Raw genomic sequence first — 72089 nt, forward strand, 5'->3', positions numbered from 1 at the left:
ACTGAATTTACAGATCAGAAATAAGTTTCACAGAATGCATCTGTGTAGTTTTTATTTGAAGATATTCTTTTTCCCAATATAGGCCCCTTAGCGCTTAGCATGTCCAATTGCAGTTTCTACAGAGTGTTTCAGAACGGCTCAATCAAAAGTAAGGTTCAACTCTGTTAGTTGAATGCACAGAACAGAAAGAATTTTCACAGAATGCTACTGTGTAGTTTATATTTGAATATATTCCTTTTTCCACTATTACCCCCTTAGCGCTCCGAATGTCCACTTGCATTTTCTACAGAAAGAGTGTTCAGAACTGCGCAATCAAAAGTATGGTTTAACTCTGTTAGCTTAATGAACATATCAGAAATAAGTTTCACACAATGCTTCTGTGTAGTTTTTATTTGAAGATATTATATTTCCCAATATAGGCCTCTTAGCGCTCAGAATGTCCAATTGCAGTTTCTACAGAAAGAGTGTTTCAGAAAGGCTCAATTAAAAGTAAGGTTCAACTCTGTTAGTTGAATGCACAGAACAGAAAGTAGTTTCATACAATGCTTCTGTGTAGTTTATATTTGAACATATTCTTTTTTCAACTATTACCCACTTAGCGCTACGAATGTCCAGTTGCATTTTCTACAGACAGAGTGTTTCAAAACTGCTCAATCAAAAGTATGGTTTAACTCTGTTAGCTGAATGCTCAGATCAGAAAGAAGTTTCACAGAATGCTTCTGTGTAGTTTATATTTGAATATATTCCTTTTTCCACTACTACTCTCTTAGCGCTCCAAATGCCCAGTTGCATTTTCTACAGAAAGAGTGTTCAGATCTGCTCAATCAAAAGTATGGTTTAACTCTGTTAGCTGAATGCACAGATCAGAAAGAAGTTTCACAGAATGATTCTGTGTAGTTTATATTTGGAGACATTCCTTTTTCCACTATTACCCTCTTAGCGCTCCGAATATCCACTTGCATTTTCTACAGAAAGAGTGTTTCAGAACGGCTCAATCAAAACTAAGGTTCAACTCTTTTAGTTGAACAAACAGAACAGAAAGAAGTTTCAAACAATTCTTCTGTGTAGTTTTTATTTGTATACATTCTTTTTCCCAATATAGGACTCTTAGCGCTCAGAATGTCCAATTGCAGTTTCTACAGAAAGAGTGTTTCAGAACGGCTCAATCAAAAGTAAGGTTCAACTCTGTTAGTTGAATGCACAGAACAGAAAGAAGTTTCATACAATGCTTCTGTGTAGTTTATATTTGAACATATTCTTTTTTCCACTATTACCCACTTAGCGCTACGAATGTCCAGTTGCATTTTCTACAGACAGAGTGTTTCAAAACTGCTCAATCAAAAGTATGGTTTAACTCTGTTAGCTGAATGCTCAGATCAGAAAGAAGTTTCACAGAATGCTTCTGTGTAGTTTATATTTGAATATATTCCTTTTTCCACTACTACGCTCTTAGCGCTCCAAATGTCCAGTTGCATTTTATACAGAAAGAGTGTTCAGATCTGCTCAATCAAAAGTATGGTTTAATTCTGTTAGCTGAATGCACAGATCAGAAAGAATTTTCACCGAATGATTCTGTGTAGTTTATATTTGAAGACATTCCTTTTTTCACTATTACCCTCTTAGCGCTCCGAATCTCCACTTGCATTTTCTACAAAAAGAGTGTTTTATAACTGCTCAATCAAAAATATGTTTTATCTCTGTTAACTGAATTTACAGATCAGAAATAAGTTTCACAGAATGCATCTGTGTAGTTTTTATTTGAAGATATTCTTTTTCCCAATGAAGGCCTCTTAGCGCTTAGCATGTCCAATTGCAGTTTCTACAGAAAGAGTGTTTCGGAACGGCTCAATCAAAAGTAAGGTTCAACTCTGTTAGTTGAATGCACAGAACAGAAAGAATTTTCACAGAATGCTACTGTGTAGTTTATATTTGAATATATTCCTTTTTCCACTATTACCCTCTTAGCGCTCCGAATGTCCACTGGCGTTTTCTACAGAAAGAGTGTTCAGAACTGCGCAATCAAAAGTATGGTTTAACTCTGTTAGCTTAATGAACATATCAGAAATAAGTTTCACCCAATGCTTCTGTGTAGTTTTTATTTGAATATATTATTTTTCCCACTATAGGCCTCTTAGCGCTCAGAATGTCCAATTGCAGTTTCTACAGAAAGAGTGTTTCAGAAAGGCTCAATCAAAAGTAAGGTTCAACTCTGTTAGTTGAATGCACAGAACAGAAAGAAGTTTCATACAATGCTTCTGTGTAGTTTATATTTGAACATATTCTTTTTTCCACTATTACCCACTTAGCGCTACGAATGTCCAGTTGCATTTTCTACAGACAGAGTGTTTCAAAACTGCTCAATCAAAAGTATGGTTTAACTCTGTTAGCTGAATGCTCAGATCAGAAAGAAGTTTCACAGAATGCTTCTGTGTAGTTTATATTTGAATATATTCCTTTTTCCACTACTACTCTCTTAGCGCTCCAAATGTCCAGTTGCATTTTCTACAGAAAGAGTGTTCAGATCTGCTCAATTAAAAGTATGTTTTAACTCTGTTAGCTGAAAGCACAGATCAGAAAGAAGTTTCACAGAATGATTCTGTGTAGTTTATATTTGGAGACATTCCTTTTTCCACTATTACCCCCTTAGCGCTCCGAATCTCCACTTGCATTTTCTACAGAAAGAGTGTTTCATAACTGCTCAATCAAAAATATGTTTTATCTCTGTTAACTGAATTTACAGATCAGAAATAAGTTTCACAGAATGATTCTGTGTAGTTTTTATTTGAAGATATTCTTTTTCCCAATATAGGCCTCTTAGCGCTTAGCATGTCCAATTGCAGTTTCTACAGAGTGTTTCAGAACGGCTCAATCAAAAGTAAGGTTCAACTCTGTTAGTTGAATGCACAGAACAGAAAGTAGTTTCATACAATGCTTCTGTGTATTTTATATTTGAACATATTCTTTTTTCCACTATTACCCACTTAGCGCTACGAATGTCCAGTTGCATTTTCTACAGACAGAGTGTTTCAAAACTGCTCAATCAAAAGTATGGTTTAACTCTGTTAGCTGAATGCTCAGATCAGAAAGAAGATTCACAGAATGCTTCTGTGTAGTATATATTTGACTATATTCCTTTTTCCACTACTACTCTCTTAGCGCTCCAAATGTCCAGTTGCATTTTCTACAGAAAGAGTGTTCAGATCTGCTCAATCAAATGTATGGTTTAACTCTGTTAGCTGAATGCACAGATCAGAAAGAAGTTTCACAGAATGATTCTGTGTAGTTTATATTTGGAGACATTCCTTTTTCCACTATTACCCTCTTAGCGCTCCGAATCTCCACTTGCATTTTCTACAGAAAGAGTGTTTCAGAACGGCTCAATCAAAACTAAGGTTCAACTCTTTTAGTTGAACAAACAGAACAGAAAGAAGTTTCACACAATTCTTCTGTGTAGTTTTTATTTGTAGACATTCTTTTTCCCAATATAGGCCTCTTAGCGCTCAGAATGTCCAATTGCAGTTTCTACAGAAAGAGTGTTTCAGAACGGCTCAATCAAAAGTAAGGTTCAACTCTGTTAGTTGAATGCACGGAACAGAAAGAAGTTTCATACAGTGCTTCTGTGTAGTTTATATTTGAACATATTCTTTTTTCCACTATTACCCTCTTAGCGCTACGAATGTCCAGTTGCATTTTCTACAGACAGAGTGTTTGAAAACTGCTCAATCAAAAGTATGGTTTAACTCTGTTAGCTGAATGCTCAGATCAGAAAGAAGTTTCACAGAATGCTTTTGTGTAGTTTATATTTGAATATATTCGTTTTTCCACTACTACTCTCTTAGCGCTCCAAATGTCCAGTTGCATTTTCTACAGAAAGAGTGTTCAGATCTGCTCAGTCAAAAGTATGGTTTAACTCTGTTATCTGAATGCACAGATCAGAAAGAAGTTTCATACAATGCTTCTGTGTAGTTTATATTTGAACATATTCTTTTTTCCACTATTACCCACTTAGCGCTACGAATGTCCAGTTGCATTTTCTACAGACAGAGTATTTCAAAACTGCTCAATCAAAAGTATGGTTTAACTCTGTTAGCTGAATGCTCAGATCAGAAAGAAGTTTCACAGAATGCTTCTGTGTAGTTTATATTTGAATATATTCCTTTTTCCACTACTACTCTCTTAGCGCTCCAAATGTCCAGTTGCATTTTCTACAGAAAGAGTGTTCAGATCTGCTCAATCAAAAGTATGGTTTAACTCTGTTAGCTGAATGCACAGATCAGAAAGAAGTTTCACAGAATGATTCTGTGTAGTTTATATTTGGAGACATTCCTTTTTCCACTATTACCCTCTTAGCGCTCCGAATCTCCACTTGCATTTTCTACAGAAAGAGTGTTTCAGAACGGCTCAATCAAAACTAAGGTTCAACTCTTTTAGTTGAACAAACAGAACAGAAAGAAGTTTCACACAATTCTTCTGTGTAGTTTTTATTTGTAGACATTCTTTTTCCCAATATAGGCCTCTTAGCGCTCAGAATGTCCAATTGCAGTTTCTACAGAAAGAGTGTTTCAGAACGGCTCAATCAAAAGTAAGGTTCAACTCTGTTAGTTGAATGCACAGAACAGAAAGAAGTTTCATACAATGCTTCTGTGTAGTTTATATTTGAACATATTCTTTTTTCCACTATTACCCACTTAGCGCTACGAATGTCAAGTTGCATTTTCTACAGACAGAGTGTTTCAAAACTGCTCAATCAAAAGTATGGTTTAACTCTGTTAGCTGAATGCTCAGTTCAGAAAGAAGTTTCACAGAATGCTTCTGTGTAGTTTATATTTGAATATATTCCTTTTTCCACTACTACGCTCTAAGCGCTCCAAATGTCCAGTTGCATTTTCTACAGAAAGAGTGTTCAGATCTGCTCAATCAAATGTATGGTTTAACTCTTTTAGCTGAATGCACAGATCAGAAAGAAATTTCACAGAATGATTCTGTGTAGTTTATATTTGAAGACATTCCTTTTTTCACTATTACCCTCTTAGCACTCCGAATCTCAACTTGCATTTTCTACAAAAAGAGTGTTTCATAACTGCTCAATCAAAAATATGTTTTATCTCTGTTAACTGAATTTACAGATCAGAAATAAGTTTCACAGAATGCATCTGTGTAGTTTTTATTTGAAGATATTCTTTTTGCCAATGAAGGCCTCTTAGCGTTTAGCATGTCCAATTGCAGTTTCTACAGAGTGTTTCAGAACGGCTCAATCAAAAGTAAGGTTCAACTCTGTTAATTGAATGCACAGAACAGAAAGAATTTTCACAGAATGCTACTGTGTAGTTTATATTTGAATATATTCCTTTTTCCACTATCACCCCCTTAGCGCTCCGAATGTCCACTTGCATTTTCTACAGAAAGAGTGTTCAGAACTGCGCAATCAAAAGTATGGTTTAACTCTGTTAGCTTAATGAACATATCAGAAATAAGTTTCACACAATGCTTCTGTGTAGTTTTTATTTGAAGATATTATTTTTCCCAATATAGGCCTCTTAGCGCTCAGAATGTCCAATTGCAGTTTCTACAGAAAGAGTGTTTCAGAAAGGCTCAATCAAAAGTAAGGTTCAACTCTTTTAGTTGAATGCACAGAACAGAAAGAAGTTTCATACAATGCTTCTGTGTAGTTTATATTTGAACATATTCTTTTTTCCACTATTACCCACTTAGCGCTACGAATGTCCAGTTGCATTTTCTACAGACAGAGTGTTTCAAAACTGCTCAATCAAAAGTATGGTTTAACTCTGTTAGCTGAATGCTCAGATCAGAAAGAAGTTTCACAGAATGCTTCTGTGTAGTTTATATTTGAATATATTCCTTTTTCCACTACTACTCTCTTAGCGCTCCAAATGTCCAGTTGCATTTTCTACAGAAAGAGTGTTCAGATCTGCTCAATCAAAAGTATGGTTTAACTCTGTTAGCTGAATGCACAGATCAGAAAGAATTTTCACCGAATGATTCTGTGTAGTTTATATTTGAAGACATTCCTTTTTCCACTATTACCCTCTTAGCGCTCCGAATCTCCACTTGCATTTTCTACAAAAAGAGTGTTTCATAACTGCTCAATCAAAAATATGTTTTATCCCTGTTAACTGAATTTACAGATTAGAAATAAGTTTCAAAGAATGCATCTGTGTAGTTTTTATTTGAAGATATTCTTTTTCCCAATGTAGGCCTCTTAGCGCTTAGCATGTCCAATTGCAGTTTCTACCGAAAGAGTGTTTCAGAACGGCTCAATCAAAAGTAAGGTTCAACTCTGTTAGTTGAATGCACAGAACAGAAAGAATTTTCAGAGAATGCTACTGTGTAGTTTATATTTGAATATATTCCTTTTTCCACTATTACCCTCTTAGTTCTCCGAACGTCCACTGGCATTTTCTACAGAAAGAGTGTTCAGAACTGCGCAATCAAAAGTATGGTTTAACTCTGTTAGCTTAATGAACATATCAGAAATAAGTTTCACCCAATGCTTCTGTGTAGTTTTTATTTGAAGATATTATTTTTCCCAATATAGGCCTCTTAGCGCTCAGAATGTCCAATTGCAGTTTCTACAGAAAGAGTGTTTCAGAAAGGCTCAATCCAAAGTGAGGTTCAACTCTGTTAGTTGAATGCACAGAACAGAAAGAAGTTTCATACAATGCTTCTGTTTAGTTTATATTTGAACATATTCTTTTTTCCACTATTACCCACTTAGCGCTACGAATGTCCAGTAGCATTTTCTACAGACAGAGTGTTTCAAAACAGCTCAATCAAAAGTATGGTTTAACTCTGCTAGCTGAATGCTCAGATCAGAAAGAAGTTTCACAGAATGCTTCTGTGTAGTTTATATTTGAATATATTCCTTTTTCCACTACTACTCTCTTAGCGCTCCAAATGTCCAGTTGCATTTTGTACAGAAAGAGTGTTCAGATCTGCTCAATCTAAAGTATGGTTTAACTCTGTTAGCTGAATGCACAGATCAGAAAGAAGTTTCACAGAATGATTCTGTGTAGTTTATATTTGGAGACATTCCTTTTTCCACTATTACCCTCTTAGCGCTCCGAATCTCCACTTGCATTTTCTACAGAAAGAGTGTTTCAGAACAGCTCAATCAAAACTAAGGTTCAACCCTTTTAGTTGAACAAACAGAACAGAAAGAAGTTTCACACAATTCTTCTGTGTAGTTTTTATTTGTAGACATTCTTTTTCCCAATATAGGCCTCTTAGCGCTCAGAATGTCCAATTGCAGTTTCTACAGAAAGAGTGTTTCAGAACGGCTCAATCAAAAGTAAGGTTCAACTCTGTTAGTTGAATGCACAGAACAGAAAGAAGTTTCATACAATGCTTCTGTGTAGTTTATATTTGAACATATTCTTTTTTCCACTATTACCCACTTAGCGCTACGAATGTCAAGTTGCATTTTCTACAGACAGAGTGTTTCAAAACTGCTCAATCAAAAGTATGGTTTAACTCTGTTAGCTGAATGCTCAGATCAGAAAGAAGTTTCACAGAATGCTTCTGTGTAGTTTATATTTGAATATATTCCTTTTTCCACTACTACGCTCTTAGCGCTCCAAATGTCCAGTTGCATTTTCTACAGAAAGAGTGTTCAGATCTGCTCAATCAAAAGTATGGTTTAACTCTGTTAGCTGAATGCACAGATCAGAAAGAAATTTCACAGAATGATTCTGTGTAGTTTATATTTGAAGACATTCCTTTTTTCACTATTACCCTCTTAGCGCTCCGAATCTCCACTTGCATTTTCTACAAAAAGAGTGTTTCATAACTGCTCAATCAAAAATATGTTTTATCTCTGTTAACTGAATTTACAGATCAGAAATAAGTTTCACAGTATGCATCTGTGTAGTTTTTATTTGAAGATATTCTTTTTCCCAATGAAGGCCTCTTAGCGCTTAGCATGTCCAATTGCAGTTTCTACAGAGTGTTTCAGAACGGCTCAATCAAAAGTAAGGTTCAACTCTGTTAATTGAATGCACAGAACAGAAAGAATTTTCACAGAATGCTACTGTGTAGTTTATATTTGAATATATTCCTTTTTCCACTATCACCCCCTTAGCGCTCCGAATGTCCACTTGCATTTTCTACAGAAAGAGTGTTCAGAACTGCGCAATCAAAAGTATGGTTTAACTCTGTTAGCTTAATGAACATATCAGAAATAAGTTTCACACAATGCTTCTGTGTAGTTTTTATTTGAAGATATTATTTTTCCCAATATAGGCCTCTTAGCGCTCAGAATGTCCAATTGCAGTTTCTACAGAAAGAGTGTTTCAGAAAGGCTCAATCAACAGTAAGGTTCAACTCTTTTAGTTGAATGCACAGAACAGAAAGAAGTTTCATACAATGCTTCTGTGTAGTTTATATTTGAACATATTCTTTTTTCCACTATTACCCACTTAGCGCTACGAATGTCCAGTTGCATTTTCTACAGACAGAGTGTTTCAAAACTGCTCAATCAAAAGTATGGTTTAACTCTGTTAGCTGAATGCTCAGATCAGAAAGAAGTTTCACAGAATGCTTCTGTGTAGTTTATATTTGAATATATTCCTTTTTCCACTACTACTCTCTTAGCGCTCCAAATGTCCAGTTGCATTTTCTACAGAAAGAGTGTTCAGATCTGCTCAATCAAAAGTATGGTTTAACTCTGTTAGCTGAATGCACAGATCAGAAAGAAGTTTCACCGAATGATTCTGTGTAGTTTATATTTGAAGACATTCCTTTTTCCACTATTGCCCTCTTAGCGCTCCGAATCTCCACTTGCATTTTCTACAAAAAGAGTGTTTCATAACTGCTCAATCAAAAATATGTTTTATCCCTGTTAACTGAATTTACAGATTAGAAATAAGTTTCAAAGAATGCATCTGTGTAGTTTTTATTTGAAGATATTCTTTTTCCCAATGTAGGCCTCTTAGCGCTTAGCATGTCCAATTGCAGTTTCTACAGAAAGAGTGTTTCAGAACGGCTCAATCAAAAGTAAGGTTCAACTCTGTTAGTTGAATGCACAGAACAGAAAGAATTTTCACAGAATGCTACTGTGTAGTTTATATTTGAATATATTCCTTTTTCCACTATTACCCTCTTAGCGCTCCGAACGTCCACTGGCATTTTCTACAGAAAGAGTGTTCAGAACTGCGCAATCAAAAGTATGGTTTAACTCTGTTAGCTTAATGAACATATCAGAAATAAGTTTCACCCAATGCTTCTGTGTAGTTTTTATTTGAAGATATTATTTTTCCCAATATAGGCCTCTTAGCGCTCAGAATGTCCAATTGCAGTTTCTACAGAAAGAGTGTTTCAGAAAGGCTCAATCCAAAGTGAGGTTCAACTCTGTTAGTTGAATGCACAGAACAGAAAGAAGTTTCATACAATGTTTCTGTGTAGTTTATATTTGAACATATTCTTTTTTCCACTATTACCCACTTAGCGCTACGAATGTCCAGTTGCATTTTCTACAGACAGAGTGTTTCAAAACAGCTCAATCAAAAGTATGGTTTAACTCTGCTAGCTGAATGCTCAGATCAGAAAGAAGTTTCACAGAATGCTTCTGTGTAGTTTATATTTGAATATATTCCTTTTTCCACTACTACTCTCTTAGCGCTCCAAATGTCCAGTTGCATTTTGTACAGAAAGAGTGTTCAGATCTGCTCAATCTAAAGTATGGTTTAACTCTGTTAGCTGAATGCACAGATCAGAAAGAACTTTCACAGAATGATTCTGTGTAGTTTATATTTGGAGACATTCCTTTTTCCACTATTACCCTCTTAGCGCTCCGAATCTCCACTTGCATTTTCTACAGAAAGAGTGTTTCAGAACAGCTCAATCAAAACTAAGGTTCAACTCCTTTAGTTGAACAAACAGAACAGAAAGAAGTTTCACACAATTCTTCTGTGTAGTTTTTATTTGTAGACATTCTTTTTCCCAATATAGGCCTCTTAGCGCTCAGAATGTCCAATTGCAGTTTCTACAGAAAGAGTGTTTCAGAACGGCTCAATCAAAAGTAAGGTTCAACTCTGTTAGTTGAATGCACAGAACAGAAAGAAGTTTCATACAATGCTTCTGTGTAGTTTATATTTGAACATATTCTTTTTTCCACTATTACCCACTTAGCGCTACGAATGTCCAGTTGCATTTTCTACAGACAGAGTGTTTCAAAACTGCTCAATCAAAAGTATGGTTTAACTCTGTTAGCTGAATGCTCAGATCAGAAAGAAGTTTCACAGAATGCTTCTGTGTAGTTTATATTTGAATATATTCCTTTTTCCACTACTACTCTCTTAGCGCTCCAAATGTCCAGTTGCATTTTCTACAGAAAGAGTGTTCAGATCTGCTCAATCAAATGTATGTTTTAATTCTGTTAGCTGAATGCACAGATCAGAAAGAAGTTTCACAGAATGATTCTGTGTAGTTTATATTTGGAGACATTCCTTTTTCCACTATTACCCTCTTAGCGCTCCGAATCTCCACTTGCATTTTCTACAGAAAGAGTGTTTCAGAACGGCTCAATCAAAACTAAGTTTCAACTGTTTTAGTTGAACAAACAGAACAGAAAGAAGTTTCACACAATTCTTCTGTGTAGTTTTTATTTGTAGACATTCTTTTTCCCAATATAGGCCTCTTAGCGCTCAGAATGTCCAATTGCAGTTTCTACAGAAAGAGTGTTTCAGAACGGCTCAATCAAAAGTAAGGTTCAACTCTGTTAGTTGAATGCACAGAACAGAAAGAAGTTTCATACAATGCTTCTGTGTAGTTTATGTTTGAACATATTCTTTTTTCCACTATTACCCACTTAGCGCTACGAATGTCCAGTTGTATTTTCTACAGACAGAGTGTTTCAAAACTGCTCAATCAAAAGTATGGTTTAACTCTGTTAGCTGAATGCTCAGATCAGAAAGAAGTTTCACAGAATGCTTCTGTGTAGTTTATATTTGAATATATTCCTTTTTCCACTACTACGCTCTTAGCGCTCCAAATGTCCAGTTGCATTTTCTACAGAAAGAGTGTTCAGATCTGCTCAATCAAAAGTATGGTTTAACTCTGTTAGCTGAATGCACAGATCAGAAAGAAGTTTCACCGAATGATTCTGTGTAGTTTATATTTGAAGACATTCTTTTTCCACTATTACCGTCTTAGCGCTCCGAATCTCCACTTGCATTTTCTACAAAAAGAATGTCTCATAACTGCTCAATCAAAAATATGTTTTATCCCTGTTAACTGAATTTACAGATTAGAAATAACTTTCAAAGAATGCATCTGTGTAATTTTTATTTGAAGATATTCTTTTTCCCAATGTAGGCCTCTTAGCGCTTAGCATGTCCAATTGCAGTTTCTACAGAAAGAGTGTTTCAGAACGGCTCAATCAAAAGTAAGGTTCAAATCTGTAAGTTGAATGCACAGAACAGAAAGAATTTTCACAGAATGCTACTGTGTAGTTTATATTTGAATATATTCCTTTTTCCACTATTACCCTCTTAGCGCTCCGAATGTCCACTTGCATTTTCTACAGAAAGAGTGTTCAGAACTGCGCAATCAAAAGTATGGTTTACCTCTGTTAGCTTAATGAACATATCAGAAATAAGTTTCACACAATGCTTCTGTGTAATTTTTATTTGAAGATATTGTTTTTCCCAATATAGGCCTCCTAACGCTCAGAATGTCCAATTGCAGTTTCTACAGAAAGAGTGTTTCAGAAAGGCTCAATCAAAAGTAAGGTTCAACTCTGTTAGTTGAATGCACAGAACAGAAAGAAGTTTCATACAATGCTTCTGTGTAGTTTATATTTGAACATATTCTTTTTTCCACTATTACCCACTTAGCGCTACGAATCTCCAGTTGCATTTACTACAGACAGAGTGTTTCAAAACTGCTCAATCAAAAGTACGGTTTAACTCTGTTAGCTGAATGCTCAGATCAGAAAGAAGTTTCACAGAATGCTTCTGTGTAGTTTATATTTGAATATATTCCTTTTTCCACTACTACTCTCTTAGCGCTCCAAATGTCCAGTTGCATTTTCTACAGAAAGAGTGTTCAGATCTGCTCAATCAAAAGTATGGTTTAACTCTGTTAGCTGAATGCACAGATCAGAAAAAAGTTTCACAGAATGATTCTGTGTAGTTTATATTTGGACACATTCCTTTTTCCACTATTACCCTCTTAGCGCTCCGAATCTCCACTTGCATTTTCTACAGAAAGAGTGTTTCAGAACGGCTCAATCAAAAATATGTTTTATCTCTGTTAACTGAATTTACAGATCAGAAATAAGTTTCACAGAATGCATCTGTGTAGTTTTTATTTGAAGATATTCTTTTTCCCAATATAGGCCTCTTAGCGCTTAGCATGTCCAATTGCAGTTTCTACAGAGTGTTTCAGAACGGCTCAATCAAAAGTAAGGTTCAACTCTGTTAGTTGAATGCACAGAACAGAAAGAATTTTCACAGAATGCTACTGTGTAGTTTATATTTGTATATATTCCTTTTTCCACTATTACCTCCTTAGCGCTCGGAATGTCCACTTGCATTTTCTACAGAAAGAGTGTTCAGAACTGCGCAATCAAAAGTATGGTTTAACTCTGTTAGCTTAATGAACATATCAGAAATAAGTTTCACACAATGCTTCTGTGTAGTTTTTATTTGAAGATATTATATTTCCCAATATAGGCCTCTTAGCGCTCAGAATGTCCAATTGCAGTTTCTACAGAAAGAGTGTTTCAGAAAGGCTCAATCAAAAGTAAGTTTCAACTCTGTTAGTTGAATGCACAGAACAGAAAGTAGTTTCATACAATGTTTCTGTGTAGTTTATATTTGAACATATTCTTTTTTCCACTATTACCCACTTAGCGCTACGAATGTCCAGTTGCATTTTCTACAGACAGAGTGTTTCAAAACTGCTCAATCAAAAGTATGGTTTAACTCTGTTAGCTGAATGCTCAGATCAGAAAGAAGTTTCACAGAATGCTTCTGTGTAGTTTATATTTGAATATATTCCTTTTTCCACTACTACTCTCTTAGCGCTCCAAATGTCCAGTTGCATTTTCTACAGAAAGAGTGTTCAGATCTGCTCAATCAAAAGTATGGTTTAACTCTGTTAGCTGAATGCACAGATCAGAAAGAATTTTCACCGAATGATTCTGTGTAGTTTATATTTGAAGACATTCCTTTTTCCACTATTACCCTCTTAGCGCTCCGAATCTCCACTTGCATTTTCTACAAAAAGAGTGTTTCATAACTGCTCAATCAAAAATATGTTTTATCCCTGTTAACTGAATTTACAGATTAGAAATAAGTTTCAAAGAATGCATCTGTGTAGTTTTTATTTGAAGATATTCTTTTTCCCAATGTAGGCCTCTTAGCGCTTAGCATGTCCAATTGCAGTTTCTACCGAAAGAGTGTTTCAGAACGGCTCAATCAAAAGTAAGGTTCAACTCTGTTAGTTGAATGCACAGAACAGAAAGAATTTTCAGAGAATGCTACTGTGTAGTTTATATTTGAATATATTCCTTTTTCCACTATTACCCTCTTAGTTCTCCGAACGTCCACTGGCATTTTCTACAGAAAGAGTGTTCAGAACTGCGCAATCAAAAGTATGGTTTAACTCTGTTAGCTTAATGAACATATCAGAAATAAGTTTCACCCAATGCTTCTGTGTAGTTTTTATTTGAAGATATTATTTTTCCCAATATAGGCCTCTTAGCGCTCAGAATGTCCAATTGCAGTTTCTACAGAAAGAGTGTTTCAGAAAGGCTCAATCCAAAGTGAGGTTCAACTCTGTTAGTTGAATGCACAGAACAGAAAGAAGTTTCATACAATGCTTCTGTTTAGTTTATATTTGAACATATTCTTTTTTCCACTATTACCCACTTAGCGCTACGAATGTCCAGTAGCATTTTCTACAGACAGAGTGTTTCAAAACAGCTCAATCAAAAGTATGGTTTAACTCTGCTAGCTGAATGCTCAGATCAGAAAGAAGTTTCACAGAATGCTTCTGTGTAGTTTATATTTGAATATATTCCTTTTTCCACTACTACTCTCTTAGCGCTCCAAATGTCCAGTTGCATTTTGTACAGAAAGAGTGTTCAGATCTGCTCAATCTAAAGTATGGTTTAACTCTGTTAGCTGAATGCACAGATCAGAAAGAAGTTTCACAGAATGATTCTGTGTAGTTTATATTTGGAGACATTCCTTTTTCCACTATTACCATCTTAGCGCTCCGAATCTCCACTTGCATTTTCTACAGAAAGAGTGTTTCAGAACAGCTCAATCAAAACTAAGGTTCAACCCTTTTAGTTGAACAAACAGAACAGAAAGAAGTTTCACACAATTCTTCTGTGTAGTTTTTATTTGTAGACATTCTTTTTCCCAATATAGGCCTCTTAGCGCTCAGAATGTCCAATTGCAGTTTCTACAGAAAGAGTGTTTCAGAACGGCTCAATCAAAAGTAAGGTTCAACTCTGTTAGTTGAATGCACAGAACAGAAAGAAGTTTCATACAATGCTTCTGTGTAGTTTATATTTGAACATATTCTTTTTTCCACTATTACCCACTTAGCGCTACGAATGTCAAGTTGCATTTTCTACAGACAGAGTGTTTCAAAACTGCTCAATCAAAAGTATGGTTTAACTCTGTTAGCTGAATGCTCAGATCAGAAAGAAGTTTCACAGAATGCTTCTGTGTAGTTTATATTTGAATATATTCCTTTTTCCACTACTACGCTCTTAGCGCTCCAAATGTCCAGTTGCATTTTCTACAGAAAGAGTGTTCAGATCTGCTCAATCAAAAGTATGGTTTAACTCTGTTAGCTGAATGCACAGATCAGAAAGAAATTTCACAGAATGATTCTGTGTAGTTTATATTTGAAGACATTCCTTTTTTCACTATTACCCTCTTAGCGCTCCGAATCTCCACTTGCATTTTCTACAAAAAGAGTGTTTCATAACTGCTCAATCAAAAATATGTTTTATCTCTGTTAACTGAATTTACAGATCAGAAATAAGTTTCACAGTATGCATCTGTGTAGTTTTTATTTGAAGATATTCTTTTTCCCAATGAAGGCCTCTTAGCGCTTAGCATGTCCAATTGCAGTTTCTACAGAGTGTTTCAGAACGGCTCAATCAAAAGTAAGGTTCAACTCTGTTAATTGAATGCACAGAACAGAAAGAATTTTCACAGAATGCTACTGTGTAGTTTATATTTGAATATATTCCTTTTTCCACTATCACCCCCTTAGCGCTTCGAATGTCCACTTGCATTTTCTACAGAAAGAGTGTTCAGAACTGCGCAATCAAAAGTATGGTTTAACTCTGTTAGCTTAATGAACATATCAGAAATAAGTTTCACACAATGCTTCTGTGTAGTTTTTATTTGAAGATATTATTTTTCCCAATATAGGCCTCTTAGCGCTCAGAATGTCCAATTGCAGTTTCTACAGAAAGAGTGTTTCAGAAAGGCTCAATCAACAGTAAGGTTCAACTCTTTTAGTTGAATGCACAGAACAGAAAGAAGTTTCATACAATGCTTCTGTGTAGTTTATATTTGAACATATTCTTTTTTCCACTATTACCCACTTAGCGCTACGAATGTCCAGTTGCATTTTCTACAGACAGAGTGTTTCAAAACTGCTCAATCAAAAGTATGGTTTAACTCTGTTAGCTGAATGCTCAGATCAGAAAGAAGTTTCACAGAATGCTTCTGTGTAGTTTATATTTGAATATATTCCTTTTTCCACTACTACTCTCTTAGCGCTCCAAATGTCCAGTTGCATTTTCTACAGAAAGAGTGTTCAGATCTGCTCAATCAAAAGTATGGTTTAACTCTGTTAGCTGAATGCACAGATCAGAAAGAAGTTTCACCGAATGATTCTGTGTAGTTTATATTTGAAGACATTCCTTTTTCCACTATTGCCCTCTTAGCGCTCCGAATCTCCACTTGCATTTTCTACAAAAAGAGTGTTTCATAACTGCTCAATCAAAAATATGTTTTATCCCTGTTAACTGAATTTACAGATTAGAAATAAGTTTCAAAGAATGCATCTGTGTAGTTTTTATTTGAAGATATTCTTTTTCCCAATGTAGGCCTCTTAGCGCTTAGCATGTCCAATTGCAGTTTCTACAGAAAGAGTGTTTCAGAACGGCTCAATCAAAAGTAAGGTTCAACTCTGTTAGTTGAATGCACAGAACAGAAAGAATTTTCACAGAATGCTACTGTGTAGTTTATATTTGAATATATTCCTTTTTCCACTATTACCCTCTTAGCGCTCCGAACGTCCACTGGCATTTTCTACAGAAAGAGTGTTCAGAACTGCGCAATCAAAAGTATGGTTTAACTCTGTTAGCTTAATGAACATATCAGAAATAAGTTTCACCCAATGCTTCTGTGTAGTTTTTATTTGAAGATATTATTTTTCCCAATATAGGCCTCTTAGCGCTCAGAATGTCCAATTGCAGTTTCTACAGAAAGAGTGTTTCAGAAAGGCTCAATCCAAAGTGAGGTTCAACTCTGTTAGTTGAATGCACAGAACAGAAAGAAGTTTCATACAATGTTTCTGTGTAGTTTATATTTGAACATATTCTTTTTTCCACTATTACCCACTTAGCGCTACGAATGTCCAGTTGCATTTTCTACAGACAGAGTGTTTCAAAACAGCTCAATCAAAAGTATGGTTTAACTCTGCTAGCTGAATGCTCAGATCAGAAAGAAGTTTCACAGAATGCTTCTGTGTAGTTTATATTTGAATATATTCCTTTTTCCACTACTACTCTCTTAGCGCTCCAAATGTCCAGTTGCATTTTGTACAGAAAGAGTGTTCAGATCTGCTCAATCTAAAGTATGGTTTAACTCTGTTAGCTGAATGCACAGATCAGAAAGAACTTTCACAGAATGATTCTGTGTAGTTTATATTTGGAGACATTCCTTTTTCCACTATTACCCTCTTAGCGCTCCGAATCTCCACTTGCATTTTCTACAGAAAGAGTGTTTCAGAACAGCTCAATCAAAACTAAGGTTCAACTCTTTTAGTTGAACAAACAGAACAGAAAGAAGTTTCACACAATTCTTCTGTGTAGTTTTTATTTGTAGACATTCTTTTTCCCAATATAGGCCTCTTAGCGCTCAGAATGTCCAATTGCAGTTTCTACAGAAAGAGTGTTTCAGAACGGCTCAATCAAAAGTAAGGTTCAACTCTGTTAGTTGAATGCACAGAACAGAAAGAAGTTTCATACAATGCTTCTGTGTAGTTTATATTTGAACATATTCTTTTTTCCACTATTACCCACTTAGCGCTACGAATGTCCAGTTGCATTTTCTACAGACAGAGTGTTTCAAAACTGCTCAATCAAAAGTATGGTTTAACTCTGTTAGCTGAATGCTCAGATCAGAAAGAAGTTTCACAGAATGCTTCTGTGTAGTTTATATTTGAATATATTCCTTTTTCCACTACTACTCTCTTAGCGCTCCAAATGTCCAGTTGCATTTTCTACAGAAAGAGTGTTCAGATCTGCTCAATCAAATGTATGTTTTAATTCTGTTAGCTGAATGCACAGATCAGAAAGAAGTTTCACAGAATGATTCTGTGTAGTTTATATTTGGAGACATTCCTTTTTCCACTATTACCCTCTTAGCGCTCCGAATCTCCACTTGCATTTTCTACAGAAAGAGTGTTTCAGAACGGCTCAATCAAAACTAAGTTTCAACTGTTTTAGTTGAACAAACAGAACAGAAAGAAGTTTCACACAATTCTTCTGTGTAGTTTTTATTTGTAGACATTCTTTTTCCCAATATAGGCCTCTTAGCGCTCAGAATGTCCAATTGCAGTTTCTACAGAAAGAGTGTTTCAGAACGGCTCAATCAAAAGTAAGGTTCAACTCTGTTAGTTGAATGCACAGAACAGAAAGAAGTTTCATACAATGCTTCTGTGTAGTTTATGTTTGAACATATTCTTTTTTCCACTATTACCCACTTAGCGCTACGAATGTCCAGTTGTATTTTCTACAGACAGAGTGTTTCAAAACTGCTCAATCAAAAGTATGGTTTAACTCTGTTAGCTGAATGCTCAGATCAGAAAGAAGTTTCACAGAATGCTTCTGTGTAGTTTATATTTGAATATATTCCTTTTTCCACTACTACGCTCTTAGCGCTCCAAATGTCCAGTTGCATTTTCTACAGAAAGAGTGTTCAGATCTGCTCAATCAAAAGTATGGTTTAACTCTGTTAGCTGAATGCACAGATCAGAAAGAAGTTTCACCGAATGATTCTGTGTAGTTTATATTTGAAGACATTCCTTTTTCCACTATTACCGTCTTAGCGCTCCGAATCTCCACTTGCATTTTCTACAAAAAGAATGTCTCATAACTGCTCAATCAAAAATATGTTTTATCCCTGTTAACTGAATTTACAGATTAGAAATAACTTTCAAAGAATGCATCTGTGTAATTTTTATTTGAAGATATTCTTTTTCCCAATGTAGGCCTCTTAGCGCTTAGCATGTCCAATTGCAGTTTCTACAGAAAGAGTGTTTCAGAACGGCTCAATCAAAAGTAAGGTTCAAATCTGTAAGTTGAATGCACAGAACAGAAAGAATTTTCACAGAATGCTACTGTGTAGTTTATATTTGAATATATTCCTTTTTCCACTATTACCCTCTTAGCGCTCCGAATGTCCACTTGCATTTTCTACAGAAAGAGTGTTCAGAACTGCGCAATCAAAAGTATGGTTTACCTCTGTTAGCTTAATGAACATATCAGAAATAAGTTTCACACAATGCTTCTGTGTAATTTTTATTTGAAGATATTGTTTTTCCCAATATAGGCCTCCTAACGCTCAGAATGTCCAATTGCAGTTTCTACAGAAAGAGTGTTTCAGAAAGGCTCAATCAAAAGTAAGGTTCAACTCTGTTAGTTGAATGCACAGAACAGAAAGAAGTTTCATACAATGCTTCTGTGTAGTTTATATTTGAACATATTCTTTTTTCCACTATTACCCACTTAGCGCTACGAATCTCCAGTTGCATTTACTACAGACAGAGTGTTTCAAAACTGCTCAATCAAAAGTATGGTTTAACTCTGTTAGCTGAATGCTCAGATCAGAAAGAAGTTTCACAGAATGCTTCTGTGTAGTTTATATTTGAATATAATCCTTTTTCCACTACTACTCTCTTAGCGCTCCAAATGTCCAGTTGCATTTTCTACAGAAAGAGTGTTCAGATCTGCTCAATCAAAAGTATGGTTTAACTCTGTTAGCTGAATGCACAGATCAGAAAAAAGTTTCACAGAATGATTCTGTGTAGTTTATATTTGGACACATTCCTTTTTCCACTATTACCCTCTTAGCGCTCCGAATCTCCACTTGCATTTTCTACAGAAAGAGTGTTTCAGAACGGCTCAATCAAAAATATGTTTTATCTCTGTTAACTGAATTTACAGATCAGAAATAAGTTTCACAGAATGCATCTGTGTAGTTTTTATTTGAAGATATTCTTTTTCCCAATATAGGCCTCTTAGCGCTTAGCATGTCCAATTGCAGTTTCTACAGAGTGTTTCAGAACGGCTCAATCAAAAGTAAGGTTCAACTCTGTTAGTTGAATGCACAGAACAGAAAGAATTTTCACAGAATGCTACTGTGTAGTTTATATTTGTATATATTCCTTTTTCCACTATTACCTCCTTAGCGCTCCGAATGTCCACTTGCATTTTCTACAGAAAGAGTGTTCAGAACTGCGCAATCAAAAGTATGGTTTAACTCTGTTAGCTTAATGAACATATCAGAAATAAGTTTCACACAATGCTTCTGTGTAGTTTTTATTTGAAGATATTATATTTCCCAATATAGGCCTCTTAGCGCTCAGAATGTCCAATTGCAGTTTCTACAGAAAGAGTGTTTCAGAAAGGCTCAATCAAAAGTAAGTTTCAACTCTGTTAGTTGAATGCACAGAACAGAAAGTAGTTTCATACAATGTTTCTGTGTAGTTTATATTTGAACATATTCTTTTTTCCACTATTACCCACTTAGCGCTACGAATGTCCAGTTGCATTTTCTACAGACAGAGTGTTTCAAAACTGCTCAATCAAAAGTATGGTTTAATTCTGTTAGCTGAATGCTCAGATCAGAAAGAAGTTTCACAGAATGCTTCTGTGTAGTTTATATTTGAATATATTCCTTTTTCCACTACTACTCTCTTAGCGCTCCAAATGTCCAGTTGCATTTTCTACAGAAAGAGTGTTCAGATCTGCTCAATCAAATGTATGGTTTAATTCTGTTAGCTGAATGCACAGATCAGAAAGAAGTTTCACAGAATGATTCTGTGTAGTTTATATTTGGAGACATTCCTTTTTCCACTATTACCCTCTTAGCGCTCCGAATCTCCACTTGCATTTTCTACAGAAAGAGTGTTTCAGAACGGCTCAATCAAAACTAAGGTTCAACTCTTTTAGTTGAACAAACAGAACAGAAAGAAGTTTCACACAATTCTTCTGTGTAGTTTTTATTTGTAGACATTTTTTTCCCAATATAGGCCTCTTAGCGCTCAGAATGTCCAATTGCAGTTTCTACAGAAAGAGTGTTTCAGAACGGCTCAATCAAAAGTAAGGTTCAACTCTGTTAGTTGAATGCACAGAACAGAAAGTAGTTTCATACAATGCTTCTGTGTAGTTTATGTTTGAACATATTCTTTTTTCCACTATTACCCACTTAGCGCTACGAATGTCCAGTTGTATTTTCTACAGACAGAGTGTTTCAAAACTGCTCAATCAAAAGTATGGTTTAACTCTGTTAGCTGAATGCTCAGATCAGAAAGAAGTTTCACAGAATGCTTCTGTGTAGTTTATATTTGAATATATTCCTTTTTCCACTACTACTCTCTTAGCGCTCCAAATGCCCAGTTGCATTTTCTACAGAAAGAGTGTTCAGATCTGCTCAATCAAAAGTATGGTTTAACTCTGTTAGCTGAATGCACAGATCAGAAAGAAGTTTCACAGAATGATTCTGTGTAGTTTATATTTGGAGACATTCCTTTTTCCACTATTACCCTCTTAGCGCTCCGAATATCCACTTGCATTTTCTACAGAAAGAGTGTTTCAGAACGGCTCAATCAAAAGTAAGGTTCAACTCTGTTAGTTGAATGCACAGAACAGAAAGAATTTTCACAGAATGCTACTGTGTAGTTTATATTTGAATATATTCCTTTTTCCACTATTACCCTCTTAGCGCTCCGAATGTCCACTTGCATTTTCTACAGAAGGAGTGTTCAGAACTGCGCAATCAAAAGTATGGTTTAACTCTGTTAGCTTAATGAACATATCAGAAATAAGTTTCACACAATGCTTCTGTGTAGTTTTTATTTGAAGATATTATTTTTCCCAATATAGGCCTCTTAGCGCTCAGAATGTCCAATTGCAGTTTCTACAGAAAGAGTGTTTCAGAAAGGCTCAATCAAAAGTAAGGTTCAACTCTGTTAGTTGAATGCACAGAACAGAAAGAAGTTTCATACAATGCTTCTGTGTAGTTTATATTTGAACATATTCTTTTTTCCACTATTACCCACTTAGCGCTACGAATGTCCAGTTGCATTTACTACAGACAGAGTGTTTCAAAACTGCTCAATCAAAAGTATGGTTTAACTCTGTTAGCTGAATGCTCAGATCAGAAAGAAGTTTCACAGAATGCTTCTGTGTAGTTTATATTTGAATATATTCCTTTTTCCACTACTACTCTCTTAGCGCTCCAAATGTCCAGTTGCATTTTCTACAGAAAGAGTGTTCAGATCTGCTCAATCAAAAGTATGGTTTAACTCTGTTAGCTGAATGCACAGATCAGAAAAAAGTTTCACAGAATGATTCTGTGTAGTTTATATTTGGAGACATTCCTTTTTCCACTATTACCCTCTTAGCGCTCCGAATCTCCACTTGCATTTTCTACAGAAAGAGTGTTTCAGAATGGCTCAATCAAAAATATGTTTTATCTCTGTTAACTGAATTTACAGATCAGAAATAAGTTTCACAGAATGCATCTGTGTAGTTTTTATTTGAAGATATTCTTTTTCCCAATGTAGGCCTCTTAGCGCTTAGCATGTCCAATTGCAGTTTCTACAGAAAGAGTGTTTCAGAACGGCTCAATCAAAAGTAAGGTTCAAATCTGTTAGTTGAATGCACAGAAGAGAAAGAATTTTCACAGAATGCTACTGTGTAGTTTATATTTGAATATATTCCTTTTTCCACTATTACCCTCTTAGCGCTCCGAATGTCCACTGGCATTTTCTACAGAAAGAGTGTTCAGAACTGCGCAATCAAAAGTATGGTTTAAATGTGTTAGCGTAATGAACATATCAGAAATAAGTTTCACCCAATGCTTCTGTGAAGTTTTTATTTGAAGATATTATTTTTCCCAATATAGGCCTCTTAGCGCTCAGAATGTCCAATTGCAGTTTCTACAAAAAGAGATTTTCAGAAAGGCTCAATCCAAAGTAAGGTTCAACTCTGTTAGTTGAATGCACAGAACAGAAAGAAGTTTCATACAATGCTTCTGTGTAGTTTATATTTGAACATATTCTTTTTTCCACTATTACCCACTTAGCGCTACGAATGTCCAGTTGCATTTTCTACAGACAGAGTGTTTCAAAACTGCTCAATCAAAAGTATGGTTTAACTCTGTTAGCTGAATGCTCAGATCAGAAAGAAGTTTCACAGAATGCTTCTGTGTAGTTTATATTTGAATATATTCCTTTTTCCACTACTACGCTCTTAGCGCTCCAAATGTCCAGTTGCATTTTCTACAGAAAGAGTGTTCAGATCTGCTCAATCAAAAGTATGGTTTAACTCTGTTAGCTGAATGCACAGATCAGAAAGAAGTTTCACCGAATGATTCTGTGTAGTTTATATTTGAAGACATTCCTTTTTCCACTATTACCCTCTTAGCGATCCGAATCTCCACTTGCATTTTCTACAAAAAGAGTGTTTCATAACTGCTCAATCAAAAATATGTTTTATCCCTGTTAACTGAATTTACAGATTAGAAATAAGTTTCAAAGAATGCATCTGTGTAGTTTTTATTTGAAGATATTCTTTTTCCCAATGTAGGCCTCTTAGCGCTTAGCATGTCCAATTGCAGTTTCTACAGAAAGAGTGTTTCAGAACGGCTCAATCAAAAGTAAGGTTCAACTCTGTTAGTTGAATGCACAGAACAGAAAGAATTTTCACAGAATGCTACTGTGTAGTTTATATTTGAATATATTCCTTTTTCCACTATTACCCTCTTAGCGCTCCGAATGTCCACTTGCATTTTCTACAGAAAGAGTGTTCAGAACTGCGCAATCAAAAGTATGGTTTAACTCTGTTAGCTTAATGAACATATCAGAAATAAGTTTCACACAATGCTTCTGTGTAGTTTTTATTTGAAGATATTATTTTTCCCAATATAGGTCTCCTAACGCTCAGAATGTCCAATTGCAGTTTCTACAGAAAGAGTGTTTCAGAAAGGCTCAATCAAAAGTAAGGTTCAACTCTGTTAGTTGAATGCACAGAACAGAAAGAAGTTTCATACAATGCTTCTGTGTAGTTTATATTTGAACATATTCTTTTTTCCACTATTACCCACTTAGCGCTACGAATGTCCAGTTGCATTTTCTACAGACAGAGTGTTTCAAAACTGCTCAATCAAAAGTATGGTTTAACTCTGTTAGCTGAATGCTCAGATCAGAAAGAAGTTTCACAGAATGCTTCTGTGTAGTTTATATTTGAATATATTCCTTTTTCCACTACTACTCTCTTAGCGCTCCAAATGTCCAGTTGCATTTTCTACAGAAAGAGTGTTCAGATCTGCTCAATCAAAAGTATGGTTTAACTCTGTTAGCTGAATGCACAGATCAGAAAGAAGTTTCACAGAATGATTCTGTGTAGTTTATATTTGGAGACATTCCTTTTTCCACTATTACCCTCTTAGCGCTCCGAATCTCCACTTGCATTTTCTACAGAAAGAGTGTTTCAGAACGGCTCAATCAAAATTAAGGTTCAACTCTTTTAGTTGAACAAACAGAACAGAAAGAATTTTCACACAATTCGTCTGTGTAGTTTTTATTTGTAGACATTCTTTTTCCCAATATAGGCCTCTTAGCGCTCAGAATGTCCAATTGCAGTTTCTACAGAAAGAGTGTTTCAGAACGGCTCAATCAAAAGTAAGGTTCAACTCTGTTAGTTGAATGCACAGAACAGAAAGAAGTTTCATACAATGCTTCTGTGTAGTTTATATTTGAAGACATTCCTTTTTTCACTATTACACTCTTAGCGCTCCGAATCTCCACTTGCATTTTCTACAAAAAGAGTGTTTCATAACTGCTCAATCAAAAATATGTTTTATCTCTGTTAACTGAATTTACAGATCAGAAATAAGTTTCACAGAATGCATCTGTGTAGTTTTTATTTGAAGATATTCTTTTTCCCAATGTAGGCCTCTTAGCGCTTAGCATGTCCAATTGCAGTTTCTACAGAAAGAGTGTTTCAGAACGGCTCAATCAAAAGTAAGGTTCAAATCTGTTAGTTGAATGCACAGAAGAGAAAGGATTTTCACAGAATGCTACTGTGTAGTTTATATTTGAATATATTCCTTTTTCCACTATTACCCTCTTAGCGCTCCGAATGTCCACTGGCATTTTCTACAGAAAGAGTGTTCAGAACTGCGCAATCAAAAGTATGGTTCAACTCTGTTAGCTTAATGAACATATCAGAAATAATTTTCACCCAATGCTTCTGTGAAGTTTTTATTTGAAGATATTATTTTTCCCAATATAGGCCTCTTAGCGCTCAGAATGTCCAATTGCAGTTTCTACAAAAAGAGTTTTTCAGAAAGGCTCAATCCAAAGTAAGGTTCAACTCTGTTAGTTGAATGCACAGAACAGAAAGAAGTTTCATACAATGCTTCTGTGTAGTTTATATTTGAACATATTCTTTTTTCCACTATTACCCACTTAGCGCTACGAATGTCCAGTTGCATTTTCTACAGACAGAGTGTTTCAAAACTGCTCAATCAAAAGTATGGTTTAACTCTGTTAGCTGAATGCTCAGATCAGAAAGAAGTTTCACAGAATGCTTCTGTGTAGTTTATATTTGAATATATTCCTTTTTCCACTACTACTCTCTTAGCGCTCCAAATGTCCAGTTGCATTTTCTACAGAAAGACTGTTCAGATCTGCTCAATCAAAAGTATGGTTTAACTCTGTTATCTGAATGCACAGATCAGAAAGAAGTTTCATACAATGCTTCTGTGTAGTTTATATTTGAACATATTCTTTTTTCCACTATTACCCACTTAGCGCTACGAATGTCCAGTTGCATTTTCTACAGACAGAGTGTTTCAAAACTGCTCAATCAAAAGTATGGTTTAACTCTGTTAGCTGAATGCTCAGATCAGAAAGAAGTTTCACAGAATGCTTCTGTGTAGTTTATATTTGAATATATTCCTTTTCTACTACTACTCTCTTAGCGCTCCAAATGTCCAGTTGCATTTTCTACAGAAAGAGTGTTCAGATCTGCTCAATCAAAAGTATGGTTTAACTCTGTTAGCTGAATGCACAGATCAGAAAGAAGTTTCACAGAATGATTCTGTGTAGTTTATATTTGGAGACATTCCTTTTTCCACTATTACCCTCTTAGCCCTCCGAATCTCCACTTGCATTTTCTACAGAAAGAGTGTTTCAGAACGGCTCAATCAAAATTAAGGTTCAACTCTTTTAGTTAAACAAACAGAACAGAAAGAAGTTTCACACAATTCGTCTGTGTAGTTTTTATTTGTAGACATTCTTTTTCCCAATATAGGCCTCTTAGCGCTCAGAATGTCCAATTGCAGTTTCTACAGAAAGAGTGTTTCAGAACGGCTCAATCAAAAGTAAGGTTCAACTCTGTTAGTTGAATGCACAGAACAGAAAGAAGTTTCACAGAATGCTACTGTGTAGTTTATATTTGAACATATTCTTTTTTCCACTATTACCCACTTAGCGCTACGAATGTCCAGTTGCATTTTCTACAGACAGAGTGTTTCAAAACTGCTCAATCAAAAGTATGGTTTAACTCTGTTAGCTGAATGCTCAGATCAGAAAGAAGTTTCACAGAATGCTTCTGTGTAGTTTATATTTGAATATATTACTTTTTCCACTACTACGCTCTTAGCGCTCCAAATGTCCAGTTGCATTTTCTACAGAAAGAGTGTTCAGATCTGCTCAATCAAAAGTATGGTTTAACTCTGTTAGCTGAATGCACAGATCAGAAAGACGTTTCACCGAATGATTCTGTGTAGTTTATATTTGAAGACATTCCTTTTTTCACTATTACCCTCTTAGCGCTCCGAATCTCCACTTGCATTTTCTACAAAAAGAGTGTTTCATAACTGCTCAATCAAAAATATGTTTTATCTCTGTTAACTGAATTTACAGATCAGAAATAAGTTTCACAGAATGCATCTGTGTAGTTTTTATTTGAAGATATTCTTTTTCCCAATGTAGGCCTCTTAGCGCTTAGCATGTCCAATTGCAGTTTCTACAGAAAGAGTGTTTCAGAACGGCTCAATCAAAAGTAAGGTTCAAATCTGTTAGTTGAATGCACAGAAGAGAAAGAATTTTCACAGAATGCTACTGTGTAGTTGATATTTGAATATATTCCTTTTTCCACTATTACCCTCTTAGCGCTCCGAATGTCCACTGGCATTTTCTACAGAAAGAGTGTTCAGAACTGCGCAATCAAAAGTATGGTTTAAATTTGTTAGCTTAATGAACATATCAGAAATAAGTTTCACCCAATGCTTCTGTGAAGTTTTTATTTGAAGATATTATTTTTCCCAATATAGGCCTCTTAGCGCTCAGAATGTCCAATTGCAGTTTCTACAAAAAGAGTTTTTCAGAAAGGCTCAATCCAATGTAAGGTTCAACTCTGTTAGTTGAATGCACAGAACAGAAAGAAGTTTCATACAATGCTTCTGTGTAGTTTATATTTGAACATATTCTTTTTTCCACTATTACCCACTTAGCGCTACGAATGTCCAGTTGCATTTTCTACAGACAGAGTGTTTCAAAACTGCTCAATCAAAAGTATGGTTTAACTCTGTTAGCTGAATGCTCAGATCAGAAAGAAGTTTCACAGAATGCTTCTGTGTAGTTTATATTTGAATATATTCCTTTTTCCACTACTACGCTCTTAGCGCTCCAAATGTCCAGTTGCATTTTCTACAGAAAGAGTGTTCAGATCTGCTCAATCAAAAGTATGGTTTAACTCTGTTAGCTGAATGCACAGATCAGAAAGAAGTTTCACCGAATGATTCTGTGTAGTTTATATTTGAAGACATTCCTTTTTCCACTATTACCTTCTTAGCGCTCCGAATCTCCACTTGCATTTTCTACAAAAAGAGTGTTTCATAACTGCTCAATCAAAAATATGTTTTATCCCTGTTAACTGAATTTACAGATTAGAAATAAGTTTCAAAGAATGCATCTGTGTAGTTTTTATTTGAAGATATTCTTTTTCCCAATGTAGGCCTCTTAGCGCTTAGCATGTCCAATTGCAGTTTCTACAGAAAGAGTGTTTCAGAACGGCTCAATCAAAAGTAAGGTTCAACTCTGTTAGTTGAATGCACAGAACAGAAAGAATTTTCACAGAATGCTACTGTGTAGTTTATATTTGAATATATTCCTTTTTCCACTATTACCCTCTTAGCGCTCCGAATGTCCACTTGCATTTTCTACAGAAAGAGTGTTCAGAACTGCGCAATCAAAAGTATGGTTTAACTCTGTTAGCTTAATGAACATATCAGAAATAAGTTTCACACAATGCTTCTGTGTAGTTTTTATTTGAAGATATTATTTTTCCCAATATATGTCTCCTAACGCTCAGAATGTCCAATTGCAGTTTCTACAGAAAGAGTGTTTCAGAAAGGCTCAATCAAAAGTAAGGTTCAACTCTGTTAGTTGAATGCACAGAACAGAAAGAAGTTTCATACAATGCTTCTGTGTAGTTTATATTTGAACATATTCTTTTTTCCACTATTACCCACTTAGCGCTACGAATGTCCAGTTGCATTTTCTACAGACAGAGTGTTTCAAAACTGCTCAATCAAAAGTATGGTTTAACTCTGTTAGCTGAATGCTCAGATCAGAAAGAAGTTTCACAGAATGCTTCTGTGTAGTTTATATTTGAATATATTCCTTTTTCCACTACTACTCTCTTAGCGCTCCAAATGTCCAGTTGCATTTTCTACAGAAAGAGTGTTCAGATCTGCTCAATCAAAAGTATGGTTTAACTCTGTTAGCTGAATGCACAGATCAGAAAGAAGTTTCACAGAATGATTCTGTGTAGTTTATATTTGGAGACATTCCTTTTTCCACTATTACCCTCTTAGCGCTCCGAATCTCCACTTGCATTTTCTACAGAAAGAGTGTTTCAGAACGGCTCAATCAAAATTAAGGTTCAACTCTTTAGTTGAACAAACAGAACAGAAAGAAGTATCACACAATTCGTCTGTGTAGTTTTTATTTGTAGACATTCTTTTTCCCAATATAGGCCTCTTAGCGCTCAGAATGTCCAATTGCAGTTTCCACAGAAAGAGTGTTTCAGAACGGCTCAATCAAAAGTAAGGTTCAACTCTGTTAGTTGAATGCACAGAACAGAAAGAAGTTTCATACAATGCTTCTGTGTAGTTTATATTTGAACATATTCTTTTTTCCACTATTACCCACTTACCGCTACGAATGTCCAGTTGCATTTTCTACAGACAGAGTGTTTCAAAACTGCTCAATCAAAAGTGTGGTTTAACTCTGTTAGCTGAATGCTCAGATCAGAAAGAAGTTTCACAGAATGCTTCTGTGTAGTTTATATTTGAATATATTCCTTTTTCCACTACTACGCTCTTAGCGCTCCAAATGTCCAGTTGCATTTTCTACAGAAAGAGTGTTCAGATCTGCTCAATCAAAAGTATGGTTTAACTCTGTTAGCTGAATGCACAGATCAGAAAGAAGTTTCACCGAATGATTCTGTGTAGTTTATATTTGAAGACATTACTTTTTTCACTATTACCCTCTTAGCGCTGCGAATCTCCACTTGCATTTTCTACAAAAAGTGTTTCATAACTGCTCAATCAAAAATATGTTTTATCTCTGTTAACTGAATTTACAGATCAGAAATAAGTTTCACAGAATGCATCTGTGTAGTTTTTATTTGAAGATATTCTTTTTCCCAATGTAGGCCTCTTAGCGCTTAGCATGTCCAATTGCAGTTTCTACAGAAAGTGTGTTTCAGAACGGCTCAATCAAAAGTAAGGTTCAAATCTGTTAGTTGAATGCACAGAAGAGAAAGAATTTTCACAGAATGCTACTGTGTAGTTTATATTTGAATATATTCCTTTTTCCACTATTACCCTCTTAGCGCTCCGAATGTCCACTGGCATTTTCTACAGAAAGAGTGTTCAGAACTGCGCAATCAAAAGTATGGTTTAACTCTGTTAGCTTAATGAACATATCAGAAATAAGTTTCACCCAATGCTTCTGTGAAGTTTTTATTTGAAGATATTATTTTTCCCAATATAGGCCTCTTAGCGCTCAGAATGTCCAATTGCAGTTTCTACAAAAAGAGTTTTTCAGAAAGGCTCAATCCAAAGTAAGGTTCAACTCTGTTAGTTGAATGCACAGAACAGAAAGAAGTTTCATACAATGCTTCTGTGTAGTTTATATTTGAACATATTCTTTTTTCCACTATTACCCACTTAGCGCTACGAATGTCCAGTTGCATTTTCTACAGACAGAGTGTTTCAAAACTGCTCAATCAAAAGTATGGTTTAACTCTGTTAGCTGAATGCTCAGATCAGAAAGAAGTTTCACAGAATGCTTCTGTGTAGTTTATATTTGAATATATTCCTTTTTCCACTACTACTCTCTTAGCGCTCCAAATATCCAGTTGCATTTTCTACAGAAAGAGTGTTCAGATCTGCTCAATCAAAAGTATGGTTTAACTCTGTTATCTGAATGCACAGATCAGAAAGAAGTTTCATACAATGCTTCTGTGTAGTTTATATTTGAACATATTCTTTTTTCCACTATTACCCACTTAGCGCTACGAATGTCCAGTTGCATTTTCTACAGACAGAGTGTTTCAAAACTGCTCAATCAAAAGTATGGTTTAACTCTGTTAGCTGAATGCTCAGATCAGAAAGAAGTTTCACAGAATGCTTCTGTGTAGTTTATATTTGAATATATTCCTTTTTCCACTACTACTCTCTTAGCGCTCCAAATGTCCAGTTGCATTTTCTACAGAAAGACTGTTCAGATCTGCTCAATCAAAAGTATGGTTTAACTCTGTTATCTGAATGCACAGATCAGAAAGAAGTTTCATACAATGCTTCTGTGTAGTTTATATTTGAACATATTCTTTTTTCCACTATTACCCACTTAGCGCTACGAATGTCCAGTTGCATTTTCTACAGACAGAGTGTTTCAAAACTGCTCAATCAAAAGTATGGTTTAACTCTGTTAGCTGAATGCTCAGATCAGAAAGAAGTTTCACAGAATGCTTCTGTGTATTTTATATTTGAATATATTCCTTTTTCCACTACTACTCTCTTAGCGCTCCAAATGTCCAGTTGCATTTTCTACAGAAAGAGTGTTCAGATCTGCTCAATCAAAAGTATGGTTTAACTCTGTTAGCTGAATGCACAGATCAGAAAGAAGTTTCACAGAATGATTCTGTGTAGTTTATATTTGGAGACATTCCTTTTTCCACTATTACTCAATTAGCGCTCCGAATCTCCACTTGCATTTTCTACAGAAAGTGTGTTTCAGAACGGCTCAATCAAAACTAAGGTTCAACTCTTTTAGTTGAACAAACAGAACAGAAAGAAGTTTCACACAATTCTTCTGTGTAGTTTTTATTTGTAGACATTCTTTTTCCCAATATAGGCCTCTTAGCGCTCAGAATGTCCAATTGCATTTTCTACAGAAAGAGTGTTTCAGAACGGCTCAATCAAAAGTAAGGTTCAACTCTGTTAGTTGAATGCACAGAACAGAAAGAAGTTTCATACAATGCTTCTGTGTAGTTTATATTTGAACATATTCTTTTTTCCACTATTACCCACTTAGCGCTACGAATGTCCAGTTGCATTTTCTACAGACAGAGTGTTTCAAAACTGCTCAATCAAAATTATGGTTTAACTCTGTTAGCTGAATGCTCAGATCAGAAATAAGTTTCACAGAATGCTTCTGTGTAGTTTATATTTGAATATATTCCTTTTTCCACTACTACTCTCTTAGCGCTCCAAATGTCCAGTTGCATTTTCTACAGAAAGAGAGTTCAGATCTGCTCAATCAAATGTATGTTTTAACTCTGTTAGCTGAATGCACAGATCAGAAAAAAGTTTCACAGAATGATTCTGTGTAGTTTATATTTGGAGACATTCCTTTTTCCACTATTACCCTCTTAGCGCTCCGAATCTCCACTTGCATTTTCTACAAAAAGAGTGTTTCATAACTGCTCAGTCTAAAATATGTTTTATCTCTGTTAACTGAATTTACAGATCAGAAATAAGTTTCACAGAATGCATCTGTGTAGTTTTTATTTGAAGATATTCTTTTTCCCAATATAGGCCTCTTAGCGCTCAGAATGTCCAATTGCAGTTTCTACAGAAAGAGTGTTTCAGAACGGCTCAATCAAAAGTAAGGTTCAACTCTGTTAGTTGAATGCACAGAACAGAAAGTAGTTTCATACAATGCTTCTGTGTAGTTTATATTTGAACATATTCTTTTTTCCACTATTACCCACTTAGCGCTACGAATGTCCAGTTGCATTTTCTACAGACAGAATGTTTCAAAACTGCTCAATCAAAAGTATGGTTTAACTCTGTTAGCTGAATGCAGAGATCAGAAAGAACTTTCACAGAATGATTCTGTGTAGTTTATATTTGAAGACATTCCTTTTTTCACTATTACCCTCTTAGCGCTCCGAATCTCCACTTGCATTTTCTACAAAAAGAGTGTTTCATAACTGCTCAATCAAAAATATGTTTTATCTCTGTTAACTGAATTTACAGATCAGAAATAAGTTTCACAGAATGCATCTGTGTAGTTTTTATTTGAAGATATTCTTTTTCCCAATGAAGGCCTCTTAGCGCTTAGCATGTCCAATTGCAGTTTCTACAGAAAGAGTGTTTCAGAACGGCTCAATCAAAAGTAAGGTTCAACTCTGTTAGTTGAATTCACAGAACAGAAAGAATTTTCACAGAATGCTACTGTGTGGTTTATATTTGAATATATTCCTTTTTCCACTATTACCCTCTTAGCGTTCCGAATGTCCACTTGCATTTTCTACAGAAAGACTGTTCAGAACTGCGCAATCAAAAGTATGGTTTAACTCTGTTAGCTTAATGAAAATATCAGAAATAAGTTTCACACAATGCTTCTGTGTAGTTTTTATTTGAAGATATTATTTTTCCCAATAGAGGCCTCTTAGCGTCCAGAATGTCCAACTGCAGTTTCTACAGAAAGAGTGTTTCTGAAAGGCTCAATGAAAAGTAAGTTTCAACTCTGTTAGTTGAATGCACAGAACAGAAAGAAGTTTCATGCAATGCTTCTGTGTAGTTTATATTTGAACATATTCTTTTTTCCACTATTACCCACTTAGCGCTGCGAATGTCCAGTTGCATTTTCTACAGACAGAGTGTTTCAAAACTGCTCAATCAAAAGTATGGTTTAACTCTGTTAGCTGAATGCTCAGATCAGAAAGAAGTTTCACAGAATGCTTCTGAGTAGTTTATATTTGAATATATTCCTTTTTCCACTACTACTCTCTTAGCGCTCCAAATGTCCAGTTGCATATTTACAGAAATAGTGTTCAGATCTGCTCAATCAAAAGTATGGTTTAACTCCGTTATCTGAATGCACAGATCAGAAAGAAGTTTCACCGAATGATTCTGTGTAGTTTATATTTGGAGACATTCCTTTTTCCACTATTAACCTCTTAGCGCTCCGAATCTCCACTTGCATTTTCTACAAAAAGAGTGTTTCATAACTGCTCAGTCTAAAATATGTTTTATCTCTGTTAACTGAATTTACAGATCAGAAATAAGTTTCACAGAATGCATCTGTGTAGTTTTTATTTGAAGATATTCTTTTTCCCAATATAGGCCTCTTAGCGCTCAGAATGTCCAATTGCAGTTCCTACAGAAAGAGTGTTTCAGAACGGCTCAATCAAAAGTAAGGTTCAACTCTGTTAGTTGAATGCACAGAACAGAAAGAAGTTTCATACAATGCTTCTGTGTAGTTTATATTTGAACATATTCTTTTTTCCACTATTACCCACTTAGCGCTACGAATGTACAGTTGCATTTTCTACAGACAGAGTGTTTCAAAACTGCTCAATCAAAAGTATGGTTTAACTCTGTTAGCTGAATGCTCAGATCAGAAAGAAGTTTCACAGAATGCTTCTGTGTAGTTTATATTTGAATATATTCCTTTTTCCACTACTACGCTCTTAGCGCTCCAAATGTCCACTTGCATTTTCTACAGAAAGAGTGTTCAGATCTGCTCAATCAAAAGTATGGTTTAACACTGTTAGCTGAATGCACAGATCAGAAAGAAGTTTCACCGAATGATTCTGTGTAGTTTATATTTGAAGACATTCCTTTTTCCACTATTACCCTCTTAGCGCTCCGAATCTCCACTTGCATTTTCTACAAAAAGAGTGTTTCCTAACTGCTCAATCAAAAATATGTTTTATCTCTGTTAACTGAATTTACAGATCAGAAATAAGTTTCACAGAATGCATCTGTGTAGTTTTTATTTGAAGATATTCTTTTTCCCAATGTAGGCCTCTTAGCGCTTAGCATGTCCAATTGCAGTTTCTACAGAAAGAGTGTTTCAGAACGGCTCAATCAAAAGTAAGGTTCAACTCTGTTAGTTGAATGCACAGAACAGAAAGAATTTTCACAGAATGCTACTGTGTAGTTTATATTTGAATATATTCCTTTTTCCACTATTACCCTCTTAGCGCTCCGAATGTCCACTTGCATTTTCTACAGAAAGAGTGTTCAGAACTGCGCAATCAAAAGTATGTTTTAACTCTGTTAGCTTAATGAACATATCAGAAATAAGTTTCACACAATGCTTCTGTGTAGTTTTTATTTGAAGATATTATTTTTCCCAATATAGGCCTCTTAGTGCTCAGAATGTCCAATTGCAGTTTCTACAGAAAGAGTGTATCAGAAAGGCTCAATCAAAAGTAAGGTTCAACTCTGTTAGTTGAATGCACAGAACAGAAAGAAGTTTCATACAATGCTTCTGTGTAGTTTATATTTGAACATATTCTTTTTTCCACTATTACCCACGTAGCGCTACGAATGTCCAGTTGCATTTTCTACAGACAGAGTGTTTCAAAACTGCTCAATCAAAAGTATGGTTTAACTCTGTTAGCTGAATGCTCAGATCAGAAAGAAGTTTCACAGAATGCTTCTGTGTAGTTTATATTTGAATATATTCCTTTTTCCACTACTACTCTCTTAGCGCTCCAAATGTCCAGTTGCATTTTCTACAGAAAGAGTGTTCAGATCTGCTCAATCAAAAGTATGGTTTAACTCTGTTAGCTGAATGCACAGATCAGAAAGAAGTTTCACAGAATGATTCTGTGTAGTTTATATTTGGAGACATTCCTTTTTCCACTATTACCCTCTTAGCGCTCCGAATCTCCACTTGCATTTTCCACATAAAGAGTGTTTCAGAACGGCTCAATCAAAACTAAGGTTCAACTCTTTTAGTTAAACAAACAGAACAGAAAGAAGTTTCACACAATTCTTCTGTGTAGTGTTTATTTGTAGACATTCTTTTTCCGAATATAGGCCTCTTAGCGCTCAGAATGTCCAATTGCAGTTTCTACAGAAAGAGTGTTTCAGAACGGCTCAATCAAAAGTAAGGTTCAACTCTGTTAGTTGAATGCACAGAACAGAAAGAAGTTTCATACAATGCTTCTGTGTAGTTTATATTTGGACATATTCTTTTTTCCACTATTACCCACTTAGCGCTACGAATGTCCAGTTGCATTTTCTACAGACAGAGTGTTTCAAAACTGCTCAATCAAAAGTATGGTTTAACTCTGTTAGCTGAATGCCCAGATCAGAAAGAAGTTTCACAGAATGCTTCTGTGTAGTTTATATTTGAATATATTCCTTTTTCCACTACTACGCTCTTAGCGCTCCAAATGTCCAGTTGCATTTTCTACAGAAAGAGTGTTCAGATCTGCTCAATCAAAAGTATGGTTTAACTCTGTTAGCTGAATGCACAGATCAGAAAGAAATTTCAAAGAATGATTCTGTGTAGTTTATATTTGAAGACATTCCTTTTTCCACTGTTACCCCCTTAGCGCTCCGAATCTCCACTTGCATTTTCTACAAAAAGAGTGTTTCATAACTGCTCAATCAAAAATATGTTTTATATCTGTTAAGTGAATTTACAGATCAGAAATAAGTTTCACAGAATGCATCTGTGTAGTTTTTATTTGAAGATATTCTTTTTCCCAATGTAGGCCTCTTAGCGCTTAGCATGTCCAATTGCAGTTTCTACAGAAAGAGTGTTTCAGAACGGCTCAATCAAAAGTAAGGTTCAACTCTGTTAGTTGAATGCACAGAACAGAAAGAATTTTCACAGAATGCTACTGTGTAGTTTATATTTGAATATATTCCTTTTTCCACTATTACCCTCTTAGCGCTCCGAATGTCCACTTGCATTTTCTGCAGAAAGAGTGTTCAGAACTGCGCAATCAAAAGTATGGTTTAACTCTGTTAGCTTAATGAACATATCAGAAATAAGTTTCACACAATGCTTCTGTGTAGTTTTTATTTGAAGATATTATTTTTCCCAATATAGGCCTCTTAGCGCTCAGAATGTCCAATTGCAGTTTCTACAGAAAGAGTGTTTCAGAAAGGCTCAATCAAAAGTAAGGTTCAACTCTGTTAGTTGAATGCACAGAACAGAAAGATGTTTCATACAATGCTTCTGTGTAGTTTATATTTGAACATATTCTTTTTTCCACTATTACCCACTTAGCGCTACGAATGTCCAGTTGCATTTTCTACAGACAGAGTGTTTCAAAACTGCTCAATCATAAGTATGGTTTAACTCTGTTAGCTGAATGCTCAGATCAGAAAGAAGTTTCACAGAATGCTTCTGTGTAGTTTATATTTGAATATATTCCCTTTTCCACTACTACTCTCTTAGCGCTCCAAATGTCCAGTTGCATTTTCTACAGAAAGAGTGTTCAGATCTGCTCAATCAAAAGTATGGTTTAACTCTCTTAGCTGAATGCACAGATCAGAAAGAAGTTTCACAGAATGATTCTGTGTAGTTTATATTTGGAGGCATTCCTTTTTCCACTATTACCCTCTTAGCGTTCCGAATCTCCACTTGCATTTTCTACAGAAAGTGTGTTTCAGAACGGCTCAATCAAAACTAAGGTTCAACTCTTTTAGTTGAACAAACAGAACAGAAAGAAGTTTCACACAATTCTTCTGTGTAGTTTTTATTTGTAGACATTCTTTTTCCCAATATAGGCCTCTTAGCGCTCAGAATGTCCAATTGCAGTTTCTACAGAAAGAGTGTTTCAGAACGGCTCAATCAAAAGTAAGGTTCAACTCTGTTAGTTGAATGCACAGAACAGAAAGAAGTTTCATACAATGCTTCTGTGTAGTTTATATTTGGACATATTCTCTTTTCCACTATTACCCACTTAGCGCTACGAATGTCCAGTTGCATTTTCTACAGACAGAGTGTTTCAAAACTGCTCAATCAAAAGTATGGTTTAACTCTGTTAGCTGTATGCTCAGATCAGAAAGAAGTTTCACAGAATGCTTCTGTGTAGTTTATATTTGAATATATTCCTTTTTCCACTACTACGCTCTTAGCGCTCCAAATGTCCAGTTGCATTTTCAACAGAAAGAGTGTTCAGATCTGCTCAATCAAAAGTATGGTTTAACTCTGTTAGCTGAATGCACAGATCAGAAAGAAGTTTCACCGAATGATTCTGTGTAGTTTATATTTGAAGACATAGCTTTTTCCACTATTACCCTCTTAGCGCTCCGAATCTCCACTTGCATTTTCTACAAACAGAGTGTTTCATAACTGCTCAATCAAAAATATGTTTTATCTCTGTTAACTGAATTTACAGATCAGAAATAAGTTTCACAGAATGCATCTGTGTAGTTTTTATTTGAAGATATTATTTTTCCCAATGTAGGCATCTTAGCGCTTAGCATGTCCAATTGCAGTTTCTACAGAAAGAGTGTTTCAGAACGGCTCAATCAAAAGTAAGGTTCAACTCTGTTAGTTGAATGCACAGAACAGAAAGAATTTTCACAGAATGCTACTGTGTAGTTTATATTTGAATATATTCCATTTTCCACCATTACCCTCTTAGCGCTCCAAAGGTCCACTTGCATTTTCTACAGAAAGAGTGTTCAGAACTGCGCAATCAAAAGTATGGTTTAACTCTGTTAGCTTAATGAACATATCAGAAATAAGTTTCACACAATGTTTCTGTGTAGTTTTTATTTGAAGATATTATTTTTCCCAATAGAGGCCTCTTAGCGCTCAGAATGTCCAATTGCAGTTTCTACAGAAAGAGTGTTTCAGAACGGCTCAATCAAAAGTAAGGTTCAACTCTGTTAGTTGAATGCACAGAACAGAAAGATGTTTCATACAATGCTTCTGTGTAGTTTATATTTGAACATATTCTTTTTTCCACTATTACCCACTTAGCGCTACGAATGTCCAGTTGCCTTTTCTACAGACAGAGTGTTTCAAAACTGCTCAATCATAAGTATGGTTTAACTCTGTTAGCTGAATGCTCAGATCAGAAAGAAGTTTCACAGAATGCTTCTGTTTAGTTTATATTTGAATATATTCCTTTTTCCACTACTACTCTCTTAGCGCTCCAAATGTCCAGTTGCATTTTCTACAGAAAGAGTGTTCAGATCTGCTCAATCAAAAGTATGGTTTAACTCTGTTAGCTGAATGCACAGATCAGAAAGAAGTTTCACAGAATGATTCTGTGTAGTTTATATTTGGAGACATTCCTTTTTCCACTATTACCCTCTTAGTGCTCCGAATCTCCACTTGCATTTTCTACAGAAAGAGTGTTTCAGAACGGCTCAATCAAAACTAATGTTCACCTCTTTTAGTTGAACAAACAGAACAGAAAGAAGTTTCACACAATTCTTCTGTGTAGTTTTTATTTGTAGACATTCTTTTTCCCAATATAGGCCTCTTAGCGCTCAGAATGTCCAATTGCAGTTTCTACAGAAAGAGTGTTTCAGAACGGCTCAATCAAAAGTAAGGTTCAACTCTGTTAGTTGAATGCACAGAACAGAAAGAAGTTTCATACAATGCTTCTGTGTAGTTTATATTTGAACATATTCTTTTTTCCACTATTACCCACTTAGCGCTACGAATGTCCAGTTGCATTTTCTACAGACAGAGTGTTTCAAAACTGCTCAATCAAAAGTATGGTTTAACTCTGTTAGCTGAATGCTCAGATCAGAAAGATGTTTCACAGAATGCTTCTGTGTAGTTTATATTTGAATATATTCCTTTTTCAACTACTACTCTCTTAGCGCTCCAAATGTCCAGTTGCATTTTCTACAGAAAGAGTGTTCAGATCTCCTCAATCAAAAGTATGGTTTAACTCTGTTAGCTGAATGCACAGATCAGAAATAAGTTTCACAGAATTATTCTGTGTAGTTTATATTTGGAGACATTCCTTTTTCCACTATTACCCTCTTAGCGTTCCGAATCTCCACTTGCATTTTCTACAGAAAGAGTGTTTCAGAACGGCTCAATCAAAACTAAGGTTCAACTCTTTTAGTTGAACAAACAGAACAGAAAGAAGTTTCACACAATTCTTCTGTGTAGATTTTATTTGTAGACATTCTTTTTCCCAATATAGGCCTCTTAGCGCTCAGAATGTCCAATTGCAGTTTCTACAGAAAGAGTGTTTCAGAACGGCTCAATCAAAAGTAAGGTTCAACTCTGTTAGTTGAATGCACAGAACAGAAAGAAGTTTCATACAATGCTTCTGTGTAGTTTATATTTGGACATATTCTCTTTTCCACTATTACCCACTTAGCGCTACGAATGTCCAGTTGCATTTTCTACAGACAGAGTGTTTCAAAACTGCTCAATCAAAAGTATGGTTTAACTCTGTTAGCTGTATGCTCAGATCAGAAAGAAGTTTCACAGAATGCTTCTGTGTAGTTTATATTTGAATATATTCCTTTTTCCACTACTACGCTCTTAGCGCTCCAACTGTCCAGTTGCATTTTCAACAGAAAGAGTGTTCAGATCTGCTCAATCAAAAGTATGGTTTAACTCTGTTAGCTGAATGCAAAGATCAGAAAGAAGTTTCACCGAATGATTCTGTGTAGTTTATATTTGAAGACATACCTTCTTCCACTATTACCCTCTTAGCGCTCTGAATCTCCACTTGCATTTTCTACAAAAAGAGTGTTTCATAACTGCTCAATCAAAAATATGTTTTATCTCTGTTAACTGAATTTACAGATCAGAAATAAGTTTCACAGAATGCATCTGTGTAGTTTTTATTTGAAGATATTATTTTTCCCAATGTAGGCATCTTAGCGCTTAGCATGTCCAATTGCAGTTTCTACAGAAAGAGTGTTTCAGAACGGCTCAATCAAAAGTAAGGTTCAACTCTGTTAGTTGAATGCACAGAACAGAAAGAATTTTCACAGAATGCTACTGTGTAGTTTATATTTGAATATATTCCTTTTTCCACCATTACCCTCTTAGCGCTCCAAAGGTCCACTTGCATTTTCTACAGAAAGAGTGTTCAGAACTGCGCAATAAAAAGTATGGTTTAACTCTGTTAGCTTAATGAACATATCAGAAATAAGTTTCACACAATGTTTCTGTGTAGTTTTTATTTGAAGATATCATTTTTCCCAATAGAGGCCTCTTAGCGCTCAGAATGTCCAATTGCAGTTTCTACAGAAAGAGTGTTTCAGAACGGCTCAATCAAAAGTAAGGTTCAACTCTGTTAGTTGAATGCACAGAACAGAAAGATGTTTCATACAATGCTTCTGTGTAGTTTATATTTGAACATATTCTTTTTTCCACTATTACCCACTTAGCGCTACGAATGTCCAGTTGCCTTTTCTACAGACAGAGTGTTTCAAAACTGCTCAATCATAAGTATGGTTTAACTCTGTTAGCTGAATGCTCAGATCAGAAAGAAGTTTCACAGAATGCTTCTGTGTAGTTTATATTTGAATATATTCCTTTTTCCACTACTACTCTCTTAGCGCTCCAAATGTCCAGTTGCATTTTCTACAGAAAGAGTGTTCAGATCTGCTCAATCAAAAGTATGGTTTAACTCTGTTAGCTGAATGCACAGATCAGAAAGAAGTTTCACAGAATGATTCTGTGTAGTTTATATTTGGAGACATTCCTTTTTCCACTATTACCCTCTTAGCGCTCCGAATCTCCACTTGCATTTTCTACAGAAAGAGTGTTTCAGAACGGCTCAATCAAAACTAATGTTCACCTCTTTTAGTTGAACAAACAGAACAGAAAGAAGTTTCACACAATTCTTCTGTGTAGTTTTTATTTGTAGACATTCTTTTTCCCAATATAGGCCTCTTAGCGCTCAGAATGTCCAATTGCAGTTTCTACAGAAAGAGTGTTTCAGAACGGCTCAATCAAAAGTAAGGTTCAACTCTGTTAGTTGAATGCACAGAACAGAAAGAAGTTTCATACAATGCTTCTGTGTAGTTTATATTTGAACATATTCTTTTTTCCACTATTACCCACTTAGCGCTACGAATGTCCAGTTGCATTTTCTACAGACAGAGTGTTTCAAAACTGCTCAATCAAAAGTATGGTTTAACTCTGTTAGCTGAATGCTCAGAACAGAAAGAAGTTTCACAGAATGCTTCTGTGTAGTTTATATTTGAATATATTCCTTTTTCCACTACTACTCTCTTAGCGCTCCAAATGTCCAGTTGCATTTTCTACAGAAAGAGTGTTCAGAACTGCTCAATCAAAAGTATGGTTTAACTCTGTTAGCTGAATGCACAGATCAGAAAGAAGTTTCACAGAATGATTCTGAGTAGTTTATATTTGGAGACATTCCTTTTTCCACTATTACCCTCTCAGCGCTCCGAATCTCCACTTGCATTTTCTACATAAAGAGTGTTTCAGAACGGCTCAATCAAAACTAAGGTTCAACTCTTTTAGTTGAACAAACAGAACAGAAAGAAGTTTCACACAATTCTTCTGTGTAGTGTTTATTTGTAAACATTCTTTTTCCGAATATAGGCCTCTTAGCGCTCAATATGTCCAATTGCAGTTTCTACAGAAAGAGTGTTTCAGAACGGCTCAATCAAAAGTAAGGTTCAACTCTGTTAGTTGAATGCACAGAACAGAAAGAAGATTCATACAATGCTTCTGTGTAGTTTATATTTGGACATATTCTTTTTTCCACTATTACCCACTTAGCGCTACGAATGTCCAGTTGCATTTTCTACAGACAGAGTGTTTCGAAACTGCTCAATCAAAAGTATGGTTTAACTCTATTAGCTGAATGCCCAGATCAGAAAGAAGTTTCACAGAATGCTTCTGTGTAGTTTATATTTGAATATATTCCTTTTTCCACTACTACGCTCTTAGCGCTCCAAATGTCCAGTTGCATTTTCTACAGAAAGAGTGTTCAGATCTGCTCAATCAAAAGTATGGTTTAACTCTGTTAGCTGAATGCACAGATCAGAAAGAAGTTTCAAAGAATGATTCTGTGTAGTTTATATTTGAAGACATTCCTTTTTCCACTGTTACCCTCTTAGCGCTCCGAATCTCCACTTGCATTTTCTACAAAAAGAGTGTTTCATAACTGCTCAATCAAAAATATGTTTTATATCTGTTAACTGAATTTACAGATCAGAAATAAGTTTCACAGAATGCATCTGTGTAGTTTTTATTTGAAGATATTCTTTTTCCCAATGTAGGCCTCTTAGTGCTTAGCATGTCCAATTGCAGTTTCTACAGAAAGAGTGTTTCAGAACGGCTCAATCAAAAGTAAGGTTCAACTCTGTTAGTTGAATGCACAGAACAGAAAGAATTTTCACAGAATGCTACTGTGTAGTTTATATTTGAATATATTCCTTTTTTAAACTATTACCCTCTTAGCGCTCCGAATGTCCACTTGCATTTTCTACAGAAAGAGTGTTCAGAACTGCGCAATCAAAAGTATGGTTTAACTCTGTTAGCTTAATGAACATATCAGAAATAAGTTTCACACAATGCTTCTGTGTAGTTTTTATTTGAAGATATTATTTTTCCCAATGGAGGCCTCTTAGCGCTCAGAATGTCCAATTGCAGTTTCTACAGAAAGAGTGTTTCAGAAAGGCTCAATCAAAAGTAAGGTTCAACTCTGTTAGTTGAATGCACAGAACAGAAAGAAGTTTCATACAATGCTTCTGTGTAGTTTATATTTGAACATATTCTTTTTTCCACTATTACCCGCTTAGCGCTAGGAATGTCCAGTTGCATTTTCTACAGACAGAGGGTTTCAAAACTGCTCAATCAAAAGTATGGTTTAACTCTGTAAGCTGAATGCTCAGATCAGAAAGAAGTTTCACAGAATGCTTCTGTGTAGTTTATATTTGAATATATTCCTTTTTCCACTACTACTCTCTTAGCGCTCCAAATGTCCAGTTGCATTTTCTACAGAAAGAGTGTTCAGATCTGCTCAATCAAAAGTATGGTTTAACTCTGTTAGCTGAATGCACAGATCAGAAAGAAGTTTCACAGAATGATTCTGTGTAGTTTATATTTGGAGACATTCCTTTTTCCACTATTACCCTCTTAGCGCTCCGAATCTCCACTTGCATTTTCTACAGTAAGACTGTTACAGAACGGCTCAATCAAAACTAAGTTTCAACTCTTTTAGTTGAACAAACAGAACAGAAAGAAGTTTCACACAATTCATCTGTGTAGTTTTTATTTGTAGACATTCTTTTTCCCAATATAGGCCTCTTAGCGCTCAGAATGTCCAATTGCAGTTTCTACAGAAAGAGTGTTTCAGAACGGCTCAATCAAAAGTAAGGTTCAACTCTGTTAGTTGAATGCACAGAACAGAAAGAAGTTTCATACAATGCTTCTGTGTAGTTTATATTTGAACATATTCTTTTTTCCACTATTACCCACTTAGCGCTACGAATGTCCAGTTGCATTTTCTACAGACAGAGTGTTTCAAAACTGCTCAATCAAAATTATGGTTTAACTCTGTTAGCTGAATGCTCAGATCAGAAAGAAGTTTCACAGAATGCTTCTGTGTAGTTTATATATGAATATATTCCTTTTTCCACTACTACTCTCTTAGCGCTCCAAATGTCCAGTTGCATTTTCTACAGAAAGAGTGTTCAGATCTGCTCAATCAAAAGTATGGTTTAACTCTGTTAGCTGAATGCACAGATCAGAAAGAAGTTTCACAGAATGATTCTGTGTAGTTTATATTTGGAGATATTCCTTTTTCCACTATTACCCTCTTAGCGCTCCGAATCTCCACTTGCATTTTCTACATAAAGAGTGTTTCAGAACGGCTCAATCAAAAGTAAGGTTCAACTCTTTTAGTTGAACAAACAGAACAGAAAGAAGTTTCACACAATTCTTCTGTGTAGTGTTTATTTGTAGACATTGTTTTTCCGAATATAGGCCTCTTAGCGCTCAGAATGTCCAATTGCAGTTTCTACAGAAAGAGTGTTTCAGAACGGCTCAATCAAAAGTAAGGTTCAACTCTGTTAGTTGAATGCACAGAACAGAAAGAAGTTTCATACAATGCTTCTGTGTAGTTTATATTTGGACATATTCTTTTTTCCACTATTACCCACTTAGCGCTACGAATGTCCAGTTGCATTTTCTACAGACAGAGTGTTTCAAAACTGCTCAATCAAAAGTATGGTTTAACTCTGTTAGCTGAATGCCCAGATCAGAAAGAAGTTTCACAGAATGCTTCTGTGTAGTTTATATTTGAATATATTCCTTTTTCCACTACTACGCTCTTAGCGCTCCAAATGTCCAGTTGCATTTTCTACAGAAAGAGTGTTCAGATCTGCTCAATCAAAAGTATGGTTTAACTCTGTTAGCTGAATGCACAGATCAGAAAGAAGTTTCACCGAATGATTCTGTGTAGTTTATATTTGAAGACATTCCTTTTTCCACTGTTACCCTCTTAGCGCTCCGAATCTCCACTTGCATTTTCTACAAAAAGAGTGTTTCATAACTGCTCAATCAAAAATATGTTTTATCTCTGTTAACTGAATTTACAGATCAGAAATAAGTTTCACAGAATGCATCTGTGTAGTTTTTATTTGAAGATATTCTTTTTCCCAATGTAGGCCTCTTAGCGCTTAGCATGTCCAATTGCAGTTTCTACAGAAAGAGTGTTTCAGAACGGCTCAATCAAAAGTAAGGTTCAACTCTGTTAGTTGAATGCACAGAACAGAAAGAATTTTCACAGAATGCTACTGTGTAGTTTATATTTGAATATATTCCTTTTTCCACTATTACCCTCTTAGCGCTCCGAATGTCCACTTGCATTTTCTACAGAAAGAGTGTTCAGAACTGCGCAATCAAAAGTATGGTTTAACTCTGTTAGCTTAATGAACATATCAGAAATAAGTTTCACACAATGCTTCTGTGTAGTTTTTATTTGAAGATATTATTTTTCCCAATAGAGGCCTCTTAGCGCTCAGAATGTCCAATTGCAGTTTCTACAGAAAGAGTGTTTCAGAAAGGCTCAATCAAAAGTAAGGTTCAACTCTGTTAGTTGAATGCACAGAACAGAAAGAAATTTCATACAATGCTTCTGTGTAGTTTATATTTGAACATATTCTTTTTTCCACTATTACCCACTTAGCGCTACGAATGTCCAGTTGCATTTTCTACAGACAGAGTGTTTCAAAACTGCTCAATCAAAACTATGGTTTAACTCTGTAAGCTGAATGCTCAGATCAGAAAGAAGTTTCACAGAATGCTTCTGTGTAGTTTATATTTGAATATATTCCTTTTTCCACTACTATTCTCTTAGCGCTCCAAATGTCCAGTTGCATTTTCTACAGAAAGAGTGTTCAGATCTGCTCAATCAAAAGTATGGTTTAACTCTGTTAGCTGAATGCACAGATCAGAAAGAAGTTTCACAGAATGATTCTGTGTAGTTTATATTTGGAGACATTCCTTTTTCCACTATTACCCTCTTAGCGCTCCGAATCTCCACTTGCATTATGTACAGAAAGACTGTTACAGAACGGCTCAATCAAAACTAAGGTTCAACTCTTTTAGTTGAACAAACAGAACAGAAAGAAGTTTCACACAATTCTTCTGTGTAGTTTTTATTTGTAGACATTCTTTTTCCCAATATAGGCCTCTTAGCGCTCAGAATGTCCAATTGCAGTTTCTACAGAAAGAGTGTTTCAGAACGGCTCAATCAAAAGTAAGGTTCAACTCTGTTAGTTGAATGCACAGAACAGAAAGAAGTTTCATACAATGCTTCTGTGTAGTTTATATTTGAACATATTCTTTTTTCCACTATTACCCACTTAGCGCTACGAATGTCCAGTTGCATTTTCTACAGACAGAGTGTTTCAAAACTGCTCAATCAAAAGTATGGTTTAACTCTGTTAGCTGAATGCTCAGATCAGAAAGAAGTTTCACAGAATGCTTCTGTGTAGTTTATATTTGAATATATTCCTATTTCCACTACTACGCTCTTAGCGCTCCAAATGTCCAGTTGCATTTTCAACAGAAAGAGTGTTCAGATCTGCTCAATCAAAAGTATGGTTTAACTCTGTTAGCTGAATGCACAGATCAGAAAGAAGTTTCACCGAATGATTCTGTGTAGTTTATATTTGAAGACATTCCTTTTTCCACTATTACCCTCTTAGCGCTCCGAATCTCCACTTGCATTTTCTACAAAAAGAGTGTTTCATAACTGCTCAATCAAAAATATGTTTTATCTCGTTAACTGAATTTACAGATCAAAAATAAGTTTCACAGAATGCATCTGTGTAGTTTTTATTTGAAGATATTCTTTTTCCCAATGTATGCCTCTTAGCGCTTAGCATGTCCAATTGCAGTTTCTAAAGAAAGAGTGTTTCAGAACGGCTCAATCAAAAGTAAGGTTCAGCTCTGTTAGTTGAATGCACAGAACAGAAAGAATTTTCACAGAATGCTACTGTGTAGTTTATATTTGAATATATTCCTTTTTCCACTATTACCCTCTTAGCGCTCCGAATGTCCACTTGCATTTTCTGCAGAAAGAGTGTTCAGAACTGCGCAATCAAAAGTATGGTTTAACTCTGTTAGCTTAATGAACATATCAGAAATAAGTTTCACACAATGCTTCTGTGTAGTTTTTATTTGTAGACATTCTTTTTCCCAATATAGGCCTCTTAGCGCTCAGAATGTCCAATTGCAGTTTCTACAGAAAGGGTGTTTCAGAACGGCTCAATCAAAAGTAAGGTTCAACTCTGTTAGTTGAATGCACAGAACAGAAAGAAGTTTCATACAATGCTTCTGTGTAGTTTATATTTGGACATATTCTCTATTCCACTATTACCCACTTAGCGCTACGAATGTCCAGTTGCATTTTCTACAGACAGAGTGTTTCAAAACTGCTCAATCAAAAGTATGGTTTAACTCTGTTAGCTGTATGCTCAGATCAGAAAGAAGTTTCACAGAATGCTTCTGTGTAGTTTATATTTGAATATATTACTTTTTCCACTACTACGCTCTTAGCGCTCCAAATGTCCAGTTGCATTTTCAACAGAAAGAGTGTTCAGATCTGCTCAATCAAAAGTATGGTTTAACTCTGTTAGCTGAATGCACAGATCAGAAAGAAGTTTCACCGAATGATTCTGTGTAGTTTATATTTGAAGACATACCTTTTTCCACTATTACCCTCTTAGCGCTCCGAATCTCCACTTGCATTTTCTACAAAAAGAGTGTTTCATAACTGGTCAATCAAAAATATGTTTTATCTCTGTTAACTGAATTTACAGATCAGAAATAAGTTTCACAGAATGCATCTGTGTAGTTTTTATTTGAAGATATTATTTTTCCCAATGTAGGCATCTTAGCGCTTAGCATGTCCAATTGCAGTTTCTACAGAAAGAGTGTTTCAGAACGGCTCAATCAAAAGTAAGGTTCAACTCTGTTAGTTGAAGGCACAGAACAGAAAGAATTTTCACAGAATGCTACTGTGTAGTTTATATTTGAATATATTCCTTTTTCCACCATTACCCTCTTAGCGCTCCAAATGTCCACTTGCATTTTCTACAGAAAGAGTGTTCAGAACTGCGCAATCAAAAGTATGGTTTAACTCTGTTAGCTTAATGAACATATCAGAAATAAGTTTCACACAATGCTTCTGTGTAGTTTTTATTTGAAGATATTATTTTTCCCAATAGAGGCCTCTTAGCGCTCAGAATGTCCAATTGCAGTTTCTACAGAAAGAGTGTTTCAGAACGGCTCAATCAAAAGTAAGGTTCAACTCTGTTAGTTGAATGCACAGAACAGAAAGAAGTTTCATACAATGCTTCTGTGTAGTTTATATTTGAACATATTCTTTTTTCCACTATTACCCACTTAGCGCTACGAATGTCCAGTTGCATTTTCTACAGACAGAGTGTTTCAAAACTGCTCAATCAAAAGTATGGTTTAACTCTGTTAGCTGAATGCTCAGATCAGAAAGAAGTTTCACAGAATGCTTCTGTGTAGTTTATATTTGAATATATTCCTTTTTCCACTACTGCTCTCTTAGCGCTCCAAATGTCCAGTTGCATTTTCTACAGAAAGAGTGTTCAGATCTGCTCAATCAAAAGTATGGTTTAACTCTGTTAGCTGAATGCACAGATCAGAAAGAAGTTTCACAGAATGATTCTGTGTAGTTTATATTTGGAGACATTCCTTTTTCCACTATTACCCTCTTAGCGCTCCGAATCTCCACTTGCATTTTCTACAGAAAGACTGTTACAGAACGGCTCAATCAAAACTAAGGTTCAACTCTTTTAGTTGAACAAACAGAACAGAAAGAAGTTTCACACAATTCTTCTGTGTAGTTTTTATTTGTAGACATTCTTTTTCCCAATATAGGCCTCTTAGCGCTCAGAATGTCCAATTGCAGTTTCTACAGAAAGAGTGTTTCAGAACGGCTCAATCAAAAGTAAGGTTCAACTCTGTTAGTTGAATGCACAGAACAGAAAGAAGTTTCATACAATGCTTCTGTGTAGTTTATATTTGAACATATTCTTTTTTCCACTATTACCCACTTAGCGCTACGAATGTCCAGTTGCATTTTCTACAGACAGAGTGTTTCAAAACTGCTCAATCAAAAGTATGGTTTAACTCTGTTAGATGAATGCTCAGATCTGAAAGAAGTTTCACAGAATGCTTCTGTGTAGTTTATATTTGAATATATTCCTTTTTCCACTACTACGCTCTTAGCGCTCCAAATGTCCAGTTGCATTTTCTACAGAAAGAGTGTTCAGATCTGCTCAATCAAAAGTATGGTTTAACTCTGTTAGCTGAATGCACAGATCAGAAAGAAATTTCACAGAATGATTCTGTGTAGTTTATATTTGGAGACATTCCTTTTTCCACTATTACCCTCTTAGCGCTCCGAATCTCCACTTGCATTTTCTACAGAAAGAGTGTTTCAGAACGGCTCAATCAAAACTAAGGTTCAACTCTTTTAGTTGAACAAACAGAACAGAAAGAAGTTTCACACAATTCTTCTGTGTAGTTTTTATTTGTAGACATTCTTTTTCCCAATATAGGCCTCTTAGCACTCAGAATGTCCAATTGCAGTTTCTACAGAAAGAGTGTTTCAGAACGGCTCAATCAAAAGTAAGGTTCAACTCTGTTAGTTGAATGCACAGAACAGAAAGAAGTTTCATACAATGCTTCTGTGTAGTTTATATTTGAACATATTCTCTTTTCCCCTATAACCCACTTAGCGCTACGAATGTCCAGTTGCATTTTCTACAGACAGAGTGTTTCAAAACTGCTCAATCAAAAGTATGGTTTAACTCTGTTAGCTGAATGCTCAGATCAGAAAGAAGTTTCACAGAATGCTTCTGTGTAGTTTATATTTGAATATATTCCTTTTTCCACTACTACGCTCTTAGCGCTCCAAATGTCCAGTTGCATTTTCAACAGAAAGAGTGTTCAGATCTGCTCAATCAAAAGTATGGTTTAACTCTGTTAGCTGAATGCACAGATCAGAAAGAAGTTTCACCGAATGATTCTGTGTAGTTTATATTTGAAGACATTCCTTTTTCCACTATTACCATCTTAGCGCTCCGAATCTCCACTTGCATTTTCTACAAAAAGAGTGTTTCATAACTGCTCAATCAAAAATATGTTTTATCTCTTTTAACTGAATTTACACATCAGAAATAAGTTTCACAGAATGCATCTGTGTAGTTTTTATTTGAAGATATTCTTTTTCCCAATGTAGGCCTCTTAGCGCTTAGCATGTCCAATTGCAGTTTCTACAGAAAGAGTGTTTCAGAACGGCTCAATCAAAAGTAAGGTTCAACTCTGTTAGTTGAATGCACAGAACAGAAAGAATTTTCACAGAATGCTACTGTGTAGTTTATATTTGAATATATTCCTTTTTCCACTATTACCCTCTTAGCGCTCCGAATGTCCACTTGCATTTTCTACAGAAAGAGTGTTCAGAACTGCGCAATCAAAAGTATGGTTTAACTCTGTTAGCTTAATGAATATATCAGAAATAAGTTTCACACAATGCTTCTGTGTAGTTTTCATTTGAAGATATTATTTTTCCCAATAGAGTCCTCTTAGCGCTCAGAATGTCCAATTGCAGTTTCTACAGAAAGAGTGTTTCAGAAAGGCTCAATCAAAAGTAAGGTTCAACTCTGTTAGTTGAATGCACAGAACAGAAAGAAGTTTCATACAATGCTTCTGTGTAGTTTATATTTGAACATATTCTTTTTTCCACTATTACCCACTTAGCGCTACGAATGTCCAGTTGCATTTTCTACAGACAGAGTGTTTCAAAACTGCTCAATCAAAAGTATGGTTTAACTCTGTTAGCTGAATGCTCAGATCAGAAAGAAGTTTCACAGAATGCTTCTGTGTAGTTTATATTTGAATATATTCCTTTTTCCACTACTACTCTCTTAGCGCTCCAAATGTCCAGTTGCATTTTCTACAGAAAGAGTGTTCAGATCTGCTCAATCAAAAGTATGGTTTAACTCTGTTAGCTGAATGCACAGATCAGAAAGAAGTTTCACAGAATGATTCTGTGTAGTTTATATTTGGAGACATTCCTTTTTCCACTATTACCCTCTTAGCGCTCCGAATCTCCACTTGCATTTTCTACAGAAAGAGTGTTTCAGAACGGCTCAATCAAAACTAAGGTTCAACTCTTTTAGTTGAACCAACAGAACAGAAAGAAGTTTCACACAATTCTTCTGTGTAGTTTTTATTTGTAGACATTCTTTTTCCCAATATAGGCCTCTTAGCGCTCAGAATGTCCAATTGCAGTTTCTACAGAAAGAGTGTTTCAGAACGGCTCAATCAAAAGTAAGGTTCAACTCTGTTAGTTGAATGCACAGAACAGAAAGAAGTTTCATACAATGCTTCTGTGTAGTTTATATTTGAACATATTCTTTTTTCCACTATTACCCACTTAGCGCTACGAATGTCCAGTTGCATTTTCTACAGACAGAGTGTTTCAAAACTGCTCAATCAAAAGTATGGTTTAACTCTGTTAGCTGAATGCTCAGATCTGAAAGAAGTTTCACAGAATGCTTCTGTGTAGTTTATATTTGAATATATTCCTTTTTCCACTACTACGCTCTTAGCGCTCCAAATGTCCAGTTGCATTTTCTACAGAAAGAGTGTTCAGATCTGCTCAATCAAAAGTATGGTTTAACTCTGTTAGCTGAATGCAGAGATCAGAAAGAAATTTCACAGAATGATTCTGTGTAGTTTATATTTGGAGACATTCCTTTTTCCACTATTACCCTCTTAGCGCTCCGAATCTCCACTTGCATTTTCTACAGAAAGAGTGTTTCAGAACGGCTCAATCAAAACTAAGGTTCAACTCTTTTAGTTGAACAAACAGAACAGAAAGAAGTTTCACACAATTCTTCTGTGTAGTTTTTATTTGTAGACATTCTTTTTCCCAATATAGGCCTCTTAGCGCTCAGAATGTCCAATTGCAGTTTCTACAGAAAGAGTGTTTCAGAACGGCTCAATCAAAAGTAAGGTTCAACTCTGTTAGTTGAATGCACAGAACAGAAAGAAGTTTCATACAATGCTTCTGTGTAGTTTATATTTGAACATATTCTCTTTTCCCCTATAACCCACTTAGCGCTACGAATGTCCAGTTGCATTTTCTACAGACAGAGTGTTTCAAAACTGCTCAATCAAAAGTATGGTTTAACTCTGTTAGCTGAATGCTCAGATCAGAAAGAAGTTTCACAGAATGCTTCTGTGTAGTTTATATTTGAATATATTCCTTTTTCCACTACTACGCTCTTAGCGCTCCAAATGTCCAGTTGCATTTTCAACAGAAAGAGTGTTCAGATCTGCTCAATCAAAAGTATGGTTTAACTCTGTTAGCTGAATGCACAGATCAGAAAGAAGTTTCACCGAATGATTCTGTGTAGTTTATATTTGAAGACATTCCTTTTTCCACTATTACCATCTTAGCGCTCCGAATCTCCACTTGCATTTTCTACAAAAAGAGTGTTTCATAACTGCTCAATCAAAAATATGTTTTATCTCTTTTAACTGAATTTACACATCAGAAATAAGTTTCACAGAATGCATCTGTGTAGTTTTTATTTGAAGATATTCTTTTTCCCAATGTAGGCCTCTTAGCGCTTAGCATGTCCAATTGCAGTTTCTACAGAAAGAGTGTTTCAGAACGGCTCAATCAAAAGTAAGGTTCAACTCTGTTAGTTGAATGCACAGAACAGAAAGAATTTTCACAGAATGCTACTGTGTAGTTTATATTTGAATATATTCCTTTTTCCACTATTACCCTCTTAGCGCTCCGAATGTCCACTTGCATTTTCTACAGAAAGAGTGTTCAGAACTGCGCAATCAAAAGTATGGTTTAACTCTGTTAGCTTAATGAATATATCAGAAATAAGTTTCACACAATGCTTCTGTGTAGTTTTCATTTGAAGATATTATTTTTCCCAATAGAGTCCTCTTAGCGCTCAGAATGTCCAATTGCAGTTTCTACAGAAAGAGTGTTTCAGAAAGGCTCAATCAAAAGTAAGGTTCAACTCTGTTAGTTGAATGCACAGAACAGAAAGAAGTTTCATACAATGCTTCTGTGTAGTTTATATTTGAACATATTCTTTTTTCCACTATTACCCACTTAGCGCTACGAATGTCCAGTTGCATTTTCTACAGACAGAGTGTTTCAAAACTGCTCAATCAAAAGTATGGTTTAACTCTGTTAGCTGAATGCTCAGATCAGAAAGAAGTTTCACAGAATGCTTCTGTGTAGTTTATATTTGAATATATTCCTTTTTCCACTACTACTCTCTTAGCGCTCCAAATGTCCAGTTGCATTTTCTACAGAAAGAGTGTTCAGATCTGCTCAATCAAAAGTATGGTTTAACTCTGTTAGCTGAATGCACAGATCAGAAAGAAGTTTCACAGAATGATTCTGTGTAGTTTATATTTGGAGACATTCCTTTTTCCACTATTACCCTCTTAGCGCTCCGAATCTCCACTTGCATTTTCTACAGAAAGAGTGTTTCAGAACGGCTCAATCAAAACTAAGGTTCAACTCTTTTAGTTGAACCAACAGAACAGAAAGAAGTTTCACACAATTCTTCTGTGTAGTTTTTATTTGTAGACATTCTTTTTCCCAATATAGGCCTCTTAGCGCTCAGAATGTCCAATTGCAGTTTCTACAGAAAGAGTGTTTCAGAACGGCTCAATCAAAAGTAAGGTTCAACTCTGTTAGTTGAATGCACAGAACAGAAAGAAGTTTCATACAATGCTTCTGTGTAGTTTATATTTGAACATATTCTTTTTTCCACTATTACCCACTTAGCGCTACGAATGTCCAGTTGCATTTTCTACAGACAGAGTGTTTCAAAACTGCTCAATCAAAAGTATGGTTTAACTCTGTTAGCTGAATGCTCAGATCTGAAAGAAGTTTCACAGAATGCTTCTGTGTAGTTTATATTTGAATATATTCCTTTTTCCACTACTACGCTCTTAGCGCTCCAAATGTCCAGTTGCATTTTCTACAGAAAGAGTGTTCAGATCTGCTCAATCAAAAGTATGGTTTAACTCTGTTAGCTGAATGCACAGATCAGAAAGAAATTTCACAGAATGATTCTGTGTAGTTTATATTTGGAGACATTCCTTTTTCCACTATTACCCTCTTAGCGCTCCGAATCTCCACTTGCATTTTCTACAGAAAGAGTGTTTCAGAACGGCTCAATCAAAACTAAGGTTCAACTCTTTTAGTTGAACAAACAGAACAGAAAGAAGTTTCACACAATTCTTCTGTGTAGTTTTTATTTGTAGACATTCTTTTTCCCAATATAGGCCTCTTAGCGCTCAGAATGTCCAATTGCAGTTTCTACAGAAAGAGTGTTTCAGAACGGCTCAATCAAAAGTAAGGTTCAACTCTGTTAGTTGAATGCACAGAACAGAAAGAAGTTTCATACAATGCTTCTGTGTAGTTTATATTTGAACATATTCTCTTTTCCCCTATAACCCACTTAGCGCTACGAATGTCCAGTTGCATTTTCTACAGACAGAGTGTTTCAAAACTGCTCAATCAAAAGTATGGTTTAACTCTGTTAGCTGAATGCTCAGATCAGAAAGAAGTTTCACAGAATGCTTCTGTGTAGTTTATATTTGAATATATTCCTTTTTCCACTACTACGCTCTTAGCGCTCCAAATGTCCAGTTGCATTTTCAACAGAAAGAGTGTTCAGATCTGCTCAATCAAAAGTATGGTTTAACTCTGTTAGCTGAATGCACAGATCAGAAAGAAGTTTCACCGAATGATTCTGTGTAGTTTATATTTGAAGACATTCCTTTTTCCACTATTACCATCTTAGCGCTCCGAATCTCCACTTGCATTTTCTACAAAAAGAGTGTTTCATAACTGCTCAATCAAAAATATGTTTTATCTCTTTTAACTGAATTTACACATCAGAAATAAGTTTCACAGAATGCATCTGTGTAGTTTTTATTTGAAGATATTCTTTTTCCCAATGTAGGCCTCTTAGCGCTTAGCATGTCCAATTGCAGTTTCTACAGAAAGAGTGTTTCAGAACGGCTCAATCAAAAGTAAGGTTCAACTCTGTTAGTTGAATGCACAGAACAGAAAGAATTTTCACAGAATGCTACTGTGTAGTTTATATTTGAATATATTCCTTTTTCCACTATTACCCTCTTAGCGCTCCGAATGTCCACTTGCATTTTCTACAGAAAGAGTGTTCAGAACTGCGCAATCAAAAGTATGGTTTAACTCTGTTAGCTTAATGAATATATCAGAAATAAGTTTCACACAATGCTTCTGTGTAGTTTTCATTTGAAGATATTATTTTTCCCAATAGAGTCCTCTTAGCGCTCAGAATGTCCAATTGCAGTTTCTACAGAAAGAGTGTTTCAGAAAGGCTCAATCAAAAGTAAGGTTCAACTCTGTTAGTTGAATGCACAGAACAGAAAGAAGTTTCATACAATGCTTCTGTGTAGTTTATATTTGAACATATTCTTTTTTCCACTATTACCCACTTAGCGCTACGAATGTCCAGTTGCATTTTCTACAGACAGAGTGTTTCAAAACTGCTCAATCAAAAGTATGGTTTAACTCTGTTAGCTGAATGCTCAGATCAGAAAGAAGTTTCACAGAATGCTTCTGTGTAGTTTATATTTGAATATATTCCTTTTTCCACTACTACTCTCTTAGCGCTCCAAATGTCCAGTTGCATTTTCTACAGAAACAGTGTTCAGATCTGCTCAATCAAAAGTATGGTTTAACTCTGTTAGCTGAATGCACAGATCAGAAAGAAGTTTCACAGAATGATTCTGTGTAGTTTATATTTGGAGACATTCCTTTTTCCACTATTACCCTCTTAGCGCTCCGAATCTCCACTTGCATTTTCTACAGAAAGAGTGTTTCAGAACGGCTCAATCAAAACTAAGGTTCAACTCTTTTAGTTGAACCAACAGAACAGAAAGAAGTTTCACACAATTCTTCTGTGTAGTTTTTATTTGTAGACATTCTTTTTCCCAATATAGGCCTCTTAGCGCTCAGAATGTCCAATTGCAGTTTCTACAGAAAGAGTGTTTCAGAACGGCTCAATCAAAAGTAAGGTTCAACTCTGTTAGTTGAATGCACAGAACAGAAAGAAGTTTCATACAATGCTTCTGTGTAGTTCATATTTGAACATATACTTTTTTCCACTATTACCCACTTAGCGCTACGAATGTCCAGTTGCATTTTCTACAGACAGAGTGTTTCAAAACTGCTCAATCAAAAGTATGGTTTAACTCTGTTAGCTGAATGCTCAGATCTGAAAGAAGTTTCACAGAATGGTTCTGTGTAGTTTATATTTGAATATATTCCTTTTTCCACTACTACGCTCTTAGCGCTCCAAATGTCCAGTTGCATTTTCTACAGAAAGAGTGTTCAGATCTGCTCAATCAAAAGTATGGTTTAACTCTGTTAGCTGAAAGCACAGATCAGAAAGAAATTTCACAGAATGATTCTGTGTAGTTTATATTTGGAGACATTCCTTTTTCCACTATTACCCTCTTAGCGCTCCGAATCTCCACTTGCATTTTCTACAGAAAGAGTGTTTCAGAACGTCTCAATCAAAACTAAGGTTCAACTCTTTTAGTTGAACAAACAGAACAGAAAGAAGTTTCACACAATTCTTCTGTGTAGTTTTTATTTGTAGACATTCTTTTTCCCAATATAGGCCTCTTAGCGCTCAGAATGTCCAATTGAAGTTTCTACAGAAAGAGTGTTTCAGAACGGCTCAATCAAAAGTAAGGTTCAACTCTGTTAGTTGAATGCACAGAACAGAAAGAAGTTTCATACAATGCTTCTGTGTAGTTTATATTTGAACATATTCTCTTTTCCCCTATTACCCACTTAGCGCTACGAATGTCCAGTTGCATTTTCTACAGACAGAGTGTTTCAAAACTGCTCAATCAAAAGTATGGTTTAAGTCTGTTAGCTGTATGCTCAGATCAGAAAGAAGTTTCACAGAATGCTTCTGTGTAATTTATATTTGAATATATTCCTTTTTCCACTACTACGCTCTTAGCGCTCCAAATGTCCAGTTGCATTTTCTACAGAAAGAGTGTTCAGATCTGCTCAATCAAAAGTATGGTTTAACTCTGTTAGCTGAATGCACAGATCAGAAAGAAGTTTCACCGAATGATTCTGTGTAGTTTATATTTGAAGACATTCCTTTTTCCACTATTACCCTCTTAGCGCTCCGAATCTCCACTTGCATTTTCTACAAAAAGAGTGTTTCATAACTGCTCAATCAAAAATATATTTTATCTCTGTTAACTGAATTTACAGAAGAGAAATAAGTTTCACAGAATGCATCTGTGTAGTTTTTATTTGAAGATATTCTTTTTCCCAATGTAGGCCTCTTAGCCCTTAGCATGTCCAATTGCAGTTTCTACAGAAAGAGTGTTTCAGAACGGCTCAATCAAAAGTAAGGTTCAACTCTGTTAGTTGAATGCACAGAACAGAAAGAATTTTCACAGAATGCTACTGTGTAGTTTATATTTGAATATATTCCTTTTTCCACTATTACCCTCTTAGCGCTCCGAATGTCCACTTGCATTTTCTACAGAAAGAGTGTTCAGAACTGCGCAATCAAAAGTATGGTTTAACTCTGTTAGCTTAATGAACATATCAGAAATAAGTTTCACACAATGCTTCTGTGTAGTTTTTATTTGAAGATATTATTTTTCCCAATAGAGGCCTCTTAGCGCTCAGAATGTCCAATTGCAGTTTCTACAGAAAGAGTGTTTCAGAAAGGCTCAATCAAAAGTAAGGTTCAACTCTGTTAGTTGAATGCACAGAACAGAAAGAAGTTTCATATAATGCTTCTGTGTAGTTAATATTTGAACATATTCTTTTTTCCACTATTACCCACTTACCGCTACGAATGTCCAGTTGCATTTTCTACAGACAGAGTGTTTCAAAACTGCTCAATCAAAAGTATGGTTTAACTCTGTTAGCTGAATGCTCAGTTCAGAAAGAAGTTTCACAGAATGCTTCTGTGTAGTTTATATTTGAATATATTCCTTTTTCCACTACTACTCTCTTAGCGCTCCAAATGTCCAGTTGCATTTTCTACAGAAAGAGTGTTCAGATCTGCTCAATCAAAAGTATGGTTTAACTCTGTTAGCTGAATGCACAGATCAGAAAGAAGTTTCACAGAAAGATTCTGTGTAGTTTATATTTGGAGACATTCCTTTTTCCACTATTACCCTCTTAGCGCTCCGAATCTCCACTTGCATTTTCTACAGAAAGAGTGTTTCAGAACGTCTCAATCAAAACTAAGGTTCAACTCTTTTAGTTGAACAAACAGAACAGAAAGAAGTTTCACACAATTCTTCTGTGTAGTTTTTATTTGTAGACATTCTTTTTCCCAATATAGGCCTCTTAGCGCTCAGAATGTCCAATTGCAGTTTCTACAGAAAGAGTGTTTCAGAACGGCTCAATCAAAAGTAAGGTTCAACTCTGTTAGTTGAATGCACAGAACAGAAAGAAGTTTCATACAATGCTTCTGTGTAGTTTATATTTGAACATATTCTCTTTTCCCCTATAACCCACTTAGCGCTACGAATGTCCAGTTGCATTTTCTACAGACAGAGTGTTTCAAAACTGCTCAATCAAAAGTATGGTTTAACTCTGTTAGCTGAATGCTCAGATCAGAAAGAAGTTTCACAGAATGCTTCTGTGTAGTTTATATTTGAATATATTCCTTTTTCCACTACTACGCTCTTAGCGCTCCAAATGTCCAGTTGCATTTTCAACAGAAAGAGTGTTCAGATCTGCTCAATCAAAAGTATGGTTTAACTCTGTTAGCTGAATGCACAGATCAGAAAGAAGTTTCACCGAATGATTCTGTGTAGTTTATATTTGAAGACATTCCTTTTTCCACTATTACCATCTTAGCGCTCCGAATCTCCACTTGCATTTTCTACAAAAAGAGTGTTTCATAACTGCTCAATCAAAAATATGTTTTATCTCTTTTAACTGAATTTACACATCAGAAATAAGTTTCACAGAACGCATCTGTGTAGTTTTTATTTGAAGATATTCTTTTTCCCAATGTAGGCCTCTTAGCGCTTAGCATGTCCAATTGCAGTTTCTACAGAAAGAGTGTTTCAGAACGGCTCAATCAAAAGTAAGGTTCAACTCTGTTAGTTGAATGCACAGAACAGAAAGAATTTTCACAGAATGCTACTGTGTAGTTTATATTTGAATATATTCCTTTTTCCACTATTACCCTCTTAGCGCTCCGAATGTCCACTTGCATTTTCTACAGAAAGAGTGTTCAGAACTGCGCAATCAAAAGTATGGTTTAACTCTGTTAGCTTAATGAATATATCAGAAATAAGTTTCACACAATGCTTCTGTGTAGTTTTCATTTGAAGATATTATTTTTCCCAATAGAGTCCTCTTAGCGCTCAGAATGTCCAATTGCAGTTTCTACAGAAAGAGTGTTTCAGAAAGGCTCAACCAAAAGTAAGGTTCAACTCTGTTAGTTGAATGCACAGAACAGAAAGAAGTTTCATACAATGCTTCTGTGTAGTTAATATTTGAACATATTCTTTTTTCCACTATTACCCACTTAGCGCTACGAATGTCCAGTTGCATTTTCTACAGACAGAGTGTTTCAAAACTGCTCAATCAAAAGTATGGTTTAACTCTGTTAGCTGAATGCTCAGATCAGAAAGAAGTTTCACAGAATGCTTCTGTGTAGTTTATATTTGAATATATTCCTTTTTCCACTACTACTCTCTTAGCGCTCCAAATGTCCAGTTGCATTTTCTACAGAAAGAGTGTTCAGATCTGCTCAATCAAAAGTATGGTTTAACTCTGTTAGCTGAATGCACAGATCAGAAAGAAGTTTCACAGAAAGATTCTGTGTAGTTTATATTTGGAGACATTCCTTTTTCCACTATTACCCTCTTAGCGCTCCGAATCTCCACTTGCATTTTCTACAGAAAGAGTGTTTCAGAACGGCTCAATCAAAACTAAGGTTCAACTCTTTTAGTTGAACCAACAGAACAGAAAGAAGTTTCACACAATTCTTCTGTGTAGTTTTTATTTGTAGACATTCTTTTTCCCAATATAGGCCTCTTAGCGCTCAGAATGTCCAATTGCAGTTTCTACAGAAAGAGTGTTTCAGAACGGCTCAATCAAAAGTAAGGTTCAACTCTGTTAGTTGAATGCACAGAACAGAAAGAAGTTTCATACAATGCTTCTGTGTAGTTCATATTTGAACATATACTTTTTTCCACTATTACCCACTTAGCGCTACGAATGTCCAGTTGCATTTTCTACAGACAGAGTGTTTCAAAACTGCTCAATCAAAAGTATGGTTTAACTCTGTTAGCTGAATGCTCAGATCTGAAAGAAGTTTCACAGAATGCTTCTGTGTAGTTTATATTTGAATATATTCCTTTTTCCACTACTACGCTCTTAGCGCTCCAAATGTCCAGTTGCATTTTCTACAGAAAGAGTGTTCAGATCTGCTCAATCAAAAGTATGGTTTAACTCTGTTAGCTGAAAGCACAGATCAGAAAGAAATTCACAGAATGATTCTGTGTAGTTTATATTTGGAGACATTCCTTTTTCCACTATTACCCTCTTAGCGCTCCGAATCTCCACTTGCATTTTCTACAGAAAGAGTGTTTCAGAACGTCTCAATCAAAACTAAGGTTCAACTCTTTTAGTTGAACAAACAGAACAGAAAGAAGTTTCACACAATTCTTCTGTGTAGTTTTTATTTGTAGACATTCTTTTTCCCAATATAGGCCTCTTAGCGCTCAGAATGTCCAATTGCAGTTTCTACAGAAAGAGTGTTTCAGAACGGCTCAATCAAAAGTAAGGTTCAACTCTGTTAGTTGAATGCACAGAACAGAAAGAAGTTTCATACAATGCTTCTGTGTAGTTTATATTTGAACATATTCTCTTTTCCCCTATTACCCACTTAGCGCTACGAATGTCCAGTTGCATTTTCTACAGACAGAGTGTTTCAAAACTGCTCAATCAAAAGTATGGTTTAAGTCTGTTAGCTGTATGCTCAGATCAGAAAGAAGTTTCACAGAATGCTTCTGTGTAATTTATATTTGAATATATTCCTTTTTCCACTACTACGCTCTTAGCGCTCCAAATGTCCAGTTGCATTTTCTACAGAAAGAGTGTTCAGATCTGCTCAATCAAAAGTATGGTTTAACTCTGTTAGCTGAATGCACAGATCAGAAAGAAGTTTCACCGAATGATTCTGTGTAGTTTATATTTGAAGACATTCCTTTTTCCACTATTACCCTCTTAGCGCTCCGAATCTCCACTTGCATTTTCTACAAAAAGAGTGTTTCATAACTGCTCAATCAAAAATATATTTTATCTCTGTTAACTGAATTTACAGATGAGAAATAAGTTTCACAGAATGCATCTGTGTAGTTTTTATTTGAAGATATTCTTTTTCCCAATGTAGGCCTCTTAGCCCTTAGCATGTCCAATTGCAGTTTCTACAGAAAGAGTGTTTCAGAACGGCTCAATCAAAAGTAAGGTTCAACTCTGTTAGTTGAATGCACAGAACAGAAAGAATTTTCACAGAATGCTACTGTGTAGTTTATATTTGAATATATTCCTTTTTCCACTATTACCCTCTTAGCGCTCCGAATGTCCACTTGCATTTTCTACAGAAAGAGTGTTCAGAACTGCGCAATCAAAAGTATGGTTTAACTCTGTTAGCTTAATGAACATATCAGAAATAAGTTTCACACAATGCTTCTGTGTAGTTTTTATTTGAAGATATTATTTTTCCCAATAGAGGCCTCTTAGCGCTCAGAATGTCCAATTGCAGTTTCTACAGAAAGAGTGTTTCAGAAAGGCTCAATCAAAAGTAAGGTTCAACTCTGTTAGTTGAATGCACAGAACAGAAAGAAGTTTCATATAATGCTTCTGTGTAGTTAATATTTGAACATATTCTTTTTTCCACTATTACCCACTTAGCGCTACGAATGTCCAGTTGCATTTTCTACAGACAGAGTGTTTCAAAACTGCTCAATCAAAAGTATGGTTTAACTCTGTTAGCTGAATGCTCAGTTCAGAAAGAAGTTTCACAGAATGCTTCTGTGTAGTTTATATTTGAATATATTCCTTTTTCCACTACTACTCTCTTAGCGCTCCAAATGTCCAGTTGCATTTTCTACAGAAAGAGTGTTCAGATCTGCTCAATCAAAAGTATGGTTTAACTCTGTTAGCTGAATGCACAGATCAGAAAGAAGTTTCACAGAAAGATTCTGTGTAGTTTATATTTGGAGACATTCCTTTTTCCACTATTACCCTCTTAGCGCTCCGAATCTCCACTTGCATTTTCTACAGAAAGAGTGTTTCAGAACGGCTCAATCAAAACTAAGGTTCAACTCTTTTAGTTGAACAAACAGAACAGAAAGAAGTTTCACACAATTCTTCGGTGTAGTTTTTATTTGTAGACATTCTTTTTCCCAATATTGGCCTCTTAGCGCTAAGAATGTCCAATTGCAGTTTCTACAGAAAGAGTGTTTTAGAACGGCTCAATCAAAAGTAAGGTTCAACTCTGTTAGTTGAATGCACAGAACAGAAAGAAGTTTCATACAATGCTTCTGTGTAGTTTATATTTGAACATATTCTTTTTTCCACTATTACCCACTTAGCGCTACGAATGTCCAGTTGCATTTTCTACAGACAGAGTGTTTCAAAACTGCTCAATCAAAAGTGTGGTTTAACTCTGTTAGCTGAATGCTCAGATCAGAAAGAAGTTTCACAGAATGCTTCTGTGTAGTTTATATTTGAATATATTCCTTTTTCCACTACTACGCTCTTAGCGCTCCAAATGTCCAGTTGCATTTTCAACAGAAAGAGTGTTCAGATCTGCTCAATCAAAAGTATGGTTTAACTCTGTTAGCTGAATGCGCAGATCAGAAAGAAGTTTCACCGAATGATTCTGTGTAGTTTATATTTGAAGACATTCCTTTTTCCACTATTACCCTCTTAGCGCTCCGAATGTCCACTTGCATTTTCTACAAAAAGAGTGTTTCATAACTGCTCAATCAAAAATATGTTTTATCTCTGTTAACTGAATTTACAGATCAGAAATAAGTTTCACAGAATGCATCTGTGTAGTTTTTATTTGAAGATATTCTTTTTCCCAATGTAGGCCTCTTAGCGCTTAGCATGTCCAACTGCAGTTTCTACAGAAAGAGTGTTTCAGAACGGCTCAATCAAAAGTAAGGTTCAACTCTGTTAGTTGAATGCACAGAACAGAAAGAATTTTCACAGAATGCTACTGTGTAGTTTATATTTGAATATATTCCTTTTTCCACTATTACCCTCTTAGCGCTCCGAATGTCCACTTGCATTTTCTACAGAAAGAGTGTTCAGAACTGCGCAATCAAAAGTATGGTTTAACTCTGTTAGCTTAATGAACATATCAGAAATAAGTTTCACACAATGCTTCTGTGTAGTTTTTATTTGAAGATATTATTTTTCCCAATAGAGGCCTCTTAGCGCTCAGAATGTCCAATTGCACTTTCTACAGAAAGAGTGTTTCAGAAAGGCTCAATCAAAAGTAAGGTTCAACTCTGTTAGTTGAATGCACAGAACAGAAAGAAGTTTCATACAATACTTCTGTGTAGTTTATATTTGAACATATTCTTTTTTCCACTATTACCCACTTAGCGCTATGAATGTCCAGTTGCATTTTCTACAGACAGAGTGTTTCAAAACTGCTCAATCAAAAGTATGGTTTAAATCTGTTAGCTGAATTCTCAGTTCAGAAAGAAGTTTCACGGAATGCTTCTGTGTAGTTTATATTTGAATATATTCCTTTTTCCACTACTACTCTCTTAGCGCTCTAAATGTCCAGTTGCATTTTCTACAGAAAGAGTGTTCAGATCTGCTCAATCAAAAGTATGGTTTAACTCTGTTAGCTGAATGCACAGATCAGAAAGAAGTTACACAGAATGATTCTGTGTAGTTTATATTTGGAGACATTCCTTTTTCCACTATTACCCTCTTAGCGCTCCGAATCTCCACTTGCATTTTCTACAGAAAGAGTGTTTCAGAACGGCTCAATCAAGACTAAGGTTCAACTCTTTTAGTTGGACAAACAGAACAGAAAGAAGTTTCACACAATTCTTCTGTGTAGTTTTTATTTGTAGACATTCTTTTTCCCAATATAGGCCTCTTAGCGCTCAGAATGTCCAATTGCAGTTTCTACAGAAAGAGTGTTTCAGAACGGCTCAATCAAAAGTAAGGTTCAACTCTGTTAGTTGAATGCACAGAACAGAAAGAAGTTTCATACAATGCTTCTGTGTAGTTTATATTTGAACATATTCTTTTTTCCACTATTACCCACATAGCGCTATGAATGTCCTGTTGCATTTTCTACAGACAGAGTGTTTCAAAACTGCTCAATCAAAAGTGTGGTTTAACTCTGTTAGCTGAATGCTCAGATCAGAAAGAAGTTTCACAGAATGCTTCTGTGTAGTTTATATTTGAATATATTCCTTTTTCCACTACTACGCTCTTAGCGCTCCAAATGTCCAGTTGCATTTTCAACAGAAAGAGTGTTCAGATCTGCTCAATCAAAAGTATGGTTTAACTCTGTTAGCTGAATGCGCAGATCAGAAAGAAGTTTCACCGAATGATTCTGTGTAGTTTATATTTGAAGACATTCCTTTTTCCACTATTACCCTCTTAGCGCTCCGAATGTCCACTTGCATTTTCTACAAAAAGAGTGTTTCATAACTGCTCAATCAAAAATATGTTTTATCTCTGTTAACTGAATTTACAGATCAGAAATAAGTTTCACAGAATGCATCTGTGTAGTTTTTATTTGAAGATATTCTTTTTCCCAATGTAGGCCTCTTAGCGCTTAGCATGTCCAACTGCAGTTTCTACAGAAAGAGTGTTTCAGAACGGCTCAATCAAAAGTAAGGTTCAACTCTGTTAGTTGAATGCACAGAACAGAAAGAATTTTCACAGAATGCTACTGTGTAGTTTATATTTGAATATATTCCTTTTTCCACTATTACCCTCTTAGCGCTCCGAATGTCCACTTGCATTTTCTACAGAAAGAGTGTTCAGAACTGCGCAATCAAAAGTATGGTTTAACTCTGTTAGCTTAATGAACATATCAGAAATAAGTTTCACACAATGCTTCTGTGTAGTTTTTATTTGAAGATATTATTTTTCCCAATAGAGGCCTCTTAGCGCTCAGAATGTCCAATTGCACTTTCTACAGAAAGAGTGTTTCAGAAAGGCTCAATCAAAAGTAAGGTTCAACTCTGTTAGTTGAATGCACAGAACAGAAAGAGGTTTCATACAATACTTCTGTGTAGTTTATATTTGAACATATTCTTTTTTCCACTATTACCCACTTAGCGCTACGAATGTCCAGTTGCATTTTCTACAGACAGAGTGTTTCAAAACTGCTCAATCAAAAGTATGGTTTAAATCTGTTAGCTGAATTCTCAGTTCAGAAAGAAGTTTCACAGAATGCTTCTGTGTAGTTTATATTTGAATATATTCCTTTTTCCACTACTACTCTCTTAGCGCTCTAAATGTCCAGTTGCTTTTTCTACAGAAAGAGTGTTCAGATCTGCTCAATCAAAAGTATGGTTTAACTCTGTTAGCTGAATGCACAGATCAGAAAGAAGTTTCACAGAATGATTCTGTGTAGTTTATATTTGGAGACATTCCTTTTTCCACTATTACCCTCTTAGCGCTCCGAATCTCCACTTGCATTTTCTACAGAAAGAGTGTTTCAGAACGGCTCAATCAAAACTAAGGTTCAACTCTTTTAGTTGAACCAACAGAACAGAAAGAAGTTTCACACAATTCTTCTGTGTAGTTTTTATTTGTAGACATTCTTTTTCCCAATATAGGCCTCTTAGCGCTCAGAATGTCCAATTGCAGTTTCTACAGAAAGAGTGTTTCAGAACGGCTCAATCAAAAGTAAGGTTCAACTCTGTTAGTTGAATGCACAGAACAGAAAGAAGTTTCATACAATGCTTCTGTGTAGTTCATATTTGAACATATACTTTTTTCCACTATTACCCACTTAGCGCTACGAATGTCCAGTTGCATTTTCTACAGACAGAGTGTTTCAAAACTGCTCAATCAAAAGTATGGTTTAACTCTGTTAGCTGAATGCTCAGATCTGAAAGAAGTTTCACAGAATGCTTCTGTGTAGTTTATATTTGAATATATTCCTTTTTCCACTACTACGCTCTTAGCGCTCCAAATGTCCAGTTGCATTTTCTACAGAAAGAGTGTTCAGATCTGCTCAATCAAAAGTATGGTTTAACTCTGTTAGCTGAAAGCACAGATCAGAAAGAAATTCACAGAATGATTCTGTGTAGTTTATATTTGGAGACATTCCTTTTTCCACTATTACCCTCTTAGCGCTCCGAATCTCCACTTGCATTTTCTACAGAAAGAGTGTTTCAGAACGTCTCAATCAAAACTAAGGTTCAACTCTTTTAGTTGAACAAACAGAACAGAAAGAAGTTTCACACAATTCTTCTGTGTAGTTTTTATTTGTAGACATTCTTTTTCCCAATATAGGCCTCTTAGCGCTCAGAATGTCCAATTGCAGTTTCTACAGAAAGAGTGTTTCAGAACGGCTCAATCAAAAGTAAGGTTCAACTCTGTTAGTTGAATGCACAGAACAGAAAGAAGTTTCATACAATGCTTCTGTGTAGTTTATATTTGAACATATTCTCTTTTCCCCTATTACCCACTTAGCGCTACGAATGTCCAGTTGCATTTTCTACAGACAGAGTGTTTCAAAACTGCTCAATCAAAAGTATGGTTTAAGTCTGTTAGCTGTATGCTCAGATCAGAAAGAAGTTTCACAGAATGCTTCTGTGTAATTTATATTTGAATATATTCCTTTTTCCACTACTACGCTCTTAGCGCTCCAAATGTCCAGTTGCATTTTCTACAGAAAGAGTGTTCAGATCTGCTCAATCAAAAGTATGGTTTAACTCTGTTAGCTGAATGCACAGATCAGAAAGAAGTTTCACCGAATGATTCTGTGTAGTTTATATTTGAAGACATTCCTTTTTCCACTATTACCCTCTTAGCGCTCCGAATCTCCACTTGCATTTTCTACAAAAAGAGTGTTTCATAACTGCTCAATCAAAAATATATTTTATCTCTGTTAACTGAATTTACAGATGAGAAATAAGTTTCACAGAATGCATCTGTGTAGTTTTTATTTGAAGATATTCTTTTTCCCAATGTAGGCCTCTTAGCCCTTAGCATGTCCAATTGCAGTTTCTACAGAAAGAGTGTTTCAGAACGGCTCAATCAAAAGTAAGGTTCAACTCTGTTAGTTGAATGCACAGAACAGAAAGAATTTTCACAGAATGCTACTGTGTAGTTTATATTTGAATATATTCCTTTTTCCACTATTACCCTCTTAGCGCTCCGAATGTCCACTTGCATTTTCTACAGAAAGAGTGTTCAGAACTGCGCAATCAAAAGTATGGTTTAACTCTGTTAGCTTAATGAACATATCAGAAATAAGTTTCACACAATGCTTCTGTGTAGTTTTTATTTGAAGATATTATTTTTCCCAATAGAGGCCTCTTAGCGCTCAGAATGTCCAATTGCACTTTCTACAGAAAGAGTGTTTCAGAAAGGCTCAATCAAAAGTAAGGTTCAACTCTGTTAGTTGAATGCACAGAACAGAAAGAAGTTTCATACAATACTTCTGTGTAGTTTATATTTGAACATATTCTTTTTTCCACTATTACCCACTTAGCGCTACGAATGTCCAGTTGCATTTTCTACAGACAGAGTGTTTCAAAACTGCTCAATCAAAAGTATGGTTTAAATCTGTTAGCTGAATTCTCAGTTCAGAAAGAAGTTTCACGGAATGCTTCTGTGTAGTTTATATTTGAATATATTCCTTTTTCCACTACTACTCTCTTAGCGCTCTAAATGTCCAGTTGCATTTTCTACAGAAAGAGTGTTCAGATCTGCTCAATCAAAAGTATGGTTTAACTCTGTTAGCTGAATGCACAGATCAGAAAGAAGTTACACAGAATGATTCTGTGTAGTTTATATTTGGAGACATTCCTTTTTCCACTATTACCCTCTTAGCGCTCCGAATCTCCACTTGCATTTTCTACAGAAAGAGTGTTTCAGAACGGCTCAATCAAGACTAAGGTTCAACTCTTTTAGTTGGACAAACAGAACAGAAAGAAGTTTCACACAATTCTTCTGTGTAGTTTTTATTTGTAGACATTCTTTTTCCCAATATAGGCCTCTTAGCGCTCAGAATGTCCAATTGCAGTTTCTACAGAAAGAGTGTTTCAGAACGGCTCAATCAAAAGTAAGGTTCAACTCTGTTAGTTGAATGCACAGAACAGAAAGAAGTTTCATACAATGCTTCTGTGTAGTTTATATTTGAACATATTCTTTTTTCCACTATTACCCACATAGCGCTACGAATGTCCTGTTGCATTTTCTACAGACAGAGTGTTTCAAAACTGCTCAATCAAAAGTGTGGTTTAACTCTGTTAGCTGAATGCTCAGATCAGAAAGAAGTTTCACAGAATGCTTCTGTGTAGTTTATATTTGAATATATTCCTTTTTCCACTACTACGCTCTTAGCGCTCCAAATGTCCAGTTGCATTTTCAACAGAAAGAGTGTTCAGATCTGCTCAATCAAAAGTATGGTTTAACTCTGTTAGCTGAATGCGCAGATCAGAAAGAAGTTTCACCGAATGATTCTGTGTAGTTTATATTTGAAGACATTCCTTTTTCCACTATTACCCTCTTAGCGCTCCGAATGTCCACTTGCATTTTCTACAAAAAGAGTGTTTCATAACTGCTCAATCAAAAATATGTTTTATCTCTGTTAACTGAATTTACAGATCAGAAATAAGTTTCACAGAATGCATCTGTGTAGTTTTTATTTGAAGATATTCTTTTTCCCAATGTAGGCCTCTTAGCGCTTAGCATGTCCAACTGCAGTTTCTACAGAAAGAGTGTTTCAGAACGGCTCAATCAAAAGTAAGGTTCAACTCTGTTAGTTGAATGCACAGAACAGAAAGAATTTTCACAGAATGCTACTGTGTAGTTTATATTTGAATATATTCCTTTTTCCACTATTACCCTCTTAGCGCTCCGAATGTCCACTTGCATTTTCTACAGAAAGAGTGTTCAGAACTGCGCAATCAAAAGTATGGTTTAACTCTGTTAGCTTAATGAACATATCAGAAATAAGTTTCACACAATGCTTCTGTGTAGTTTTTATTTGAAGATATTATTTTTCCCAATAGAGGCCTCTTAGCGCTCAGAATGTCCAATTGCACTTTCTACAGAAAGAGTGTTTCAGAAAGGCTCAATCAAAAGTAAGGTTCAACTCTGTTAGTTGAATGCACAGAACAGAAAGAGGTTTCATACAATACTTCTGTGTAGTTTATATTTGAACATATTCTTTTTTCCACTATTACCCACTTAGCGCTACGAATGTCCAGTTGCATTTTCTACAGACAGAGTGTTTCAAAACTGCTCAATCAAAAGTATGGTTTAAATCTGTTAGCTGAATTCTCAGTTCAGAAAGAAGTTTCACAGAATGCTTCTGTGTAGTTTATATTTGAATATATTCCTTTTTCCACTACTACTCTCTTAGCGCTCTAAATGTCCAGTTGCTTTTTCTACAGAAAGAGTGTTCAGATCTGCTCAATCAAAAGTATGGTTTAACTCTGTTAGCTGAATGCACAGATCAGAAAGAAGTTTCACAGAATGATTCTGTGTAGTTTATATTTGGAGACATTCCTTTTTCCACTATTACCCTCTTAGCGCTCCGAATCTCCACTTGCATTTTCTACAGAAAGAGTGTTTCAGAACGGCTCAATCAAAACTAAGGTTCAACTCTTTTAGTTGAACCAACAGAACAGAAAGAAGTTTCACACAATTCTTCTGTGTAGTTTTTATTTGTAGACATTCTTTTTCCCAATATAGGCCTCTTAGCGCTCAGAATGTCCAATTGCAGTTTCTACAGAAAGAGTGTTTCAGAACGGCTCAATCAAAAGTAAGGTTCAACTCTGTTAGTTGAATGCACAGAACAGAAAGAAGTTTCATACAATGCTTCTGTGTAGTTCATATTTGAACATATACTTTTTTCCACTATTACCCACTTAGCGCTACGAATGTCCAGTTGCATTTTCTACAGACAGAGTGTTTCAAAACTGCTCAATCAAAAGTATGGTTTAACTCTGTTAGCTGAATGCTCAGATCTGAAAGAAGTTTCACAGAATGCTTCTGTGTAGTTTATATTTGAATATATTCCTTTTTCCACTACTACGCTCTTAGCGCTCCAAATGTCCAGTTGCATTTTCTACAGAAAGAGTGTTCAGATCTGCTCAATCAAAAGTATGGTTTAACTCTGTTAGCTGAAAGCACAGATCAGAAAGAAATTCACAGAATGATTCTGTGTAGTTTATATTTGGAGACATTCCTTTTTCCACTATTACCCTCTTAGCGCTCCGAATCTCCACTTGCATTTTCTACAGAAAGAGTGTTTCAGAACGTCTCAATCAAAACTAAGGTTCAACTCTTTTAGTTGAACAAACAGAACAGAAAGAAGTTTCACACAATTCTTCTGTGTAGTTTTTATTTGTAGACATTCTTTTTCCCAATATAGGCCTCTTAGCGCTCAGAATGTCCAATTGCAGTTTCTACAGAAAGAGTGTTTCAGAACGGCTCAATCAAAAGTAAGGTTCAACTCTGTTAGTTGAATGCACAGAACAGAAAGAAGTTTCATACAATGCTTCTGTGTAGTTTATATTTGAACATATTCTCTTTTCCCCTATTACCCACTTAGCGCTACGAATGTCCAGTTGCATTTTCTACAGACAGAGTGTTTCAAAACTGCTCAATCAAAAGTATGGTTTAAGTCTGTTAGCTGTATGCTCAGATCAGAAAGAAGTTTCACAGAATGCTTCTGTGTAATTTATATTTGAATATATTCCTTTTTCCACTACTACGCTCTTAGCGCTCCAAATGTCCAGTTGCATTTTCTACAGAAAGAGTGTTCAGATCTGCTCAATCAAAAGTATGGTTTAACTCTGTTAGCTGAATGCACAGATCAGAAAGAAGTTTCACAGAAAGATTCTGTGTAGTTTATATTTGGAGACATTCCTTTTTCCACTATTACCCTCTTAGCGCTCCGAATCTCCACTTGCATTTTCTACAGAAAGAGTGTTTCAGAACGGCTCAATCAAAACTAAGGTTCAACTCTTTTAGTTGAACAAACAGAACAGAAAGAAGTTTCACACAATTCTTCGGTGTAGTTTTTATTTGTAGACATTCTTTTTCCCAATATTGGCCTCTTAGCGCTAAGAATGTCCAATTGCAGTTTCTACAGAAAGAGTGTTTTAGAACGGCTCAATCAAAAGTAAGGTTCAACTCTGTTAGTTGAATGCACAGAACAGAAAGAAGTTTCATACAATGCTTCTGTGTAGTTTATATTTGAACATATTATTTTTTCCACTATTACCCACTTAGCGCTACGAATGTCCAGTTGCATTTTCTACAGACAGAGTGTTTCAAAACTGCTCAATCAAAAGTGTGGTTTAACTCTGTTAGCTGAATGCTCAGATCAGAAAGAAGTTTCACAGAATGCTTCTGTGTAGTTTATATTTGAATATATTCCTTTTTCCACTACTACGCTCTTAGCGCTCCAAATGTCCAGTTGCATTTTCAACAGAAAGAGTGTTCTTATCTGCTCAATCAAAAGTACGGTTTAACTCTGTTAGCTGAATGCACAGATCAGAAAGAAGTTTCACCGAATGATTCTGTGTAGTTTATATTTGAAGACATTCCTTTTTCCACTATTATCCTCTTAGCGCTCCGAATCTCCACTTGCATTTTCTACAAAAAGAGTGTTTCATAACTGCTCAATCAAAAATATGTTTTATCTCTGTTAACTGAATTTACAGATCAGAAATAAGTTTCACAGAATGCATCTGTGTAGTTTTTATTTGAAGATATTCTTTTTCCCAATGTAGGCCTCTTAGCGCTTAGCATGTCCAATTGCAGTTTCAACAGAAAGAGTGTTTCAGAACGGCTCAATCAAAAGTAAGGTTCAACTCTGTTAGTTGAATGCACAGAACAGAAAGAATTTTCACAGAATGCTACTGTGTAGTTTATATTTGAATATATTCCTTTTTCCGCTATTACCCTCTTAGCGCTCCGAATGTCCACTTGCATTTTCTACAGAAAGAGTGTTCAGAACTGCGCAATCAAAAGTATGGTTTAACTCTGTTAGCTTAATGAACATATCAGAAATAAGTTTCACACAATGCTTCTGTGTAGTTTTTATTTGAAGATATTATTTTTCCCAATATAGGCCTCTTAGCGCTCAGAATGTCCAATTGCAGATTCTACAGAAAGAGAGTTTCAGAAAGGCTCAATCAAAAGTAAGGTTCAACTCTGTTAGTTGAATGCACAGAACAGAAAGAAGTTTCATACAATGCTTCTGTGTAGTTTATATTTGAACATATTCTTTTTTCCACTATTACCCACTTAGCGCTACGAATGTCCAGTTGCATTTTCTACAGACAGAGTGTTTCAAAACTGCTCAATCAAAAGTATGGTTTAACCCTGTTAGCTGAATGCTCAGATCAGAAAGAAGTTTCACAGAATGCTTCTGTGTAGTTTATATTTGAATATATTCCTTTTTCCACTACTACTCTCTTAG

This window comes from Symphalangus syndactylus, chromosome 15 (assembly GCF_028878055.3).
Source record: "Symphalangus syndactylus isolate Jambi chromosome 15, NHGRI_mSymSyn1-v2.1_pri, whole genome shotgun sequence".
Lineage (NCBI taxonomy): Eukaryota > Metazoa > Chordata > Mammalia > Primates > Hylobatidae > Symphalangus > Symphalangus syndactylus.